The following is a 71,824-nucleotide window of genomic DNA, read 5'->3' as shown; positions in this document are numbered from 1 at the left end:
AGCCAAAATCAATGCAGTTTTGTAGCAAAATGTCACAAAAGTTCAATTAGAAGAACTTCACTGACAAAAATCCTAAAAACATGTTTTTATCAGTAGGCTATGCACTCTCAACGCAACACGTTGCCAGATAATATGATTTTAGCGCTAAATAAATCCTAATTTGGATATTTTTTGCAGTGTTTCGGACCTGAGGGAACGCAAACAAAGATAGCTTTTATTTCTCCTGCAAAGATTAACTCGGTTTATGTCCCCCTGTGTGTGCTGGATGTGTTTGTGTTTATCAGATTGTGTTTGTCCTCGAAGGCCAGTCTAATCACTTGGTTACATATGTTAACTGACCCAAACACCTGCTTCTCACACCGCCCGAGCCGCTGTGCCAACGGCAACCAGCTCCCTTTGTGCGGCACAACTTGGTCAAAGTGGGCCCAAAGTGGGCACCATGATGGTAACAGATTATATGTTTAACATTGGCAGGATTACGGTTAGTTAGTTTCAGTTTGTGTTGAAAAAATATGGCTAATTTAAAAGGTTACATTTTAAAAGAAATCGAAAAATTATACACCATGGTGTTTTCTTATAAATAAATAAAAGTTTCCTATGAATTTTCGTGGAGTTTGGGAGCAGAGTAGTTATTGCTGCTGCCTGCGCTGACAGTGATTTACAGCCTTCATTTAGAGAGCGCCTTAATTAGTGTTTTACTGTCGTGTTACCCTGAGGTTAATTTAAGCGTAATATAAGTTAATACTCGGAAAAGTGACATGTTTCGGCGGCTTTGCGGAATAAAAGTTACGAATACTATCACAAAGCTTATCATGGACAACATGAGACTGTAGTTTTCAAAAGTTTGTTTTTTTAAACAATCATTTTTAGGATTTGTTGATATTTTATGCGCGTAAAAGTGCATTTGCACATAATTTTTGCTTGATCTAAAACGTGCGTAAAAGTATCTTTTTATAAACCTTTTAAAGCACGATTGGAGTTTATATCTATACAAAAGATTATATAAAATAAGGCCACAGAATTATGCAAAAAATGATCTGATAGAGCTGCATGTAACTGAAACCAACCTGTTCCTCTGTCCACAAAACTTGTTATGGTGTTGGCAGATTTAGAGGAGAGGAAAAAGCTTGCGTTAAGTCCGAGCTTCTCTGCAGCCGAGTATGTCCTGTATATGGAGAGCATGTATTCATGCGGCACAATAGAGTCCTTTGGGTCTTCTTTGTGGTGTCCCACGATGGGGTGCGTGGACGTGAAGATGTCTTTTAGGGTTTTGGATGACCTTTGTCCGTCCCGATGAGAGATCCGGGCTCCCCTGTTCCTCCTGGGTGCAGAGGGAGAGATGATAGCAGCAGACTGGAAACACGGTATATTCCCAAGGAAAACAAGGAGCAGGCACAGATAAAGCGTAACGAGTCGATATGCGTCCATGGCTGGGAGTCACCGGGAGATGTTGAGGAAAAACTCTTAAATTCCCGCTCAGAGCAGTTGGATTCGTGGGGGCCGCCGGAGCCGGAGATGGTGTGCGCGTCAGGGTCGGAGAACTGCTACTTTTGCGCACTCCGGTTGCACCAGAAGAAGTGCGTTTTGCGCTCTGGACTCCAAACAAGAGCGGAGACTGTTGGGCCGAGAGAAACACGCCCACATGGTCGCTCAGTGCAGGGCTTCCCAAACAATCCCATGTCACACAGCTCCAAACAGACGCGCACTACAGCCAACCGACCGCCACAACACACAGACAGCAGTGTGGGATAGTTTGTGTTGGTGATGTTTTAACAGCCGAGAGCTGAACCCATCCACACAGCCCATAGAGGATAATGGTTGACTTATTTTAGATTAAAAAATGATAACAACAAGTGAATCAAACAATGTCGGCAATATTGCCCCTTCCTTAAAGACACATTACAACTAAAATATCTGAGCAGTATTCAGCTGTTACTAAGAAGTGTATAGAGTTGACCAAAGAAGATGTATGGCAATACGATTTTCATGAAACTCAAACAGAGTTATATTGCTCCTTATCACAAAGTCTGTGAGAGTCTGGAAGCTTTCAAGAACACGTCAGATCAGATTAGATTAGATTAGATTTTACGCGCAGATACAGTGTTTAAAGAAACATCATGTAGCTGACTGACACATTAATTAAGAATATTTATCAAAAAGGAAATTAAATGGAATAATTATTATTTAAAAAAAAGCAGTAGAGATCTCAGTAGGCCTATTTGTTATATTGTGTTGAAGGGATAGAACATAAATAGAAAAATAAACTCGTGAGAAAAATAATGGTTGGATAATCTGAGGGAAGAGGTCTCGTGCATTTGAAGTGTGATCACAGTAAACCCAAAACATTAAGCCTTGATGTTTTGACTAATTTAAATGCATCACATTGTTTTAAATAACAGCAGTGCCCTCTAGTGGACATTGTCATTTCTTACAACTCGATGAAAATCGCCGATAAAACGAGGACAAAATGCTGCATTCATGTCCCCTGGGAAACTCTGGTTGCAGGACTCTGATGTGTACATGTATCTCTGTGAACTCACGCCATATATATCGGTCTCCGTTACGCTTTGGTTGGATTCCTTATTGGTGAAGCATGTTATTGTTTGCACCACATAAACGCTTTTGGTATGCATTTCTAGTTCACAGGAAAATATATGTAGGCTAGTTATATATGCTAATAACGAAACAAGCAATGTCATGATTTAAAACCATTTATTGAACGTGTTATATCTACTGGTAAACAGACAGTTTGTTATTGATGCAAGGTGGCTGAATTGGCCCCGCCCCCCTGTAAACAAACATATTGATTGGTGCCGCTAACGATCTCTTTGTTGCTCAAAACTATGACTCACAATAAGTGTAGTTTAACGAATAAAGTGTGCTAAGATAATAACAAATACTTACCAGAATAACATACTAAACACTTGCTCTCCTGTCTCTGGCCCCACGGTCCGTCGCTGAAAAGAATCCCCGGGGTAACAACATGAGAGGCTTCTCAATTCTTACATTTCCCCTCCTCGACTCCTATCCTCGTGAGTTAGTCCCGCCCACAGGAGATGTGAGCGGAGGACTGAGGAGGGGAACCGAAGAAAGAGGAGGGGAAGCAGCAGGCGGTTAGAGAAATGAGAACTCCTCTCCTCTGAGCGGTCATTTTAAAGAGACGTCCATTAATTATGACAGGCGGCACATCAGCCCTCTGTCTGATGGACAGATGTGTCGTCGTCGTCCCCCCCCCCCCTCTCTCTCTCTGGTCGCTGAAATGGGGAATTGAAATTACGGGCCAAAAGTTGTATTTACAAGTCTTAAAAGTAAGCATAGGACACCAAACCAACTGAGTCCCGTCTGTCCGCCGCATCTACGCACTGTACAACACACACACACACACACACACACACACACACACACACACACTACACACACACACACCTACTGCTCCTAAAGCATAATCAGGCTACAGCCGTTGTGTATTGTATTAGCCTATGTAAAGCACTAAATGGTCTTAGAAAAATATCGACTCTTTGTTTGTAGATATCTACTAAACTACAGCATACAAATACAGAGAGTAATGTAGGCCTGTTATACTGAGTGATATATTTGTACACAACCTGATCTCACCAGAATGCGTGACTCCACCTCGACTCCTTAACACCGCATTGCGTGGTGGAGTCACGAACTTTGCTACATTTACCTGTCTGCACCACGCAAACAACCCCAATGTAAGGTGATTGAGGCTCCTTTGTCGTGGTGCATACACGCATTTATACAACGTCCAGCAGTGAGCTTTTATTCTATAAAACGTTTTTTAAATCTACTTATAGCTTGTAGTAACTCACGGGAGGCTTCTTTTATTTTATTTGTATTCATAATCATTTGTATTTTTCGTCAGAATGTATTATGGCAACCCTGTCTCCTAAAAATTACGTTCCACAGAACTAAACTGCATTCTCAATTAGCAAGAACCGTATTTTCTCCCACGTTTCGTTCGTTATGAACGTATCTCAAATACGTTTATTTTCTACATATCTTCATATGTAGAAAACATATTTTCTCCCACGTTACGTTTCTTATGAACGTATCTTAAATACGTTTATTTTCTACATATCTTTGCCATTTATTGTCTTGCTTATAATAATGATAATAGTCATTTATAAATATCATTTTAGAGCACACATTTGAAATCAGTAGGCGAGGCTGTAATTTCGCCAGCTGTTACTCTCATGAGTGAGGCAGAAAATAATAGTTTTAACATGCCAAAAAGCTGCTGTGTCGTTTATTGCACCTCAAACATTAAAACAAATCCAGAGTTACGTGTTTCTGTACTTCCTCTAAGAAGAAAGGACAGTAACAGAAGATCTATTATGAATGATTAACCATGGTCCCTGCTCCAGAACCGGCCCATACAGCCATGGTTCCGGCCGCAGTTCCAGCCATGGCTCCGGCTCAAGTACCGGGCCCAGCAGCCATGGTCCCGACTCCGGCTCCTCATCACCTGTTGGCTCTCCAGCCGACGCCAGCTCCCCGAGTCCTGTCGGCGTACCGGCCAACGCCAGCTCCCCGTGTCCTGTCGGCGTACTGACCGTCTCAAGTCACCTCTCCAGTTCCCTCTCAAGTCTCCTCTCAAGTCCCCTCTCGAAACTCCTCTCAAGTCTCCTCTCGAGTCCCCTCTCAAGTTCCTTCTCGAGTTCCCTTTCAAGTCACCTCTCGAGTCCCCTCTCGAGTCCCCTTTCAAGTCACTTCTCAAGTCCCCTCTCGAGTCTCTTCTCGAGTCACCTCTCCAGTCACCTCTCGAGTCCCCTCTCAAGTAATCTCTCAAGTCTCCTCTCAAGTTCCTTCTCGAGTTCCCTTTCAAGTTACCTCTCGAGTTCCCTCTCGAGTTCCCTCTCAAGTCACCTCTCGAGTTCCCTCTCAAGTCACCTCTCGAGTCACCTCTCAAGTTCCCTCTCAAGTCCCCTCTCGAGTCTCCACTCGAGTTCCCTCTCAAGCCACCTTTCAGTTTCCCCCTCGAATCCCCACTCAAGTTCCCTCTCGAGTCACCTCTCGAGTCACCTCTCGAGTCCCCTCTCAAGACACTTCTCAAGTCCCCTCTCGAGTTCCCTCTCAAGTCACCTCTCAAGTCCCCTCTCGAGTTCCCTCTCAAGTCACCTCTCGAGTCCCCTCTCGAGTTCCCTCTCGAGTCCCCTCTCGAGTTCCCTCTCGAGTCACCTCTCGAGTTCCCTCTCGAGTCACCTCTCAAGTCACCTCTCAAGTTCCCTCTCGAGTCACCTCTCGAGTCCCCTGTCAAGTTCCTTCTCAAGTCCCCTCTCGAGTCCCCTGTCAAGGTCCTTTTCAAGTTCCCTCTCCAGTCCCCTCTCGATTTCCCTTTCAAGTCATCTCTCGAGAGCCCTCTCAAGTCTCCTTTCAAGTCACCTCTCAAGTCACCTCTCGAGTTCCCTTTCAAGTCATCTCTCGAGTTCCCTTTCAAGTCATCTCTCGAGTGCCCTCTCAAATCACCTCTCAAGTCTCCTCTCGAGTTCCCTCTCAAGTCCCTACCCAATGTCCTGGTCCGTTGGAGGTTCCGCTGGGGGTCCTGCCAACCCTATGTCCTGTGACGTTGGAGGCCCAGACGACTACTGTTCTGCCGGGGGCCCTGCCAACCCTATGTCCTGTGCCGTTGGAGGCCCCGCCGACTACTCTTCTGCCGGGGGTCCTGCCAACCCTATGCCCTGTGCCGTTGGAGGCCCCGCCGACTACTCTTCTGCCGGGGGTTCTGCCAATTCTATGCTCTGTGCCGTTGGAGGCCCCGCCGACTACTCTTCTGCCGGGGTTACTGCCAATCCTATGTTCTGTGCCGTTGGAGACCCCGCCGACTACTCTTCTGCCGGGGGTCCTGCCAACCCTATGTCCTGTGCCGTTGGAGGCCCCGCCAACTGCTCTTCTGCCGGGGGTCCTGCCAGCCCTATGTCCTGTGCCGTTGGAGGTCCAGCCGCCACCTGTTTCATCGGGGGTCCTGCCAACTCCATGTCCTGTCCCGTTGGGGATCCCGCCGACTGCTCTTCTGCCGGGGGTCCTGCCAACCCTATGTCCTGTTCCGTCCAGGGTCTCGTCTGCGCCTGGCCCGCCGGGGGTTCCGCCGGCTCCTGCCCGTCCTTGTGCCCGGCCTCCTGAGTTCCCAGCGGCTTTCGCCCTAGAGCCCGGTCTCCTGAGTTCCCCAGCCGAGGACCCCACCATGAACTCTGCCTTGCCCCCGGGCCGTCCGCCCGAGGACTCCGCCATGGACTCTGCCTTGCCCCCGGGCCGTCCGCCCGAGGACTCCACCATGAACTCTGCCTTGCCCCCGGGCCATCCGCCCGAGAACTCCATCATGGACTCTGCCTTGCCCCTGGGTTGTCCGCCCGAGAACTCCATCATGGACTGTGCTTTGCCTCTGGGTTGTCGTTCCAGACCCGTCCTCCGGACCCCCTCCACCCACCCTTTTGGATTTTGGAATTATTTTTTTTGGACGTCTGGAATCCGTCCCTTGAGGGGGGGGGGGGGGGGGGGGGGGGGTTCTGTCACGATTCTTGTGTTGTGTCACGTTTTTTGTTTTGTGTGTCTGATAGTGGGTGTTTTTCTGTTCTCCTTGTCATGTTTTCCTCCCTGTGTATTGTCTGGTCTTTCTCCCCGTGTTTTCCTGTCTCTCGTTAGTTTCCCTGGTGTGTCTAATTTCCTGATTGTTTTCACCTGTCATCCCTTCTGTGTCTCCTGTGCTCATCAGCGTCAGTCCCGCCCCTGATTGTTCCCACCTGTGTCTTATTGTCATGTGTTTAAATTCCCCTGTCTCCCAGTGTTCAGTGTCAGTTCGTTTTTGTCTATTGCCACAGTCAGGTCTATGCTCTCTTTGAGCTATTGTAAAGTTGTGTTCCTCACCACGTGAGCGATTTTCATTTTGTTCTTATTTTTGTCATCTCAGCTAGAGATTCAATAGTGACTTTTTTTGTTCATCTTGCCTGTTTTTGGAATAATAAAGTATCTTAACAATACTTTACCTCTGTCTCCTGGGTCGTGCAATTGGGTCCTACTGTACCTCTCTCCGGTCGCTACAATGACGAAATTAAATTACGGGCCAAAAGTTGTATTTACAAACTATTAAAAGTAAGCATAGGACATCAAACCAACTGAGACCTGTCTGTCCGCCGCATCTACGCACACACACACACACACACCTACACACTGCACCACACGCACCTACACACTGTACAACACGCACCTACAGCTCCTAAAGCATATCATATCAGGATACAGCCATTGTGTATTTTATTATGTGAAGCACTAAATTGTTTTAGAAAAATATCGACTCTTTGTTTGTAGATATCTACTAAACTAAATCATACAAATAAAGAGAGTAATGTAGGCCTGTTATACTGAGTGATATTATACACACTGCTCTGCTTTTCTGCACGGACCTCACAGCTGTTCTCACTGTAAACATCGTGTCGTGATGAAAGCAGTTAATAAAATAATATCCAGGGGATGCATGCAGAGCTGTCATTGGCTGAGATAAGTCCGGCCGTGTGATCACGACTCTTTTAAACATCACGTTTGCCGGAAATGCATCCGCGGAGGAGCCGCGGAAGACCATGGAGGACCCATCAGTGTATCCTCGGTTATAGCTCCTCCAGAGAGCCTCCTCTACGCTGGATCCTGGGTTTAAATTTATAACAACATACTAACAAGCTATGGTCTAATTACGCAACCAAGTCTCACGGCATTTTGTGTTATAGACACGAAATAAATGTAATCTATTGATTCGTGTTCACCAACACGATTTCCCCCTTTTTTTCGTGTCACACAACGATTTTAAAACAATGTATTTCTATTGGTAGTGTGTTTCGTGCCTGCGTCTTTTTGTCCGGTCGGCTCTTGGAAGACCGGAAGCTGTGGTTCATAAAAACATGTTCTTACTCAATATCAAGCCACGATTATTGTTTTTATTTTAAATCGTATAATGTTGGGCTTTTTTTGCCGTCTGTGGGTAAAAGAAATGGGACTCAGAGCCTCAGAATACTGAAATCTGTATATATTTGTTTCCTTCTAATTTGTTATTATTTGTGACCCGCTCTATCGAAATCAATCAAAAGTCGCAAAGGCTCATTTAAAAAATAAACGTGGATTTGTGTAAAAAAACTAGTTTTTCAGGATTCGGGTGTTTTGTTTGATTTTAAATAAACAAAGTCTTGGCTTTCAGAATATGAAACTGTTATTGCCAAAATCTCACGATAAATACATTTTTAAAGCTTGTAAAGGGAAGAAGAGGCACCTCTCAATTCGCACCCATGCTCTTCCGCAGCACCGCTCCCCCTCCCTCCGGAAATTATGAAGTAAAGGCGTATAGTAATCATAGATAACACGGCAGGATCCGGGACAGTTTGTTTTCATCTGTTTTCAAATAAACAAAGTATTGGCTTTGAGAATATTAAACTTGTTTCGGCAAATTCAGATGATAAATACAACTTTGAAGCTTGTAACGGCATAATTACAAGCGGAGAACGGAGTAATTTAACGTCACTACAGGCATCTACCAGTAGAAATACATTGCTTTCAAAATCGCTGTCGAATAAATAGATTATATTTCGTGACTACAAAATGCCGTGAGACTGGGTTGAATTACAACAGTGAGTGCTTCATCCTCTGAACACCACAGGATGGCGACTGTAACGCACATAACATAGGTGTGTCCCTCTGAAATGATTGTCCCCTGCAATTATTATTATCACTCATCGAGTTCGCTATTCAGCTTGCTAACGTTAGCTTAAACAAACGTAACATGCAACGTTAGCCTAATCTAAAATTCTCTACTACGCCGTACCTTTCATGTGGTACGCTTAAAACCTTCCTTTTTGATAAAGCTTATAGTGATAAAATAAAATAATCTAATAAGATTGCATTGACGTAGATACGCTGTGCCTCTTCACCTATACATTTGAGTTCTTACTCTTTCACTTAAATCCTAAAAACTTAGATCTTATATTTAAAACTTTTTCCAAAACCTTTCCCCTCTCTGACCTCTTGAGGTTCTATTAGAGGGTAACAGGTTGCAGAGAAAGCCTAGCCCGGCCAGGGAGTGTGGAACGTAGCCACAGACCTACTCCTTACCTCTAACCAATGCAGGTTCCAGTGGGGACCTTTCTCCCTGTGTGCCTCTCCACCTTTGTTTCCTACTTCTTACTTGCTACCCTTTTCCCTCAACCTATCCTAAGGGAGTGCATGTATGTAGACACGTTGGCTTGGACTGTTGGGGGGGCACCTTACTCCGTCTTTCTGGCTGTTTGTACCTGTGTATTCTCATGTTCCGATTAACCCAGTTTCGCCCCAAATCTCTTTTTTGTGTCCATATATACGCCGGGATCCTGAGTCGAGGCTAATCCTGTTGCTGAGGTCGTGTGTCCTGGATCCTCTATCCTGAGTACTGGATCTGAGTCCTGGACTTCGAGTCGTGGCTGAACCTGTCTCTGCAGTCCTGCCAGACTCTCACCATACTACTTCCCTGATGGCTCCCACAAGATTGCTGACATCCTCGTGGATTCATATTCTTATTACAGACACATGCATTTCCAAACATTTGGACTACCTATGTTGTAAATGTATTATCTTTTTGATTTACACACGGCATCTATTGCACGTCTGTCCGTCCTGGGAGAGGGATCCGTCCTCTGTTGCTCTCCCTGAGGTTTCTCCCATTTTCCCTTTAAACTGTGGGTTTTCTCTGGAAGTGTTTCCTTGTACGATGTGAGGGTCTAAGGACAGAGGGTGTCGTATTGTCATACTGATATTCTGTACAAACTGTGAAGTCCACTGAGACAAATGTAACATTTGTGATATTGGGCTAAATAACTAAACATTCATTGATTGATTGATTGATTGATTGATTGATTGATTGATTGATTGATTGATTGATTGATTGATTGATTGATTGATTGATTGATTGATTGATTGATGTGGCTCGTCAGCGCAGACTCTCCCATCGTTATTTTACCGGGCCAGCTAAAATGATTGGTCGTGCTTTTTACAGTACTACGGCTTCCACAGATGACATTTTTGTATGGATTTTTTGTCAAAGCACTGAAGATATTCATTGCTATCGGGATGTTAAGAGCATTTCATGGAATATAACAAAAAGTGTATCTCGAGCCGGTTTCTTAAACTTACCTACCCCACCTTTAAGGTTGTTAAGAATTATAGTCATGGTTTCTTCCAATGACATTTTGGGCTGTGTTACTTCTGTTAGCAATTCTTGAACCCTGAGAGCAGGACATACTGAAAAGAGTCAAGGGAAGCCTATAAAAGTTAACAGCATTTAATTACACAAAAGATGCACTGATGTACAAATGAAATTTGCGAGTCGCGGCTCTCCCTCCTTTCGTCTCCTCTGGAAGCCTCCTCCCTCACCCCTCCTCAACTCCTCCGTGTGCATTCAGCAATTGGGACATCCTTCAACATGGCATGTCTTGATCGATTTCCGGGTCAAGTCACGGAGGAGGGGAAGAGAGGAGTCGAGGAGGGACATTGAGATGAACCTCGTGTCTTATGGTCATGTTGATGGGCATCTTTATTTGAATCGATTTAGCTGTGTTATTCTGCAGCCCACTGTGTGACATTATCTTGCTCCAGCAGAGGGCCTCTGTGATAACAAGACAAACTGCTGCTCATAAATCACATGCTAACCCTCAGTACCACCCAGAAGGTTTCTAATTTCTCTAATTCCCCTCCTCGACTCCTGGCTATCCTCGTGTCTTAGTCCCGCCCACAGGAGATGCAAGCTGAGGAGTCGAGGAGGGTAACCAAGGAAAGAGGAGGGGAAGCAGCAGGCGGTTAGAGAAATGAGAACTCCTCTCCTCTGAGCAGTCATTTTAAAGAGACGTCCATTAATGATGACAGGAGGCACAGCAGCCCTCTGTCTGATGGACAGATGTGTTCATGATGACTTATATATTTACTTTGAATTAATTGAGAGTCAATAACAGGGACAATAACAGGCTATGGACATATACACACACACATATATTTATATATATAAATATATACAATTTCAGAATCAAACAAATGAGAGCACTCTCATAATCAGGGCTGTATCCAGGATCTCCATGATCTAGTTAGGTGCTTTTTAAGTCCTGTGGGGGGTCACAAATTGGATAATATATTGATTTCAAACCATGTCAGTGGGCCGCAGCATACATTATTTTTGAAAATGTAATGCATAAGAATCAGTTGATTGTTACTGCAGAAGACATGCAGACATGCAGAAGAGGCTAAAATGATCACAAAACATTGTCAACATTCATTTTCCATGTCTCTCTGCTTTCCATAACTTGCACCCTCAAAAAGTGAGCAACGAGGGAGAGATTGAACAAAGAGAAAGAGTAGAGGACAGCGAGAGTAATGAACAGGAAGAAGACAGAGAGAATAATGAAGATGGAAGAGACAGACAGGTCTCAGTTGGTTTGGTGTATGCTTAAGGAGGGATTACCTTTTAACAAACGTTGTAATGCTTTTCTTTCATTTCAATTTGAGTAAAACATTGAAGATATAACATTGTATTGTTTTCTTTTACACTGACTCAGATATAAGGAAAAGACTACGTCAGTCGAAGCTCAGCTTTGGTAAGGAAGAGACAGGACAGGCAGAGAGAAAGAGAGAGAGAAAGTGATGGAAGTCAGGGAGGAACTGCAGGTACAGTCACACAAAAGAATGTAGGCTTAATAACCCCATCTATTTATCTATCTGTGTATCTATCCATCCATCCATCCATCTATATATCTATCTATCTATCTATCCATCCATCCATCCATCCATCCATCTATCTATCTATCTATCTATCTATCTATCCATCCATCCATCCATCTATCTATCTATCCATCCATCCATCTATCTATCTATCTATCTATCTATCTATCTATCTATCTATCCATCCATCCATCCATCCATCCATCCATCCATCCATCCATCCATCCATCTATCTATCTATCTATCTATCTATCTATCTATCCATCCATCCATCCATCTATCTATCTATCCATCCATCCATCTATCTATCTATCTATCTATCTATCTATCTATCTATCTATCTATCTATCCATCCATCCATCCATCTATCTATCTATCCATCCATCCATCTATCTATCTATCTATCTATCTATCTATCTATCTATCCATCCATCCATCCATCTATCTATCTATCTATCCATCCATCCATCCATCCATCCATCCATCCATCCATCCATCCATCCATCTATCTATCTATCTATCTATCTATCTATCTATCCATCCATCCATCCATCTATCCATCTATCCGTCCATCCATCTATCTATCTATCTATCTATCTATCTATCTATCTATCTATCTATTAGTTATATACACAGCTCGGAAAAAATTACAGAGGTCCGGACCTTAGTGACCTCAATGGTGGATACAGCCCTGCTCATAATAACGTAGCACTATCAGAGACTGGTCCTCTCTGGTCGCTGAAATGGGGAATTGAAATTACGGCCAAAAGTTTTATTTACAAGTATTAAAAGTAAGCATAGGACACCAAACCAACTGAGACCTGTCTGTCCGCCACATCTACGCACTGTACAACATGCACCTACACACTGTACCACACACACACAGTACAACACACACGTACACACTGTACAACACACACCTACGGTTATAGCTCCTCCAGAGAGCCTCCTCGACGCTCGATCCTCGATGTGCATTTCGAGAAATAAGATGAACTTCAACATGGCGCGCTGAAATCCATTTCCGGGTCACTACCGGAGGACCGAGGATTCGAGGAGTCGAGGAGGGGAAATTAGAGGATTGAGAAACCTTCCCAGTGTCCAGTTAGTGCTCCTAACAAACCAATCTCATGATGAACAAAACATTATATCATGCCCTACAGGGATTGCATAGAGATAAATGGCACAATGAGAATCCTACCATCATGCAAAGAGGATGAGTTCACATTACACAATCCGTACATGCTGCAGTCATTGCGAGAAGTTGACATTTAAACCACTATATTTGATTATACTGTTCAGCACCATGGAGAGCAAACTACACTGGAACTCAACCCATGCACATCACTGTACGTACATGCACTTCCTGTGTGTGTGTGTGTGTGTGTGTGTGTGTGTGTGTGTGTGTGTGTGTGTGTGTGTGTGTGTGTGTGTGTGTGTGTGTGTGTGTGTGTGTGTGTGTGTGTGTGTGTGTGTGTGTGTGTGTGTGTGTGTGTGTGTGTGTGTGTGTGTGTGTGTGTGTGTGTGTGTGTGTGTGTGTGTGTGTGTGTGTGTGTGTGTGTGTGTGTGGACATATGCCAACATAACATGCCATGTTGTGCATTTTAGCTGGCATACTCACACAAATCCAGACTTGAGGAAGTATTTAATTCCATAAATCCATGCACATACATTTCAATATCCTATATTTATCATACATATCATATAATGAGCAAATATAAGAGTGCATTTATAAAAAAAAAGTGTATCCAAATAGCTCCATTAGGTTGAAAGGCATGTCATGTATGTGTTGATGTCAGGCCATATTTACATGTAAACACGTCATATAGTCTACATATCATACAGCCTGTCTGAAGCTTATGGCTGACGGGGGCGGGGGAGGGGTTAATGCCTCCCCAGTTATGTAACACACATGGGATGGGAGTCATATTATGCGCGCATCTCGCTTCTTGTCCAATCGCGTGTGTCCTCGCCTCCAGCTCTCCTCCACCCGACAGTCTCATAGCAGAGCAGAGCGGAGGCTGGCACCACCAACGCCAGCAGCAGAGGAAGGACCCTTTGTGCTCCACCGACTCATGCGCATCCTTCTGAGAGGAAACACCAACACACATTCAGGTAGGAATTGTAGTTATTGATGTAAAACAATTGTAAACAAATCCATTATTGACAAGAACCGATATGTAAGTGGGATTTGAGGAGGAGCTGCTTACAAGTTCAGAAGCGCGTCTTTTTTTGTCGAATCATCCGAACGATTATATAAGTGGGCTGCGCACGTTATACTGTTTGTGGGTTTACATCACGGTTTGTTTTCATTCTGTGTCGTACTTGGCGTGCCTTTATTCTAGAGGCATCTCACTTAGAATTAAAAACATTCCCATGAAACAAAAACAACATCGTTTGATACAAAATGCTATGATGTAAAATAAACCATTTGAAGACATGATGGTCATTATTAAGGGATATCAGGATACGAAAATGCCATTTGCTTTTGGGACAATGAACATAGCTTGGTGGTGACATGTGGAAAACAAAGGGAGGCATGTAAACATGGGAGGGTCATATCAGGGCAGTGTAACTATTTGGTGGCTGCATGCTGTTCGGGAAAAGTGCGACATTTAGTTTATTATGAGAATTTCATGTATTTTTAAAAGGTTTCAGCACCATTATGTGGAAGAGTAAAACAATAAGAATGCTATTATCATGTGTTTTATATATTGTAGCTCTAACCAATTAAAGAGCTTCTGGACTGCTAGGAAACCACGTGATCATGTTGGTATTGGCTCCGATATGCTTTATTATGCTCCCTTGAATGATTTCTCGGAATCAAAGTGCTCACTCAGACATGACATCATGCAATGATGATGCATTCTGGTGGAGGATACACTACAGGCAATAACATTGTTTTTCATGTCATGGTCAATTGTGAGAGTTTGGGCTCTTTGCTTCCATGTTTAGACGAGTTAAAAGAAAATATCCATAGCACAAATGTTTTTGTCTATTTTGGTCTGCAGATTTTAGATAATGCCTACTTTACTTATTTAAACATACAATTTCAGAAAAATTATAATGCAAACAAATTACAATTGTCTTGATGTATTTAATCCAGTGGAGTAACCTTTCAAATGGTTTAACACATTTCCCGTAGTGTACCTCAAAATGTATGGAAATGTACTCATTTCTCATAATTAGGCATAAATCCCCCCTTCATACAGTAGTAGTGCCAGTCTCACTGTATCTTCTGAAGGTTCTGACAGAGTTGTTTGTTTATATATCATTCATAGCCTGATTTGAGACATTTGACATGATTTTCTGATTTAGAAAGTGATACATAAAAAATAAAAAATTCCCTCTTTAAAACAGTTTTACTTTGTTCATATATGTGCTTTGGAAATGCATGCAAATTAGCACATACACTGCATACATCATTATAGATCGCCCACTTCACAAAAAAGTCCTTGTTTTAATTTTGAAACATTACATTTCATAAACGTGCACCAAAGAAAATTAAATCAACTGGGGAAGTTTCATGCTGTTAGCTTTTTAGTTTTACCCCGATCCCCTGTCGTGTCTTCCAGTAAGGGTTGGTGAGCTGATCAGTGTTACAATCGACATGCTGCTCAAAAAGAAGGAAATGTTCCCACTTTTACAGCACAAATATTACCTGCGTCAGAACACAGAGGCTCAGTAAAGATCACATATTTTAAAACTGCGCAACAGTCTGTCGCCTAGGAGCTCATCAGCTTCCATCACATGTCGTCATCTCAGAACAAATGCAGTAAGTTCATCATCCAATTGGAATAAACAGCTTCGTATTAGTCCGTGTGCATGATCAACATTAGAAAGCACATATACTGGGGTAGATTAGAGGGATGTATTATTCACGCCCACTCCCTGCTGCTTTGAAAGTAGAGAACCATCTGGATAAGAGGAATAGAGGCTTAGAGGCTTGTTTACCATACATATGCACACATTGTATCTTCCTTTCCAGGGCCTCTACTTCCCAAATTAGGGTGTTTGGATGAGATGCTGGAGTGATCGTGTATCGCTTGCGCACGTAGTCTGGAGCGCTTTGTAATGCTTAAGAGAGCTTAAAATCCTGGGTTTGCAACTGATAATGCTTAGCCTGTCGCTCAGTAGGTAGCCAATCAACTCTGTCTGGAGGATCTGTGCAGGAGTTAATGAATAATCCTCCTTCATAGAGACTAGTTCAGGATAAAACAACAACGGAAGCTGGCTAAATGTCCCTATGCACAGCTAAGATGACTGACTTAATGCATCATGTGCAGGCGTCTGTCTGTCACAGGGTTTTAGGTTACAAGCTGACACTATTGAGTGAGCATCAGCTTGTTATTTCATCCTGGCACCGGCACAAAATAAATCATTTTGCAAAGATGTGGCTCTAAATGAGAGTCTGTCTCTTCATTCTTCATGTTCTGATATCTCCGCCCTCATGCATTCCCTTCACATGGCTGCTTGTAATAGCATGAATTTATAAAAGTCACTTCCTGGGATAGAGAATCATCCCTCTCTCATCTCAGGCACACCCTTTTTATCTAAGTATTTCTGCCCCATTCATTGCTTCAGATCTAGTACTTTCCATGATGCCCGATTCTTCATTATAATCACACTTACAATGCGTTATCATATTCCTATAGCATGGTAGACACAACTCATAATGCTTTATAGCTATAACCATCACACATGATGATGTATTTTATAATGTTTTTTTCAGATTCCTATCGTTGAAATAAACTAGCAAACAATGTCTACTTATAGTAACTTATTATCACATTAATGCATTAGATTACATTGTTTAAAGAGTACACTGTATTAAAACTATGGAAATTATAAATCACAATTATCCTTGCAAATAATTGTCAGTCAATGAGCAGAATTTATGAAGTACTAAGATACTTGACGATTAAGTATTGTATTATGCTTTATAAAGTAAAACGATTACTTTTACTAAGCAATATGAATATGTGTGAGTAGTTGTAACTATTACTATGTCTTGTTTTTTTTAATGCATTGTAGACACGGGCATCATAGACGGTGCTTCCCCTTATTTCTTTACTAGTTATAATCTTAACATAGTGACATCACAATGTAACACTGGCACTTGTATTGGCTAGTGCTCCAACACATTAAACATGATAGGCTTAGGGTCAGGACATTTCCACAGATCTTTAAGCAGTTGACCAATCACAACAGAGCCGGCCAGCTAACCAATCAGAGCCCACTGGAAACATGTCTCAGTAGAGGCACAAAATACAAATATGAAACCTGAAAATGAACATAAGATGTCCTCTTTAAACCCACCATCAAGGCTTAAAGACACAACAAGTTGAAATGTAAGTATTTGGATGAGTATTTAGAGACTAAGCTCACACATGCTGGCTCATGGACACAATGTTCATTGAGTCTGAGAAAACATTGTACAGCTGAATGGATGAACACCCACTCACTACCTCTAAGATATTTCTCAGTGAAGGACAGTGTCTCAGGATGAGCTGCAGAAGCAGATATACACGCAATTTGACACATCCAACTGCAGCATTTTCCTCCGTTGCTAAGACTGTTGCTAGGGCACGATGCTGCTTGGTTTCTAGAATCTGCTGTGCCAGTGTGCCAGGCAACTGTGTAATGCTACAGTACGATGAATCTGTGGATGCTTTGAAATGAAAGAGAAACTGCAGGCGAGGTGGTGTCAGCGATCCAGAACAAAATCTATTTCTGACTCTGATTAAAGGAGGTTTGATTCCCACAAGTCACTGCTCTATTTTTGCAATCCCCTTCTGGCTGATTTGAAGAAAGAGGATTTAGCACGAGCTGCTCATACAGGGAACGTGGCTTATATTAGGTCAAGTGGTGACATCATTCTGAAATAGATGTTTTTTTGCAGCAATGTTGAACAAGGAAGAATGTAAAAACCATCTGGATGAAGCGAGGGAAACAGGTTCAGTGATGCGTCAGCAGCAGCATACAGGCCTTGGGGTCATTACACCATTCCCAATGCAAAAAAGAAGGGAAAATGTATGCACTTATGCAACAGACCCCCTTAGGCCCTGAGAGAAAATCACCAGGAGAGAGGAAGTGATGTGATTGTGTCAAATGTATTCAAGCATGAGAGGAATTCTGCATTATTTAGCTTTAAAGCATCAATAAAATATGCATATTACGTGGTTAAATGTTCATGTACAGAACAAAAAGTTTTGACAAGATTCTACTTTGGTCTCGACTTGTGATCTCTTTCAAAAAAGAGGATGTAATGTTGCTCCATCATGTGTTATATCTCAATGCACTTTGATGCTTTTGGCAGGCAGCCCTTTTGGCACAGAAGTATGTTAGGGAGAGTTAGTGCAGTTTTGCTAAGCAAAGTGATATACTGAAGGAGAACACCTTTCATCATTGCTGTGCACCATTGTATCATCTTAATCTGGGACGACTTTGATGAAATCCAGAATAGGAAGAGTTTTTCTAAATGTTCTTCTTTAAAGCTCTATTCTTGTAGACTCTTTTAGTTTGTTTAGATAGCACCACCTTTTTCCCTCCCTCATGGTCCCCAGAGGACGTATCCTCATGTGTTGGAACATTCACGAGAATCTTCCTCGAGAATTTCTAATCCAGAGTAAAATATCTTGCCAACTATTGGATGCATTGCAGTGACATTATGGTAATAGGCTACATGTTCCCCAGAGGATGTTATCTAATGAGTTTGGAGAGTTTTTCTCCAGTGCCAACATTTAGTTTGATCTAGGGCCATCTTCACATCAATATTTCTGTTTAACCAGTAGTTAGCTTTCTGAGCTAATACTTACAGAGCTAATGACATTTCTTTGCTTCAGCTGTACTTGCTGATTTTCAAATGTTAGCATGCGGTAACACGGTAAACTAAGATTTCCCTTTTTTTATTATGGTTTATTGCACTTATTGTAGGTCGCTTTTGATAAAAGTTTAGTAAATGTAATATAATATATAGCTGCTAAACATCAAGCTAAGCATGCAGATATTTAGCTAAAAGCTATTAGCATTGCTATTAAGTCTTGTTATCTCATGTTTTTTTATACCATTTTGTTTATGTTTTGCTGTTAAATTGACTTGCCTCCATTTCACCTTCAAATGACTTCTGATTTGGAGGATTATTTTCAGGGTTGGCATAGAATTAGTTTCATGAGGTCACTCATTGAGCTTGTGTTCGTGATGACTAGCACTGGCTTCTTGTGCCATCTGTACCAGACAGGATGTGTGTGTGTGTGTGTGTGTGTGTGTGTGTGTGTGTGTGTGTGTGTGTGTGTGTGTGTGTGTGTGTGTGGTGTGTGTGTGTGTGTGTGTGTGTGTGTGTGTGTGTGTGTGTGTGTGTGTGTGTGTGTGTGTGTGTGTGTGTGTGTGTGTGTGTGTGTGTGTGTGTGTGTGTGTGTGTGTGTGTGTGTGATTCAGAGTTCAGACAGAGGGCTCTTGTTTGTTAAGGCATTGAGCGCCACGTTAACGCTGCCACATGCACAGAAAAATGACTTTCCTGATTGTTCTCCTCTTTTCATTCTAACAGAGGAAAACGCTCAGTGAAGCACAATGGGACCATTCCAAGAATATGAGGTGAGTCTTATCAAAGGTCACTGGAGATTGATGTCTGCATGTTGAGTGATTGCTTTCCAAAGATAAGTGATGTTTTCTATCCCTTGTGCGTCAGGAGGGACATTTTGGCTTTAGAATGTTCCACAATTATAGCTTATTAACTGTGGTATATTTTGTCAAGGGTGTTTTGTTTTTTTGCACATTATTGAAATTCAACCTTAACTCCCATTCCCATTAAAACAATCATTTTTGATCCCACAGCCATTTACTTTACAATAATGCATTTTATAATATCAATCTGTAACATCTTTAAAAATCTTCCTATTACTATTTTCCAGTAGATTTAACCATTTTCTCTAGTTTATAATACCAAAATATGCAATTGTCCTAGTTCTCTGCACGCCAAAATAACAATGCATTAAATTCAATGCTAATCATTGTTATATCCAAGACTGATAAATCCCCCTAGCGTTCAGTATACAAAAAATAAAAAATAAATAATTCAAATGTTATTGGTTTTTATCCCAAAAAAAGTAACAAAGTTAGTCAAGAATATTAAATTGCTTCGAACAGGAAAAGAAGTCCCCGGAGAAAGGAAGTCCCCGTAGCCGCATCCCTCGTCTGGTCCTCCATCCCTTCCCACCAAAGGACAAAGGCTCGCCTCTGTCTGACTCTCCGTTATCAGAGGAGGAGGGGAAGGAGGGGTACGTCAGCTCGGACCACTCCAAGCGCACCATCAGCACCACCAGCTTCTGCTCTGGTAAGATATACAGCTCCAAACAAAGCCTCAGATACAGATCCATGATATCAAGGTGCAAGATTGTATTGCAGTGCTCATGGTTAGTTTTTGAAAACCCACATTCCTTAATTGGTCTTGGTTGAATGAAGATTTTTGCATTTGTTGCAGTTTGCAAAAGGTTAAAAAGTAACTCAAGCTTTCAGATAAATAAAACAAGTGTTTTCCCTTTAAAACGTGAGTTAATAAAGAACCATTGTAAAGTATATTCCTTGAGTAAATGCAGTTAGGGACTTTCCTCCACTGGATAAAAAGGAGTTAGTTTGATGCAGATTATTCTACTTTTTTCTTAAGCATAGCATGCTACATTTTAAAACTTCAAACAAAAAATGCAATTATGTTTATTTTATGTTCACCTAAATTGGCCTCTTTAACAAACAGCAACCAAAAGACAAACTCTTCACTTCAAAAAATCTCTGACAACAAGGTCCCTGGGGACCGACTTGTAAAGGGCCCCCGAACTTGCCCCCACACTTGCTACGTAAGGGCAAGAGCCACAGTATAAATAAACGTGTTAGCCCTAATGTTTCACATCCTTTCATGTGTCTTTGTGCTCATGTTGTGCCTCTGGGCCTAATTTGTGTCTTTTGTGGTCATATTCTGTATTTGTTGTTATTTTGGGTCTACGATACGATACGATATACTTTATTGTCCCCGTAAGGAAATTCGTTCTGGGCTCCGTCCAGCAGTTCCGCATACATGTACATAATATACAAACATAGTGGACATAGTTGGGGTACATTGTGTTTCCTAAAGTTATTTTGATGTATTTTTGGTTTGACACTCTTTGTAGTTTTGTTGTGTCTCTCTGTGGTTATTTATATGTTGTGTCTCTGGGATCATTTTGTGTTAAATGTGTGTCTTGTGTGTTTTTCTCTGTCTCTCTATTGTTGTTGTAGGCTATGTCTTGTTTGGGTCATTACATGTCACTCTGGTATTTGTCTGTCCTTTTGGTAGTTTTGCATCTTTCTGTGGTATATGTATGTCTATTTATGACTTCCCAACAAGTGCTGTTAGCAGTAACTTCCAACAGAGGCTCTGGCCCAGGGGCCCATTATCCATCCATACCTGTGTTTATGTACACGTTGTGTAGTAGGTACATTGTGTAATCCAGACAACAAACACTTCACAACTTCCCACTTTCTGAAAGTGGTTGTGAAGCAGTCTCGCTATCAGTCTCATATCACGTAGTCTGACCCTTGAGCTCTCATTGACTGTCCGCTGCCCCGCGCTGCATGTTCTCGGCTATTACTGTCTGTGTGCCTGTCTACAATAGATGACACCGGCTGCCCCACTAGTCAGTCTGTGTCCCCCTCCAAAACCCCGCCAGGCTCAGAGCAGAGTGCCCACGGCTCGCCCGTACTCCTGGAGCGCAAGACCAAAGTGAAGAGGGTGAGGGTGATGGCCGAGTGGAGCGGAGAACCCCGGAGCGGCCCTCGGCACAAGAGGGAGCTGAGGTCGGCCATGAAAGCCAGAGGTAACGGATAAAGCACAAGCAAAGATACAAATATATATATATATATGTTTAAGCTTTACGTTTGTTATTGCAGTTTTGTATGTTAAAAAAGGATAAACAACGTTAGAAATGTTATCCTGCACTTAGATCTGTGAGAATAAGATAATAATCAGATGTATGTGACTGGATTCTAGAGCATCTTGTTATTCTTCTTTGTGCACAGATTCATATGCAGCACAATGTATATGCTTCTGCATGTCTGTGGTTCCCCTAAGACCAAAGTGCAATAACTGTGTGTTTGTCACATGTCAGCTAGCAGATGTAACATTAAACAAACATTTGTTGGCAGGCAGCTGCTTTTCTGAAAGGGGAAATAATATCTTCAGACATAACAGTAGAATTGGATGTACTGAACAATTTGGAGAGTTTGAGCTATGTTGCTTCCATAACATGTCTTATTTCAGACTAGTGGAAAGAAACATCCAAAATACATATTTAGGTGTTTATTTTACTAACATTGTTTGTTTGTATCTGTAGAATTCTCTCAAAGTCCTCAAAAGTGACTAGTAGAAAAAAAGCAAAACGTTTTTACCCTTTTCCACCTGTAGTGTCTCGTATGTTATTTGACAATACACATATTTAAAGGCAGTTAGAAGAGGGCAGTTAAAGCAGTAAAGAACTTTATTTTTTCTCATACTCACATACTCAGATACAGTATGTCCACTTCAGTACTACTGACATACACCGCACTTTCCAGTTTCATACCTTTTTTTTATAATCTACAATTTGGTGATTTATACTGAGTTAATTTTTTTAAATATATGATTCATATTGTGATTAAATGAACATTTTATATTTAAAAACATGGCAGAAACTGATCATTTGTATGGATGTTGACCACATTTTGGATTCACAGAGTATTAAAAACAGATATTACAAATCCCTCTGTAAAATAGTTTGACCCTAAAATGTCGACCGAAATTAAGCACGGTTTTTAAATCTGGTTTTATGCAAATTAACACATATTTTATAAAATATTGCTTCACTTTTACATGTAAACATAACATCTAAGAAAGCATTTAATACAAATATGAAGTGTCTTAATGTAAATAATCAACTGAGGGAGTTTCATGTGGATATATGTTACTATTCCTCCTCTTTGAACCTGTGGTGTATCCCTTTAAGAGAGAAAAAACTGCTTGCTCACAGTGAGGAAGAGAGCTGATTGGTTGAGGAGATGGTTGGGTGCTTAGCCAATTAGTGTTATTAGCAGCAGGTTAGTCCACTGAGGGACCGAGCACAGACATCAGTATACTCACATTTGACACAGGTGGAGGATCACTGAGTTTTAAGATATTTGTTAGTCACAGGAATCACTGAACACAGGAATATGGTTTTGTTTGAAGGGAAAAGATGCTTCTCAGGTACCTCTTTAAATCTGGTCTTTTATCATTTCCACACAACTTAAAGTGAGCCGTTTTTGCTGATTGACCATTAAGTTGGAGAGTTAGATAGTCAGTATTGTGGTGAGGAATCTACAGTGTCTGTCTTATGACAATTGAGGAGACTGTGTTTGATGCAATGACTGGTTGTTATTTGCAAATTCTGGAGTATTCATGGCATTTGTAATCACATGAGGTGTCTTATCTGTATATATAGTTACCTGTATGTCATCTTGAAACTCATTAGTGTAATAAAGGGGTGTAGATAATGGGGAGTAGCCAATCCAAAAGCTATATGTTTCTTTGCATGATCAATTTGGAGATCTAGGGCTATTTTGCTTCTATACATGTTTTTCGACTAGTTGCAACGTTTTGTAGATTGTTAGAACTGTTAGTTTGTTAAAAGAAAATTCAGCTATGTTTTTGATTGGACACAGATAGATATGCAAATGACTCATAAGCTTATTGACTTATTTCTGTGCTGGAAATGTAAGCAAATTAGCAGATTTTATGAAATAATAACACTTGTTTATTTATTTAAAGAAAATGTAATGTGAAAAATAATATTCTTATTGAAAGTAACCCAATGGGAAAGTTACATGCGCAAATCTTATTTTTCTCACCCCATTTACCTTTACTGTCTCTCCTAAAGAAGGGCAATTGCCCTATATGGCCTTTCAAAATTGGATGATTTGGCTTTAAGTGCTAAAATGCTGCTCCTTCTCCCTGCAGGAAGTGAGGCAGACTTCAGCTCCTCCAGCAGCACAGGCAGCCTGAAGAACAGAGAGGGCCTCGTCTCAAAGTCAGCTGGAAAGAGAGCTCCAACACGCAAGTATGAGGTTCAGACATCTGTTACCAGTGTCTGCTGGGGTCACTTTGAAACTAAGGGAGCTCTATCTTTACTAAACAACCAACATTCTCAACATCTTTTCCAATTAATAAGTCAATGATTTATGCTCTCTTATCAAGCCGCGGCAGCTACATCAGACCGCTCCCGGTGTTCAAACCAGCCGGGAGCCCCACAGCGAACCGCGACTCAGAGCTGTATGCCCCCTACAGGACCCCCATCAGAGCTGTCACCTCCACCACCACCACCACCAGCAGCAGCTGCAACTCCAGCCCCACCTCCAGGTACCAACACAGCTTTCTACGGAGCCCTGGAGGGTTCATAGAGAGAAAAATAAATAAAACGAGGCCACGTTTTATTAATTTGTGCGCACGAGATGTAATTCGTGGCCTCAATTTAAATAAAACGAGGCCACGCTTTATTAATTAGTGCGCACGATATACTTTCTCGTTCGCACAAGATACCTTCTTATGGTTAGACACATCGAACTGCCTGATTATTACGCCATATTATTAGTTTTATAAAGAAGATGTCCGGTCGCCAGGGCGTGTGTATGTTTGTGTGTGTCTGTGTGGGCATTTGTTTTCAGAAGACATTATGATAGTGGCGTTTGTTCCGGTGCACTCCGACAGCATTTAGCACTAGCCTACATCGAGATTAAGATTAAATGAACTCCTTTCACTTAAGAATAGTATTCCCAAGTGAAAGAAGGCTGAAAGAAGGCTAACTCCATATGTGTATTCCTGGAATACACATATGGAGTTAGCCAGATGTGTGTAAATTACTGTTCATGGTCATTTGAAAACAAATGCCGGTGTCGGACACACACATCATGTAGCATTTCACGTTTCCTTAGCAACAACAACTTCCTGTCAACAGCGTAAACTCGCCTTCAAAATAAAAGCATCTAAATAAAACGGGAAGTTAACCTAAATTACATTTTAAGACATATACAACTGCAACGAAAGTAACAAAAACAATGTCATATCCTTTTCAGTTTCACAGAACACAAATTGGGTTATGTGCACATCATGCGCCTGGTGACCGGACATCTCCTTCATAAAACGAGTAATAGGGGAATAATCGGGCAGTTCGATGTGTGTAGAGGTGCGTGTGAGTGTGGCTAAAACGTAGCAGCCTTGATCTTTATTCAGCTGTTTTGAAGGTAAACACAGTGAAGGCGCTGCGTAAAAGACACAGCTCTCTGTGCGCAGATGGCAGATACTGTGAGAGTCACGGACATGAATTCATAGATCAAGGCAGACTGGTTCACAGACTCCTGTTTTGCGAATCCGGTGCTTAAAAAAATAGCTTAACACCTCTGGCCGAAATGTCCCTAAAATGAAGTCCGAGATTGAAATATATCTCAAATAATGTATGCGCTGTCATTTCCCCACATAAACATAACAGTCTGCAATTAAACGGTTGTCTCCTGTGCGCTCCACTTCCTACTTGGCGCACCGATAACTTTCTCGTGCGCACGAAAAAGTATCTCGCACTAATAAATCAAACGTGGCCTCGTTTTATTTATTTTTCTCTCTCTAGCTTTAGCATGCTATATTAATAATCAGGCAATAATCGATTTTGGGTTTTAAAGTTTGAGGGAGATAAAGTTATTGTGTCCTCCTGTATGCATAACCTTCCCACATTCCTCCACTTGGTTTCATTACAAATCCAGCCTTGCTCGAGGGAAAGACATATTGGGAGACTTCAGAGATTTGAACTATGAGCACCATGAGTGAGTGTACGACTGGATTAAACTCAGACTTTATCATTTCCTCTTTTGCAGCCGTGTTGGATTATAGCGGTCATGGTTTGGATTAATGAGGATTTATTATAGCAAAAGTCTGAATATGGTAACCAGACAGTGACCCTTCTACAGACTCGAAACAGGATTAGAGTGAATGTATATCGGTTCTGCCTGTGGAGGGAACAGGGTCATAAATATTTCAGTATTGATGTGTGAACTGAATAGCCCGGAGCTCAAAAGTGTTTGGGACCACCATGGATTTTCTGACATGGTCCAGGCTCTGTATTACTTGGAAGGTTTACCTAAGGCTTGTTATATTTGTTGGCAGCTAAACCCTGCATATGCTTTGACCTAAAAATCATCTCAGCGGTATAAACGACAAACCTACAGCTTTTTTTTTTTTTTTATGCAGAAGCAGAATCTACCCTCTTTATCATGTTTCCAGCTTCTATAAATGCATCATCTCAGGACACCTGGCTGTCAGCTTTCCTCCATGTGACATGTTTTCCTCTTGCATGCCATCTTCTCCTGGGCTGTTTCTATTTCTGGCTGGGATGCAGAGCGTTCGCATGAAAGCCTCAAGTATCCCAGGTTGCTAGGATATTGTGCCAGTGGAAGAGAGGGGCTTACATGCTGCTTTGCATATTGTCCAAATCCACCCACTCACCCTCCACCAAAAAAAAAAAAAAACCTTTTATCAGCCCTCTTCAATATAACACATAGGACATGCAAAAGCCATTTGAGCGATAATGCAATTAGCTTCTAGATTAAGTGTTTTTCTAGTAAGGTGATTTATTTCCTTGCCGACTGTGCTTGTATTTAGGTAAACCTTTTTTTTTGCCAGTAATCCTGTGTCAGACAATAATTCCAGGCTTCAGAGAGCATCTGCCCTGGCAGCACTCTCTCAGCTAGTCAAATTACTGTCTGCAGGGAGCCATTTGACTTTTAAGAGGCAAATTGGTTAGCTTTCTGCTGTTGCTTCAAAATGCCTAGTTGAAAGCTGATGGATAATGTTGGTTTTAAAAGGGCAAACTTGGCCTTTTTTAAAGGCTAGATGTTGTGCTTAACTTCAGATTCACGAATCCGTTTTAGGTTTCTACTAGAATTAGCTTTAATATTTAGAAAACACTTTATTTTGACCATACGGCCTGTCGGGATATTCCTTTTTTTTCACTTTCAGTCTGAAACACTCAATTTTAATGCCTGCTTCTTTAAGCTGGCCACTTGTAAAAAGCCCATGATGATTGGCTAGCAAGATAAATATGGTGCATCTTTGAAAAAGTAGTTCTCAAGCCATGGCTGAATTCACTTGGATGTGACGCAGTGTATTCTAATTGGCCTATTACGTTGGCCAGTACATGTAACATAAAAGGGGACCCACATCTGAATGGCTTGTTGAATCCCATGTTTTCTAAACTAGGAAGCCCACAAAAACTAACTAGGTTGTCATGTTCAAGTGTTCTTGTTTCTGGGTTGGTGGGGCACTCCAAATGGACAACAAAATGAGTGTCCTCTTTAACCAATAAAATCATCTCTCTAACCAGCAGAAGAGCGATCCTGGGACGCTACCACTCCTGTGGAGACAATCATGGCATCAAACCCCCGAACCCAGAGCAGTACCTCACCCCTCTACAGCAGAAGGAAGTGGCCATCAGACACCTGAAGACCAGACTGTTGGAGTCTGAGACCAGAGTCCGAGACAGGTTGGTTCAGATTTAGCCGAACAGAAGCTCCAGTCGTTTAGCATTAGACTGTTAATGGTTGAAAGAGGAAAAGCAACCGGTTCTTTTAAAAGCTCACTAAAACTTCAAAATTATGTTTACTTCAATTTAGGTTTTGCGTTGGTTTATTAAATGATGTGAGCTTTTGAGGTTCTGTCCAATCAGGTTTTGTGTGGCAAGGTTTTTTAGCATACACTATGCTAGTCGGCAAATAAAAACAATTAAAAAATAGTGAATTAAACTGCTTAAGAACAAACACTTTCTTGTCAAATCCTATAAATATCCTTTGACCTACTGCAACCAAACAGTCTACATCTCCCTGCTGCTTGTATGATTTTGCTAAGCTAACTGGCAGCTGGCTAAAGCTTTATGTTGATATAAGTGATATCGATCTTTTCGTCTAACTCTTGTTAGAAAGTTATTTTATATATTTTTCAAAATTCCGAGCTATTCCTTAACTAAATACATTTTCTTACCTCTTTATTAGAGAGACGGAGGTGCAGGAGCTCAATGTACAGCTCGGCAGAATGAGGGAAGACTGGATTGAAGAGGAATGTCACAGGGTGGAGGCTCAGCTGTCCCTCAAAGAGGCTCGCAAAGAGATCAAGCAGCTGCGTCAGGTGGTGGAAACGATGAAGAGCAGCCTGATGGAGAAGGACAAGGGCATACAGAAGTATTTCATCGACATCAACATCCAAAACAGGAAGTTGGAGTCCCTGCTGCAGAGCATGGAGATGGCCCAGAGCGGCAACAACCTCCAAGACGAAAACAGCTTGGACTTCATCTGCGACATCCCCGATAATGACGAGAAGAAGATGATGGGGGAGGAAGAGGGTGGGATGGAGATGGGAACACAAGGGGCGGAGGCCATGGCGGACAGTGGGCTGTTGGTGAATGATGAGATGGCCAACAGAGCAGACATTTTGGAGCAGATCTTCATGTCCACTGCGGTGGATTTTAGTCAGTTGGGTGCAGGGGCTGAGTCTGGGCCTGGGGTGTCTGCGCTGACAGAAGATGGACAGTTTATTGATGAATCTACTGAACCAGCTCTACCAAACGCAGTTTCCACCACCATCGCCATCCCCTCAAGCACAACTTCCCTGAACAACACGAAAGATAAAGAAACCCAGACCGACTTATCGCCAACATCTCCAGACCTGCAAACTCTGCTCCTCCAGCTGCTCCATTTCCACGGGGTAACAGTGGGGAAAACGGCTCTGACGGCCTCCAGCAATCTTATGGCTCTCTCATACCTGCCCACACCCACTCCCACAACCCCTGAAATCACCGAATTAACACCTGCCCCACCTAGCATACCCACTCCTGCTCCCCCAGAGAGTCCAGACCCCTCAGATTCTGGCATGTGCTGCTCAGAACCCAAAGAGAGCCGTCGGTTCATGGAGGAGCTGGATTTCAGTGTCTGCGAGGAGGAACCTTCTCTGTCATCGGGGCTGGATGTGGTCGGAAAGCGGTACTGGAGCAACAGCTTCCTGGTGGATCTGGTGGCAGTTGCAGCCCCGGTGCTCCCCACGGTGGCCTGGCTGTACTCGCGGCATGGTGTGGATGGAAGCGCTCCAGTGTATAACATAGCTGCTTTCATCAGGGGCTGTTGCATCATGGGATTGCACTCTCTTCGTCACGTCCCTCACAGGCCCGATGCGTAAAGGCTAACACCCCCTTCCGCATGTACACGCCTAATCTTGAACTAAAAGCACTAAAGCATCTTTTTGTGTGAGATTTGTTGCGTTTTTTTGGTTGAACACTTGATTATCAATGCAGTCATTTTGGGTTCCAACACTTGTTACATTGCACTGTACAGTTACCATGATGGTGACGTGAAAGGGATTATTTATAAAGGGGGTTATTTATTTATATATTTATTTTATCATTAATATGTATAAGCTGATCATCTGGGTAGATGGTTGTGTTATTGTCCTTTGGTGTCCCTATAGTTGTCCTTGTGTTTGGACATAAATGGTTATTTATGTTGGGATGAGGTGAGCGATACAGGAGGTGAAATTGAATGTTTGGTTCTGTTTGGGTTTGAAAAGTCCACGATTTTGTTATTGTTCGAAAGAGATACCTTCAGCCAAAGCTTTAACGTAAATTCACTGTAAGTGTTTTGTGAAGAACTATATATATATTTTTCCCTCCTTGGGAGTAGAGCTTTATTCGGTACAGCCTTGTGTATTGTTCATAGAACTAAGTTAATGCTTCAAAGCAACAGACACTTATTAATGTGCCTGAGCTATGTGCAATACTGGTGGTTTACATAAAATGTCCTTGTATCTTTAATATTAAAGCATGATAAAATCTCGCCACGTGTTGGGATTTCTTTTGGTGGGACATGGGGATGACTGAACAATTGTTGACTTATGTAAGACTTATGTAAAGGCTAGTTAGGAACTGCAAGTTTCTTCATTTGCACAACATTTATGAAAGTCTGATGCAATGTGCAACCGAGCAGTGTTCTCATGACAGCTTGTGTTACGTAAAAGCTTTCTCGGCTTGCACTTCCAGACGTCCCTTGGGTGGTGGCGCTGACAATATAGAGTGCATTAGATCCACTTCTGAGAAGCTGTAAAATGACATTTGTGTCCTTACTCTAGTAAAATCTGATTCTGGGCCAGAGCAAATGTGCACTTGCAAAACACTAATGCTTTCTTTAGTCACCGGAAATTAATGAAAAAGCTGATAAATCCAAATGAACTAACACTTGGCGCCTTTGCCATCCATTTCCCGGTTCCACTCTGCCATATGTCGATGTGTTTGAAGTTGCGTAAGCATGACCTCTTGGTTCACAAGGCAAAATAGTGACTCATCAGATGCTGTAATCCCCACACTAGTTTGTGAATTAAAATAAATTAGAAGAATTGCTTCGAACACGGCAGTCCAGTATAATCTGGACGAGTTTCAAGACAATTCATCCATATTGCTTGTTCTCGTTTTGAAGACCTGTGTGCCTTTCCTCTCCCTAAAAGTGGGTCTGTCTGAGAGGTTTGGCCAGCCGGCAGTGTCCCCTGACAGATGGGAGTGACATTGTGATGGAGGGCAAAGCAGGGACGACAGCGGTCTGTGAATCTAGTTAAAGGCCACCAGCTTTTAACAGATACAACCATAACATTCCCCAGTTGCTTACTCACATTAACATATAATGGCAAATGAGGCCTCATCATATACTGTGCAACAGCATTCCACTAACTATAATCTTTAATCATCTTATTATTTCAACCAAAGGTTTGCCGTCGAATAACTTCAGCCTACTTTCAGCTACAGAAACCATTCAAATATCAAAAATATTCAGCCTTTTCAGCACATGGTGGGAAACTTTCAACGTTTTCAAAATATTTTAAACTTTTTGAAATATTCAGCTTTTTAAACTCTTTTTTTAACATTTAACGAGGAACCTTCAAATCCTCTTTTACCTACACGGTGCTCCAAATGCTTTTCCTTCCACATACTGCTAGAGATTTAATTCCAACTTTAAAATGATCATAAGACATTCAGCTATTAAAATATTATTCAGATTTTTGATATCTTTTACACTTTTTGAGATATTTAACTTAGTTTGGAGCTTGGTAAAGAGGCCTTCTTCAGATTTTAACATTAGTGTGTATTGCGCAGCTCGTTAAGGCTTAGAGTGCGTGATGACACAGCTAGAGTGGAGGAGAGCTTGAAATTCGCCTTACATTTTTCTTTTTAAACTGCAATAACTCCCAAACCCTACACTCCTGGGACATCATTTTATGCTTGAATTGTAGGAAAACATCTCTTAGCTTGAGAAATTAAAAAAACAATTAAACAAAATGTCTCTTGAGGGCGTGAAGTGACAAAAACATTCAACATGTCTCCATTAAGGCCCATTGTAAATACAGCCTGATCTATCCTCAGAGCAGCAGCTGCACACCTTTAATACATCTGCCAAATATGCCACATTATTGATCCGAAAGTGCACAAAAAGCACACTTCAGACGCTCAGGTTCCTTGACATGCTTCACGCGTTGACATTTTACCGAAAGCAGCTACCGTTTTTAAACTATAGTTAGAAATGTAGGAGGTTTATTTCTCATTCAGAACAATGGAAAGGCTCTCCTTTCACATCACATCTCCATGGAAACCTTTGATCTCTGGGCTCACGTACACAGCTATTTGATAACATTGTTACCATGGTAACCTTTGATCTCTGGGCTTACACACACAGGTGTTTCATAACGTCATCACCTCAAACACAAACAAACAGACTGGAGTTTAAAGACTGTCTCAGCCTATTGTTTTCTGTCTGATGGAGACTTCATACTGACTTCAAGACGTTCCAAATATGTTATACATTATTGGTGACGTTTGGTTTTGGTTTAAAAGTTTGCAGTTAAAATATTCTGATGCTTTTCAAAGCGTTTTTACTTTTTTTTCTCTTAATACACATTAATTCACTACTACTTACATTTAATATTTAACTCCTTCAGCCTATTTTCAGCTATAACCATTCAACTATTAACTTATTCAGCTATTTCAGGACATTGAGGTTATACATTTAGTTGTTTATACCTTTTTTAAACCTTTTCTTTTAAATATTAAGCTTCTTCACTATTTTTCCTACTTTTCCAGTTTAACATTTCACTTTCAAGTTTTCAACAAAGTCATTGCAATGCATTTGAGCTGTAACAATTTGATTCAAATCATTTCACTTTTCTGCATTTCTCCGCCAAGTTCAGCAACACACTTTCTTGGTTTTTGTAGCTAAAAGCAGCTAGAGACCATTCAACTAATACAATATTCATATATTTCAGCTAAATTCAGCAACAAATGTACACAGTTTACAGCATTCACACAAATTTTCAGCAGGAAATGCATTTTCTAGTTGCTCCTAACCTAACGCTCCTAATTTATACTTATAAATTCAGACTCTAAATATAACAATGTTTATTATGCTGTACACTTGGGATAAGGAATGATCCCTTACCCCAAGTGAAGATGTTCCAAGTATTTCAAGGTCTAGAGTGAGGCCTCAATGAGTGAGATGGGCCGAATAATCTATGAGTGGAAACGGTAATGCAGTCGCTTTACCGCACCGTTGTGACAAAGAGAGAGCTAAGGGAAAAGGTGAGAAGTTCAGTCATCCGGGAGGTAATCGGAATAGAACCGCTGCTCTTTTACATAGAAAGGAACCAGTTGAGGTGGTTCAGGCACCTCTTCCCTAGGGAGGAGTCCCACACATGTCCAGCTGGGAGGTGACCAAGGGACAGACCCTTGGAGGGATTATATCTCAACTGTAGCCTGGGAGCGCCTTGGAATCTTAGGAAACCCTCTGTAGGAACTGCTCCCCCCGCTGTAGAAGATGGATGAGTGTAAAGCGTTTGATTTGAAAAGTCCATATTCATCCCATCTCCATTTCCAAACATGTGCTTTTTATATACATTTATCATTTCCAGAACAGAAACATAAAGCCAGACAAATCGTGTCAACGTTTTTTCTCCAAAAATACATTTGGATTCTTCTTTGCAGACACCAAATCCACAAAGTCTTTGAGATTTTTTTGATTGCAAATGGAGTGGAACATTTTCCATAGCCCTGGAGCCAGGACACGGGCAATGCTAACACAAAGACCAAACCATTTCATGTGGCATAGCCAAATAATCATGTAATATCTCGTGTTTCTGAAACAAAACACAGTGTTACCCAAATTACACTTCAGGCAACAGACGGTGACTAAAGTTACTCACCTCTAGAGGTGAATTAATTGAGAAAGGAAATTGTGAGAAACAATGGGTTCTCTGCTGAACCCATGAAAAAGCAGTCCATGCATCTTCTTTCAATGAAAAAGTGCATTTCTTAAGACAACACAAAATAACAAAGATGGTTTGCTAAATTGCCTTATAATTAAAAAACTGCTTGATTCAAACTTGTAATGGGACAGGTCCACCTACAATCCAAAGTATATATTTGTCCAGTTAACTGTAGTGCTTTTTATCATAATATTTAAGAGAAAATCTGTAGGCCTATGGTCTTCTTGGAGCACCTTTTCCTTAAAACTTGATAATTCATCACTAATTGAAGGATTTACATTTTTGACAGAATCCGTACCTCCGAGTGTATTTAGTATACAAATGTGTCCACCCAAGTCTTTTATCAAGCATCAGAGACCAGGGACATAATGTATCATGTCCGCACTTTTTACTACCATTTATAAAAAGGTCTTTCAATGTTTCCATGACAACAGCACACTGGCTGGTAATGTGATTATATCAATGCATAAAAAGGGTGTTCAGTCAACAGTGAGACTTATATTTTCAGATGAGAAAAGAAGCAAGAATTTCTTATTTTAATCTTAGGCCAAAGTAACTGGTCTGAGATTACACTGTGATGGCAACAGCGACTGTGCAGTGAGGGTATCCATTTTAAGAGCAAAGTAACATTCACACCCCCTGAAAAAATAACAAAGCATTGCAGTGATCATTGGAAATATTCCGTCTAGATCAAAAACCAACAAACAAAGTGAAATGTGGCAGATCAGTAGCCATGAGATTACCATAGGAACCCACAGCTGACATTAAAGTTGGGCTATATTTTAGTCTATGGTCAATTATTCTTATTCATACTGAAAACCTTCATGTTATGGCAGATGTCCAGTGTACTCAGGGACGTACAGCACAGGGTGAGATATCAAGCAACATTCATTAGAAACAAAAAAATCAGACAAAGAAAGACATAAATATAAAAACACAATGATCAAGCAAACCGTGAGCAGTCACCGGTGTTCAGTGATGCTTAAAATTAATGACACTCCTTTGTCCTTTTGAGGTTATAAATAAGACAAAAGAAAGGGAAGTGTACTCCCCGTTTGAGTTTCAAAAGGTAGTACAGATACCTGTTTATTTACAAATGTTCCTTGAGAAAAAAAAGCATTTTTCTACACTACCCGACAGATTTATCCAGAATCAAAATGGTACCTTAAAGCTGTATCTAACGTTTAACCTAGGATGAACTGGGATGTATAAATACAGCTTTCCCTTAAATGACCTTGGCCACATGAAGAGGGAGAACACCAGGTGTGTTTTCTGCCCTCGAGAATGATGTGTTTTACACTGCTGCGACAGGGAAACAGACTAAAATGGCTGCTGGTGGAGACGGGGTGGAGGACAGTTTTCTAAGTAGGGATGTAATCCTGGTCGGTATGATGACTTTAAAGACAGAGTGACGATTGATTCAGTGTCTTTGTTCCACCCCCCCCTCCCTTTCCGGCTCAAAATTGAGCATTTCTAAAATGTTACGAGAGCTTGACGGCAATCTTCTGGTCCTTCTTAATCATCCTCTGAGCGTCTTTCTCCAGCTTCTTCCTCTGCTGCTCCATGGTCCGCTTTTCCCTCTCAGCCATCTTCTGTTGTCTGTTAAATAAAAAGGAAAAAGAGCAATGTCATTACTGCGCACATCAAAAGAAGCTAGGTCAGCAGGGAAACTAAATCCTGGTTCCTGCTCTTGGGTTTTAAAAAGGGGGAAAAGGGAATACACTGCCACTTGCTGGCCAATGTGTGGAACTACATCACCCCAGTAAATAAATGAATTTTAATACTGCTATTTTATATGATAAAATATGTAATAATGTGTTAATTGCTGTAAAGTTGCAGCTGCAGCCTTTTTCAAAAATATATACTGCTGGGTGGCTTCAGAATTTCCGCAAAAGTCATCTATAATTATTCATGCTAAATTATTTTACACAGTTTGTTTTATTAATCTGAATCTTTAAAGTAACTAAGCCTGTCAGATAAATGTAGTGTAGTGATGTAGTGTCCAGTATTTGAGTATAATTATAAAGATGCAGGAAATGGAAATCGAGCAAATCGAGATTTCATTCAAGCAAGTACAATACTGATAAATACCATGCTAAACCAAAAGAAAGGTGTGAATAAATCATGTAATGGTGCGAGTGTTAGTGAGCATTTTTGAAATCGTACCGAAGCACCTCCTCCGCCTCCCAGGCAGCGTTGGACTCGTCCTCCCAGGCGTTTGCGTTCTCCTGCCAGTTTTCCATTTCTCCCAGTTCAGCCTGCACAAAGGGAGAGTTCACAATTATATCCACACAACCACAACCCAATACCTCTTAACTAGAAATGTATTCTGGATTTCAATGTCCTAGTTTAGTTACCCTTTAACAAGTTGCTTTGGGTTTTGTTGTTTTTTGCTCACATTTTACTCAGTGGCCTGTATTTCACTGCAATATACAAGTCCTGCACTCTATGGAAACGGCACAATAATGGCTATGGATCCAGCTACTATAACAACATACTGAGGCTTGCCAACAACTTCGCTTCTGACCCCAACCATGTCCTGATCTGTGAATATACATTGTTACCATTAATTGGGAGATACAGAGTCGCACCTTTTAAAAAGCTTAGACGGTATCTTTTTTTGTGCACCAGTCAATCCTAAAATCAAGTAGAGTTTAAACCCTAATTAAAAGGTATGCTGAAGCGTGGTTAACATATTGTTATCGAACATAATGTCACATTTCTGGGTTTTATGTGTATGTTTGTCCGAGGGAAAAAAGGTATTTCCGCAATATTACACAGATATAATTACACAAATTAAAAAACCCCAAGTGAAATTACTTAAATCAAGCAATACATTTCAAACTATTTACATTTCTACAATGTCTCTTGTCCCCTCCTCTGCTGTGTACACAAGCTGCAGTTCAGTCCGAGTTTCACATGTTGCTCTTAGACGAGTCCCTCATGGCTTCCCTGGTGAGTGCATGACATTTGAAAGTGATTTTGATGAATGTTCCTTATGTTCAGCTAAGATTTGCTAAGCTTAGATATTAGAATCTATTATTCTGTTTCTGGCTATGATAAATGGTGTAAATTAACTTTAAAGATCTCCTATCATGCTATTTTTAGGCATATAATATGGGTCTCAGATATATAAAAATATATTTAAAAAATGTCTATGCTGTGTTGTGCTCAAAATACCAAACAGATCATGCATTGTATACATCCCTTGTATCCCTCTATTCCAGCCCTGTTAGAGAACTGCTGATCTGGGTCCTTAGCTTGAAAAAAAAAAAAAGAGGAGGGGGAGCTTGTGCCTGCTCAGAATTATACGAGATACTCAGCTAAATGCTGCCGTGATGAAACGCCATATCATGTTCCAAACCACATCAAGGATTATTTCTGAAACAGTATAGAGCTCAAAGGCTTTTTCTCTTGCAGGTTTACCACAAGGTGAGTTCCTTTTTTTATTTCCTGCTTTTCTACATATACTCATGTGTTTCCCATACATTGATTTATTTGTGGCGGGCCACCACAATTAAATATCGTCCCCCACAAATGGATCTCATAAAAACAATTTTTTCTTGCCGGGGGGGGGGGGGGGTGCGGTGCCCCCACAAATAGAATCAAATTCTGTGGGAAACACTGCTCTCTCCAGTACAGGTTAGCTCTGAGTGTTAGCGATGCTTGCTAATGTAAACAACGTTTTTAGAGATTTGGGTACAGAGGAAAAGAGAGAGGGTTGTATTTTCTGACACTTTGTGAGTTCCCTTACACACCAGGGACACATGGAAAAAGACATCAAAAAGTGCATTTTGCATGATAGGTCCCCTACACCTTTCAAACCAACCCGGCAAGTTTCGGGATTCAGAGGGCTTACTGCAATGACTAAACAACCCACTGTACAGGCATCGCATGGAGAGCAGTTTGTGATGGACTCTCTACTGTTAAACTGTAAGTCATAACACATATGTCACAAGCTTCTTCTGTGCATGGTCATTTGATTATTTCTAGCATACATGTTAAGAGGAACTGAAAACCCGCCTGATGCTTTGGATGGTTTAAAGCTGTGACTTACTGAGGGAGGACTGAAGGACATCATATCCTGAGAGGCTGCCAGTCTGCTGGAGAAACCTGCTGAGCCATCAGGCACCAGGTAGTTCAGAGGCTCCCTTTTCTTCAGCACTATCTGCAGCATGAACACAGAGAGACAGGAGCTCAAACTGCAGCCGCAGCACTTTTACAATCACACTAGACATTTAGTAGCTTTTCAATTAGAATTTGACTGAATCAAAACTTTAACAATACATATTCACAAGGTCATGCAGTAACCTTCTAAGCTGCAATAAAATGCTGGAGAGACATGTAACTAATCTCACCAACATGGAAAAACTGTTCAGGATATTCAGTATCAATAAATGTATGTTGTTGACAGCTGCACTGGGTGTGGACGTACCTTCTGTGTTTTCCTGATGGTGGGAGCCATGTCTTTGAAGTAGTCGGGCTCTTGGTCCATGTCGTTGGCTGTAGGTGAAACGTTTCCGTTGCCACCTTCGATCTTAATGCTTGTAGGGCCGTCTTCATCCCAGGAGCTCCATTCTTCAATCTCGGGCTGTGTGGTAGAGACAATAAAACACTGTCAAATGTATACCTCGAACTCAAGTGCAGGAGTTTGTTTAATATGTATGCATAAGGGAATTACATGCAAAATAACAATATGTCATCCAAAGATCACGTGTAGTTTGCCTTTCCACATATCGTCTCAGTGCGGGTGCTGTTCAGGGACAAAATACTGACCTGTTTTGGTACGGATGATGAAAAGTCCACGGTTGTCGGGAGAGTTATTTGATCACCACTGAGCTTGCGGCCTCTTCCACTCCTGCAGAGTTAATATAATACAAATAACAAAATTCAACCATGGAAATAACAGAAATGGTAAACCATTGTTATCAAACGCTACGGTCTGATCACTTTAGAGTAGATAAGTAAGGTTTTTGACTGCCACTGTTCTGCACCTTTTGGCCCAAATCCAGGAGGATTTTGAAATGTAAATAATAAATGATAACTGCAAAGAAATGGGACATTTGTGCAGCAGAACCGTGAAATGAATATGGCTTCATTAGCGTGTGCGGTGCTTTGAATTCTAAGTATTGATACACAGCAAATATTAGGGACGCTCCGATCGCCAACTGATGTTTAAAACTCAGTTAATGGGGCTCAGTCACTGGAGCTTCCACAAACAACAATCAACTTAATTATTACATTCAAATGATGTACATTATTCAAGTTAACATTCACTTTGGATAATAACACGGGAGAAATTAGCGGAAGCGCTCTTTTTTCCTCTCTCCCCATCTCTCCCTCTCCTGACAGCCTGTCAGTATCTCATGCATCTCACTGATCCAGTAATGAGTGACCCGACAGTGAAGAATACATATATTTATAACTAGTTTATCTTGTTCCAGAGGTAGATAAACTAGCTAAGTGTGTTAGGTCTAACTCTTAGGGTGTGTTTCGCTCCGCTCACCGGTCCGTCACAGCGGACGGAGCTGCAGGATTTCTGCTTCACACACGTTGCATTCCGCTATTTTACTATCTTTTTCGGACACCTTAAAATAATGCCAGACCGGTGAAGCCATTTTGGCGAGCTTGTTTTGCCGCACACAGAGAAAAGTGTCATGTGTTTTACGTCATGCGATCGGCTCTCGCGATCAGCATGTTTAGAGAGCACCGATCGATCGGTAGAGAGTGAGTATCGGCCAATCGATCGGAGCATCCCTAGCAGATATCAATAGACAAAGCTTCGGCTGCAAACAGCTGTTCTACGCACCTCCCTCTGCTGATTTTGATTGATTATTAATGTAGATGAATGTAGATAAATCATGCATTTTTGTGATGACAGGTATGATTTGTTAACTTTTTAACAGCTGAGGTCAAGTCCAATGGGATTCATGCAATGTGGAATCTTGATGCCTTTGTCACGTTTCCCCTGACAGTAGAAGTAAGCTCTGGATTGAGACCCTTCATGAACTACTACATTTCATTGATAAATCAGCATGCATGTGACCCACTAAGAAAGCAAACATTTGACCTGTCTTCCCTCAAAATAATTCAAGTATTTCATGGTTGTTGGAAGTCACTTTGTTGAACAAGAGTATTCGAATAATCTGATATTTAGTTGTCCAGATATTATCATAACGTAGCCGTATACTGCTAATTTCTCAAAAGTGTTTGCTTTTTTTGACATATAGGTTTGCCCTTAAGCAAGTGCATTCAGATCACAAGAGTATCAGGGTGTAATGGTCGTCGCTCGGTTGTGCTTACCTGCATATCAACCTTTTGAAGAAAGAAAGGAAGCTGGCTAGACATGTGCAGATCTTGAAGAGACGGAACTGAGTGATGGCCATGATGAAATTGAACTGGTGGAAAAGGGAAGAGAAAATATCAGCGTTTAGAGCAACATTTAAGAACATGACTGGTTTTGCTCCAAAGGACCAGGATGTATGTAGAGCAACAGTAGACCAATACATATGACGGGTAGCATACAATTAAGAATAGTTGACGAGGAATCAATCTTTAGAAAACAACATTATTCAAATGACATTATTCACAATCTGAGCAGCTGTGACCTCTTATTTAAATGCCATGTGAATAAACGGACACTTAGTAGATTGTATTACAATAATAACAATATAATAATAACACGTATGATTTACATTACATTGACACATTTAAACTGTCGTTTGATACGCAATAAATCGCCATACAACAAAGGTTAGGTAAGACACACGTTCTGTCAATATTTATACGACATTAACGTAACAGAATTACGACTTAAAAGAAGCTTTTTGCGTGTATTAGCATCGTGCTAAATGCTCACCTTGCAATATGTCAATACACCGTGTACAGAGCAGCTGCTTTCTTCTTGTATGGTAGAAGAGGCAAGTTCATTTATTTGCTAATCGTTGCTTGCTAGCTTAGCTCACAGGAAAACATGATATCCCTGAAACCTTTACCTGTCTTTGTATAACGACCAATTGGCAGAGAAGAATTATATCGCTGTCATGTTAAAACCACGCATGTAACAGCCGTACACCTCAATGAGGTTTAGGGACAAAACTCCTAAATTCGTGTCGTCTCTCGTCTCTGTCCCATGGCTGCCATCTTTGAGCTGGGAGGAGCAGGAACAGGAACAGGGAAGTGCAGCGTGTTGGTGTTGCGTTCAGGTACTGTGGGAAATTAAGGATAAAACTATACTCGCTATTTCCAGAGCCATGGATGGATTGGGTTAATTCCATGAAGAAATCCCTAATTATAAACCTTTTAATTTGTGTCTGAATATTTTTTACGTATTCCAAGATATTTACAATAGTGGGCGTGCTTTTACTCAACTAAATGTCGTAATTCCACTGTAAAAAAAACCTGAAGAAAACACAACAAACTCAGTTTCTATTTAAAGTCTCGCAATCACAATTTTACTAAAAGTACATGAAAGCCTATTTGTGTTAAAATATTGGAGAGACAGCAAGCGCATTTCGTGGCATCTGCAGGTAGTGATGGCAGTTTGACACTGAAGCTTCGAACGGAGCTTCAACCCTGGACTTCCTATTCCATAGAAGCAATAGGCTTGTTTGAGACACATTGCGGCTCGTCTCGAAAGTAGACGAGAGTAGCCGATCGCAGCCGGGGGAGGTGTCAAAAAGCTCGTCTTAAATCGGACAGCTCGGAGTCGGAGTCGGCTTGACTGGCTGGGTTTGCAATGGCGAAAATTGCGTTGGCGTTTTTCGTTGCAGATGAAGTGGATGCAATAGAAATCCCACAATTATTATATCACTACAAATGAATGACTCAAGTGTCAGTTCATTTTGAAACAAATCAGTACAAGGGGGGTTGAATACATGTAAAAGACAGAACCACTTATTACTTTTCAAAACTACTTCCGTCAGTGGTCTTGACAAGTTTGCATTTATAAAGAATGCACAAATGTGTATATTCGTTAATGTCAGATATGTACTAAGTAAATGCATTTGTTCCTGCTCAAGATTAGATTCAACTTTATTGTTATTGCACATATTACAGGTACTGAGACAACGAAATGCAGTTTAGCTTCTAACCAGGTGCAACAAGCAGTAAAGTGAAAAGTAATGTACACAACCTACAGAATAAAAATGAATTGAATGATGAATAAACAGTGAGGGGTATGAATACACTAGATATCAGCCTGTGAGCAGCATGAACAGTGTGTATGAATATGCTAAGATATATAAAGTATGAAAACGGTAAGCAGTATAGTATAAAATATATAGATATTAATTTCATGATGATAAACATTGTGGAACAATGATGAAAAATGGGAATGGATGTGGCGACGTAAAACTGACACAAAACAACAACAAACTTTTGCCAGCCAATTGGAGAGTTTCATCAGCAGCACGTGGTAAAAACCACCAATGAGCGCTCAGCTCGAGATACCAGCGAGACGTTTCCCATCAAGCATTTCGCTTCTGCAGCCCGTGGAGAGCAACTGCGCCAACTCGCCTCGCCTCGCTCTCAAGGCTGCGGGCGTCTTTGTCCCGCGAAATTTCAAAGTCTCATGTGGGCGGGCCTCCAGAGCAAGTCGGACAAAATGACTAACCATCATGCAACGCACTAGCAAGACGTTGATCGCAACTGCGCAGGTCTGCGCAGGTCTTGCTTGTCTCAAGCCTAGTGCTTCGAAGCTTGCTTCAAATCACGTGACATATGACGTCCGAAGCAGCAACTGCTTCAAATCACGTGACATGTGACGTCCGAAGCAGCAACTGCTTCATTTCCTGAATGAATCACTTGACTGGTTCACGGTCCATTCACGCGCTTCAATGCACTGCCTCGTCTCGATTCTGACAGGTGACAGGTTGAAACAGTTTCAAATTTGAGCGCTTCAACACTTTATGACCGCTCTAAACAATGCGCAATGTGTGGGTTGTTGTCGTAGTTTGCGTTGTTGCTGTTGAGTTGTTGTTGGTATTGCATTTGAATTGTAGTATCATTATAGAGCAAGCCAGGAAGTAAGATAGGTCGTTCTGGCTCGGGAAACACTTCGAAATGTGGAGAAGTTGTGAACAAAAAGACAATTATCAGTAATATAAAAACAGTTAAATATTTCAAGCAATAGATAGCCCAGTGGGTACAGCCGGCGGCCCGAATGCGGCGATGTCCTCCGCGCAGCTGGTTCAAATCCCGGAATGGACGTATTTTAATCATTGCTTTTCAACTTTAATAACTGATAAAAGGCCCTCTCCACCCAAAAACATGTCTAGCACTCTCTAGTCTCTTTTCAATAACCCAATACACACAATTATCAATCTTTAATTGCAAATAGAACATGATATTCAGTCTTCGGCCCGTCTACATTACAGGCATCAAAAAATGCTTTCAACGCTTCGCCCATTCATTTGAATGGGGTGACGTAGGATATTTTCAAACTTCGCCGAACTGCATTGTGGGTAGCATGGCAAAGCGTTGCAAGCATCGCGAGCGTCTATCGGCGTCGATGCTTGCTCGAAGCTGGCGTCAGCCAATGAAATCCCGTTTATGCAAATCTTGCCAGTACAAGCTAGCCAATCAAACCGCGTGTATGCTGGGAGAGACTACGCAGGTCATTTCCTCATATTAAAAAAAATGGAGGGAAAATTCATTATAGCGGTAGTGAATCACCCGGTGCTGTATGATCAGTCTCTGTTCATCTACCGGGATACAAACCGAAGGAGCGAGGCATGGAGGGAGGTGGCAGAGACAGTGGGTGAAACTGGTAGGTTTTCGCCTGTTTGGGGATTTTATATCCAGTTTACTTCGTTTTAACATTGCTATTGCTTTGTATGTCGGGGGCGGGAGATTCATGTGATTGGTTGTTGGTCGCGTTGCTCGCAAAAACTCGCCAAGCCTCAGACACGCCCAGCTTCAAGCTTTTTCGACGCCTGTAGTGTAGACGGGCCGTAAGTGTGTGTGTGTGCATCGAATATTTTTCAAAGCAATGATACGTTAAACCCACTGCAGCCTTGCACTTCGCCAGGAGAGGTCGCTGTAACTGAAGCTTCGAGAAATGAACCTATTTCCGACACAATTGTCCAAGTGGTTCGACGCTTCATTCAAAGCTTCATTTTGCCATCACTATCTGCAGGCAGTGGCAAGTCCTTCCGGCATATGCCACAGATGCCACAACTTGCCGAGGCATCTGCCGCTGCTCAACGGGAGTTGCCACAAGATGCCAGAGTAAGAGAAGGTTTACGCAGGGTCGGCTCTAGAACAAATCGAATGGAGGGGCAATCATTTACCAAGGGTGGGCACACACTGCCGTCAACAACCAACACACAAACACCAACGCAACTTCAAAAACATGCTGTAAAGTCTATTGTCTTTCACACACATTGCAGGGGTGTATGTGCTATTTTATAGCGCACCATGACTTGTGCATGCATGCACGGTTGTGGCACAACCACCAAAACAGAAACATATGGACATAGGCCACGATATAAAAAGTGTGCAAATGTATTTAGTATCCTATCCATGTGAACATGTTTTAGGTGGGGGTGGACCTAACCTCCTCTAGGAGGGTCTGGGGGCATGCTCCTCCGGGAAGATTATTTTTAAAATATTGAAGTTAAATGCATCAATCTGGTGCACTTTGAGAGCAAAGTGAAGAGATCTATGGATAGCCTACATCTCTCAGCATCCATATGAAACAGAACTGTACACAGATTTACTTTTTCTTTATGGATATTTCACTAATCACTCCCCCTTTAAACTGTATTCTTGTGTTACTGTCCTATAGTATTTCATACCCGTTTTTCATTTATTCTCTTATTTTTTAATAACTATAATGATCATATAAAGGTGTTCCTCGCAAATACTTGTTTACATAAATGGTGACCAAACCGTTTGAGACCCACTGAGATAACTTACACTAAAGTTAACTATCTAAACACTGAGAGAGTCCTTACCTCACTGAGCTGAGGTTATACGATCCTCTCAGTCTGACAGGAGAGGACTCTCCTCCACCTTGGTGTAGAAACAGCTCTTTATATCCGTTAGCATAGCTAGCTAACCAGATGCTAACAACAACATTCCACGTTACCGCTCGCGCACTCACAAAATACGCTCGTGCCACACACACACAGAGCCGAGGTTGAATGAAACACAGAGACCCAGAAGTAGGCTACTTGTACTGTATTGTATATCATATTATTTTTGATGGCTTTACTGTATAATCAGTGTAACAGATGAACAGATCGCCACCGGGCTTTCATCTAAACACCCAGCCACGTAATGATAACAAAAAAAAGTCGGGGGTCATTGGTCAAGCAACACACCAATCAGAGAGCAGCAGTGAGCACAGCTCAGGCTGTGTTTTATATTTGTATTCTTTATTTCTGATGTATTTCACACAAAAAACCTTTAGTGGAAACGTTTTCACTTCTATGATTAAAAAAAAAAAACGGCAAAGTGGCAAGGCTTGCCCACCCTGCGTTGGGGGGGCACAGTGACTCATTTGGGGGGGCATGGCCCGCGAATGACCCCCCATGACGCCGACCCTGGGTTTACGGTAGCTGCCACTCGCCTTCTGTGGCAAATGCTGCTATTTAAACCCGTATTTATCGTGTAAAATGTCGCTGTTTTGGCATAACTTTATCGAACTGATCTGTACACAGGACCACAGGACTGATGATCTGTACACAGGGTTGGGTTGTAACGGAATACATGTAACGGCGAGAATCGCTTTGGTTCAAGATTCAAGACTCAAAGGCTTTATTGTTACATGCACAATGGCACAGTTATGGCAATGAAAAGCTTAAGTTCAAGGCTCTTCCAACACTGCAACATATTGTTTGTTTGTTTGTTTGTAGCCTTTATTTAATCAGGTGAAAGCCCCTTGAGATAAAAATATCTATTTTTCACATGTAACATAAAAACAACAGGACAACAATAAGGACGACATACAACATAAATTACAGGGTACAGTTTACAAAACTCTATTTACAGTGACAGGTAACATGAGTATCAAACAGCATGTCACCCAGCCGAGTATATTACTTTATATAATTTATGACAAATTTACTATCGTATTATTATGGAAAAAAATAACACAAAAGGACATAATAGTGCAAACAGAAATACAGAGAAATAAAATAGTGCAAGAGAATGGTGCAAGTGACCCAATGTTCAGGTAAATGCAGAAATAAGTAAGATATAAACTTGTAAAATAGAATAGAAGATTTTTCAAAACAATAAGCGCATCTGAACAATATGTTTTGTATTCAAAATGTTTGGGACTGTGACAAATATGGTTGGAATTACAAGGGAGCTATGAGGATCTATTGAGATAAGAGTTATCTTGAAATACTTTTATTTCCATACAGGGTTAATTGGGAACTCTAAATTATTCCTTGGATTTGCCCCAACAACTGCCCATGGAGAGTTGGCAACAAACCCACTGCATACTGTATAGTCATAGGCTGCTGATAACATGATGTATTTATGATTTGTTATGTAAAACCATTAATTAAAAATATATCCATTGTAACTGCATATTATGAGTACAAATAATAATAACAGAACTGTAACTTTAAAAGTTTCATTGAGTTAAAGTATGTTTTGTTTTATTTAAGTCTAATCATATATTCACTGCAAAGACTATTGATAACATGTTAATGCACCATTTAATAATTAAAGATGATTTAGAATACAATTATTTTCTCTTGTGCTATATGATTATTGCATTTGAATGACGCTGAATTTGAGTATGTTTGCTGTTAGACACACTCTCTCTGGATAATTTGCAGCCATAATAAAACATTATTGTTATTAAGTTACTTCCGGGATTTCAGCCGCTCCCCTCAATCCAGTGATCATTTAACAATGTAGTAATGATACAAAAAGACTTGTAGTAGCGGGGCTACTCGTTTTGAATTTTGGATTGCATATTATTTTGTGTACATTTTTTTTTTAATTTCTTTTTTTTTTAATTAGACTAAACGACGGAGAACATGTCATTTACATGTTTTCCAGACCGTCTGAGGCTATGCATGTAAGTACAGATCATGAAGCAATAGTTATAAGGGTATGGAATGATAGAGGACCTATAGATATAGTAAATGATTATAATCCATGTGGGAAATTAGATCAAAGTATATTAGAGGATGCTGGGGGTTCACTGCAAGACAAAGTAATATGGTGTGGGGATTTTAATTCACATAACTCGCTATGGGGAAGCAGTAGTACAGATGCAAATGGTGCAGTAGTTGAGGAATTTATAGATGACCACGGGCTAGTGTGTATTAACACTGGAGAAGGAACACGATATAATTGCACGAAGAATATAGAAACAGTACTTGATCTGACATTTGTATGTATTGCTATAGCAGGTATAAGTACATGGAATGTGGTAAAGCATAAAGCATAAAGCAGTGGGCAGTGATCATTATCCGGTAATGATTAAAGTTGGGACCAACATAATTTTGAAAAGGAAAAGAAAATTCCTATGAAAATTGGGAAAGGCTAATTGGGATGCCTTCTAAGTTGTAAATATGAATAGATGTAGAACACTTCAAGAGGAGAATTATGATGAAATAAATTAAATGATGAGCTGGTTAAGGTTATCATTCATTCAGCTAAAGAAACAATTCCGGAAATTGCAGGAGTTAGGCGTACCAAGAGTGTACCCTGGTGGAATAGTGAATATAACAAATCCATTAAAGAAATAAAGCATTCAGGCAACTCAAACAACTCCATTCTCAGGAAGCTTTGAATCAGTATAAAAGGGCCCAGGCTATAGTAAGGAGAACAATAAGAAACACACTTTTTGGAGGCAATATTGCAATACCATTGGAAGAGAAGTACAGCTTGCAGATGTTTGGGGCATGATTAGGAGAATGGGGGGAATTCGAAGGAATTATGAGTTGCCAGTTTTGAGCAGAGGGGACATAATGGCTGTCACAAACTTAGGAAAGGCGGAATTCCTAGCTCAAACATTTAGGAAAGTTCATAGTTCAGATAACCTTACAGAGGAAGCCAGGCAGTGCAGAAATAATACACTCATGGAAAACCCGAGAATATTGGATAGAGTAGAAGTGTTAGGGGATCAGTTGGACCTGCATTTTAGTATTTTTGAGTTGAGAAGAGCAATTATTAGTGCTCGTCAAACCACTCCTGGGAAAGATGGTGTTTGTTATAAAATGTTGGAACACATGACAGATAACACTCTAGTCATTGTGTTAAGATTGCTTAACAGGGTGTGGGATTCTGGCCAACTTCCTTCAGTGTGGAAACAAGCGATAATAGTACCCATCCTAAAGCCAGGGAAAGACCCTTCAGATCCATCTAGCTACAGACCTATTGCAAAATCATGGAAAGAATGGTTACAGAAAGGTTAACATATATCTTAGAAAGTAAAGCTCTGTTGTCCCCATATTAAAGTGGGTTCCGTAGGGATCGGAATACAATGGATTCTATATTGTGCTTAGAATCAGACATCAGGAAAGCACAGACCAACAAGGAAGTAGTGATTGCAGTCTTCTTTGATATTGAAAAAGCTTATGACATGCTCTGGAAGGAAGGACTACTAATCAAGTTAAAATCATTGGGAATTGGTGGTAAAGCATATAATTGGGTTATGAATTTTTTACTGGACAGGAAAATACAAGTAAGAGTAGGTGCAGAATATTCAAGTGTTTATGCTGTGGAAAATGGTACTCCGCAAGGTAGTGTATGTAGTCTGTTGCTGTTCAATATAATGATACATGACATTTTTAATCAAGTTCATCCAAGTGTGGGAAAATCTTTGTATGCAGATGATGAGACTTTGTGGGCAAAAGGCTGCAATGTAGCACATGTTGGAAAGAAAATACAAGCTGCAATAGTTGAAGTGGAGAAATGGACAAATAAATGGGGATTCAAACTGTCAGTAGCTAAGACGCAGGTCATTTGTTTTACAAAACGGCATAAAATTGCTCCTATATCGTTAAAATGGTATGAGCAACCTCTTGAACAGGTAAATACAATAAGATTTCTTGGTGTTTGGTTTGACGGAAAGTTAACATGGAGCAATCATATAGGAAAAGTTCAAAATAAATGTAAAAAGGTCAACAATGTACTTCGGTGTTTGGCGGGAAAAAACATAATATTGGGCACTCATGAGACCTGTATTAGATTATGGGTGTATGCGTTCGTGGCAGCAGCAGAATCAAACCTTAAAAAGCTGGATGTCCTAGAAGCTCAGGCCCTGAGAATTTGTAGTGGAGCTTTTAAAACATCTCCAGTATCAGCAATACAGGTGGAAATGGGAGAAATGCCTTTAAGGATAAGAAGAGTGAAGTTAATGTTGGCATACTGGGTAAACCTTCAGGGGCATAGTGATAGTCACCCTGCGAAAAGTATTTTTGAAAGACTGCTGGGAGCACAATGAGTCACATTTAACAAGTTTTGGATGGATTGGCGATGTTAAAGCAGCAAGTATAGGTTTGAATAAAATACAGTATTGCCCCACAGTTCCAATCTCGTCCATTCCACCCTGGTTATTCCCAATGCCAAGGGTAGACCTCAATATACAAAAAGAGTTGAAGGAAAATAAAGAACTACTACCAGTATGGCGCATAGTCTCTAGAATTATTTTTGCAAGATATCACTCAGACTCAATAATCATACTTACAGATGGCTCCAAAGATCAAGAGACAGGGCATGCAGGGGCAGCAGTTTATATCCCAGTGAGTAATACACATATAAAGAAAAGGGTAACAGACCATGTGTCAGTATACACCACAGAGTTGTTGGCATTGGTGTTGTCATTGAACTGGATAGAGGAGAAATAAATACATAATAGTGTAATTGCATCTGACAGCTTTTCAGCATTATCGAGTATACGATCAGGCAGATCTTCATTTAGAATGGACATGATAAATAAAATATTTCTAATTTTATATCAAATGCAAATCAAAGGCATAGCAACTCGTTTCATCTGGGTTCCTGCTCATGTTGGTGTGGAGGGTAATGAACTGGTGGAAATTCAAAGGTAGGTGGGGGATGGAAGGAAGGTGGGGTTTAAAAGAAGGGAGGAAAATGTCATTTATCGGATGATAATAGGTCATACAGGTCTCAATCATCAATAGGAAAGCATCCAACCGGAAAGTGTATACACTGTAGCAAGCCAGAAATTGTTGAACATGTTTTACTGCATTGCAGTAAAATAGTATTCAGAGAAATTTGCTTTTCCAGACACTGAAGAAAGCAAAATACCATGACTTTTCGCTATCAGGGCTGTTAGGGAAAACTAACTAACTAACTAACTAACTAACTAACTAACTAACTAACTAACTAACTAACTAACTAACTAACTAACTATGATTATTTTGTTTCTAAGATAAATGTATACATTTAAAAATAATCTAGAGTTTTGGTTCTTTGATTTGATTTATTTTGTTTATTGTTTTCTGCAGTCTCTTGTCCACAATCCAGTCCAGTTGGTGGCGGTAATGCACCTACAAGTTGGTTTGCCAACCGCCAATAAACACCAAAGAAGAAGAAGACCGTCTGAGGGTAAGCGCTGCGTCAACACGAACTAGCCAATCATCACCCAGCGGTGAATTTGAAAACTGGCAGTTGAAGGTTTTTATTTTGCTCTAAGTGAAACGTGACTATTGACAGCATAAACACGGTGAGACGCTTTGAAATATATTTATTTACCATTAACAATAATGCAAATGTATGTGTGTAACGTTGTGTTCCATAGCAGAACCTAGTTGCTAAACCCGGCGATCGTTAACAACATGTTAGCATGCTAGCTACCTGAGCTAACTCTCTTGAAAAAAACGAAAGAGCGTATTATTTTTCTACTGGAAATACAGTGTCCAATAATCTTTTTTCAATATACAATTGTATTACTACTTCTTGCTTGCAAGCACACTTACATGGGTATATATAAGAACGCTAATAAAGAGACAGTAGGTATGTCATTGTGTTAACGTAACAATTGCATTTGTTAACGTTATTTGTTCAAAAATAATTTCTATAGCCATGTGTATCACTTTGGCACATCGTCATTCAAAGTATAACATAATTAAAGCATTATTCTTTTCAACGGCGTTTGGTGTCTATCGCATATGGGCTAATGTTATGGATCTACCTCTCATGTTCAGATGGAAGAGGAGCACACAGACAGAAAGCAGCAGCTTGCCATGCTTTCTCAAAGGATCATCAAAATAAAAAATGAACTCGATGAAGGTAATGCTCAGCAGTCCGGTCTCTGTGGGAACCATTTACATCATTATTCATGTGTCCATAGTTCAAAAAGTCATCATCACTTTGTGTTTTTTGCAGATGACACAGCCAATATTAACCAGGTTATTGGCTCTAACTCACCTGAATCATGCCGCTCATATTTGCTGGTCCTGGAGAAGAAAGGAGACCCTCACATGAATCGTAACCACCGCACCAGACTTATTGACTTTTATACCAGAGTATTCTTCAATATGCCACTGGGAAAACACTGTGAGAATGAGAGCTATGCCAGGATGTTGGTCAGATTTGCAGAACTAAAAGCGTGAGTCACCAAGTATTATTTTTATATCAAAGCCTGGGGCTGCAGGATTTGGGAAAAGACAATTAATTGCAAATCCGGCTCTGTTGTAATTGTTAAACTGCTTAGAGATGTTCCACCCCTTAACCTATCACTGCAATGTTTTGGAACACTAACTGATAGAAACGCAAGTGTTACATAGTGATGTCACTAGATATCTATTCTCTGCCGCTCCACAATACTTAATACAAGTGTTTCTTAACACACATTTTGCCTTTAACAAAAGTTCTACATCATGTGATTTAAATATTGCACTGGACCATTTTGCCATTTAGATCAAATGTCATTAATCGTGCAACCAATCAAAGACTTTTGTCCTCTTTCTTCTTTAAGTCTTTGGTTTTCATTAAATAGAATAAAGAGCAGTAGGATAAGCGTTTAATGTGTTGGTCCTCTTTTCCTTTTTTTAGAATTCAGGAGGTGAATGAGGCTGAAGCTAACTTCAACGTGGCGCGATCTCACTGCCCAAACTTTGCATTTGTTCACATTGCACATGCACAGTTTGAACATTCTCAAGGTAGGGCTGTTTGACCTTCAAGTACATATAACCACACACTAATGGTGTGTTTTATATGGTGTATTTCAGTGTCTGCTGTATCATGTTCCCAGGCAACACAAAGAGAGGCATTTACATATTGCAGAATGCTCTTCAACTGGCAGCCAAACCAAAGGAACTGCTTGAGGCTGCGTTGAAAAGCATGCAGTCAGGCAAAACACAACTCTACTGTTCAGAGTACAAGGAAAATCTACCATGTGAGTGTTAATTCATGATATCTCTTTAGTAGAAAGCTGTTACAATACAGTATTATCATATCATAATTTATTGCTTGATTTTCACATTTTGCTGTTTTCTTTCTGCCAGTGTCGTCCAGCAGTAATGTACACAGTGCGGTCCAAAAAGGCTCAGTATTCCAGAAAGTGTGCAGAACATCAGACGGCACAGGCGATTTACAGCTCTCCAGCATTTTTGGTTCAGGGTAAGAACAATTTGACAACTTCTAACATTTAATTAGCCCTCTGTTTGGTTGAGGGAGTATGGCACATCATGTTGATATTCGCTGTGCAGGACAGAGCAACACGGTGGATCCTCAGATGAGCAGCTGTCAGGATGGAGATCTGGATCTCATCGCAAAAGAGCAGTTGACATGGTGAGAGTTTCCTTTCATCCCACTTTACCAGGCTTTTTAATTTGCAAATATTGCATGAAATGAATGACCAAATAGTCCTTAAAGTTTTGTTGATATATTTTCTTTCACAGCTTGGGAGAGTTCCCGTGGTACCTTTCTCTATCCAAGAAAAAGATGATGACTCCATCGATGAAAGGCCCTTAAGGAAAACGGATTCATCAATCTACTCCAGTTTGTCCAGGTAATTCTTTATAACAGCATTTATTTCCAGATGTGAAGTGAGGTTAAGTAGGAAAACAGTTTTATTTCCAAAATTAATACGATTTTTTTCTTTTTAAATCAAACAATTTGCAATACATTGAACCCAAGATGCATTTTTGTGTTCATAAAGCATACTTCTTTTTTTTAAGCATGTGTTGTAATGAATTTCAACTGTTGTATGTGTTATATATTTAACTTGTCTTAATTTCGTCTTAGGCAAACATCTGGTTCAAATGTGAACCCCCTTTTTGGGATTTCATCATCAATGAAAAATGCATCCGATGGAGACATTTTATTCTTTAAAGTGAGTATAAATGAGCTCCAGTAGCTTTGATCAAGAAATGTCAGAATTGAAGATATCTAGCCTGACTCAAAGACAGAAGTGTAATATATCTCTGCTGTGTTGCTGTGTTCTCAGCCACCAGCTGTCAGCCCGGAGCAGACCTGGGAGGAGCAGGCAGCCGTGGACTCCACCACCACACTGCTTCACACGCACAGCACCAGGGACACCTCCAGAATGGACGGTACTTTAAAACCTTAATAATGTGACGTAATGGATACTAAATGTCCTGCAGCTTACAGAGTGGAGCAGTGATTACGTATTTTGGTAGGGTAACCGGAAAGTTAGCATCGCAAGGGCTACCTCATCTAAAAGCAATGGGAGTTATACTATCCTGAGAATTTGGGGATATTACAGAAAATAAGATCTGTGGCAAACACACATTTATAACACTTATATAATAGTTGAAGCGTAAATGCTATCTCCAGAAGTCAATAGCTAATATTGGGTTATAAACAAACTACATCACGCATGACTTTAGGGATCCCCGCTAAGCTAAAGGTGGCTAATGTTTGTGGCAATGGCGTTTCTCGTTACCAGATTTAAGAAATCATTCCTGCACCACTCTTTTGATAGTCCAGTCAAACTTGTAGAGCTCTATGAATACTGGGCATTGAGTTTTTTTATGACATTGAGTTTTTCCCTGCCAGATGTTACATTCAACTTTGACCAGGTGGTCAATACCAACTCTCCTGAGTCGTGTTGGGCATTTCTGACGAACCTGGAGAAGAGAGGCAACCCTCACACAGATATCATCGTGCTCAATAAGCTCAACAACTGTTACTCTAAAATATTTTCCCACATGCCAATAAGAAAGTTCAGCAAAAACGCCTGTTATGCCAGGATACTGGTCAGATATGCAGAACTCAAGGGGTGAGTGGATCAAAATACTATATTTACATTAAAGACATGGGTCTTTAAGGTGTTGATGTGTGTTGCTGATAAAAACAATATTAAGATTGCGATCATTTTCTTAGCAATATCCTTTTCATTGTGTTATCATATTTACAGATTTTTATTTTTTTGTTTTGTTCTAAAACCGGAAAATGAGCCAGGGTTTTTACACTTAAAGGTAGGGTAGGTAATTCACTTCAGAAACACTTTTTGTTATATTCCATGGAATGCTCTTAACATCCCGATAGCAATGAATAAATGAAATGCTTTGACAATAAATATATACAAATATTTCATCTGTGGAAGCCGTGGGGCTATAAAAAGCAATTTCATTTATCTGCCTCGGCCCACGGCAGATAATTGGATGGCCTACCTGCTTGTCAGCCTTCCATCTGTGCACAAACTTATCTTGTGCCCTCATTGGTCATGTGTGTGTTAGAGGAGGGGCTTTGTAAGGAAGTCTGAAGGAAGGGGCAGATTTTTTTTCGGTTGTGTACTTTCAAATTCTTGCACACTCGAGCTGGTTTCTCCATTCTTACCAACCCTACCTTTAGGGTTTCCTTGTCTTAAAGTCAATGGGTTTTGGGTAAAAGACCTGAAATAAGGGCTGTGGTTACCACAAGGTTAGGATATTTGCACTTTCCTTCCAATGTGAAAACATGTCAGTTAATACAATACTTGGGGATTTTACATGACTTAAAGTCTTGTTAACTACTCACTAAATTATACTAAAGAGGTTTTTAAGGGACAACAGGGCGATTCTAACCTCTGGGTTGGTTTACAAAAATACACCCCCTCGGCAGCTCTTATTTAAGACACAATGTAAGATTTCTGCAAACTTCTATTTTTTTATCCTTCACATACTGTATACCCAATGTGGAATTGGGTCATACAAATGGAGAGAACCCCCCCCCAAAAATAGTATTGAATTTATGCCAAGCCTGAGGCCTTTTTTGGTGTTGGTGATACAGTCAATACTTTAATAACAATTCATCTTAGATTAAATGTTAACATCATCATACTTCATGAGCCCTATGTGTACACAGCTGTGTGAAAAGGCTGTTTTTGCTCTGAAAGATAAAATCAGGTCATAAAGTCAACAAAGGGTATTGTTGGCTAAATGAATTGTAACATCAGAGCTACATCAGGTTTTTAATTGTGACTCAATTTCTCTCTTTTTCTTTTGAAGGATTGAAGACCCTGAAGAAGCCGAGGATCATTTCATAGTTGCAAGATCCAACTGTAAAGGCTTTGCCTTCGTCCACGTAGCACATGCTCAGTTTGAGCTTTCGCAAGGTGCATATTTTCTCTTCTTTTATTTATTTTAGTTTCCAGAAATCTGAAACATAGAATAGACCAAAAGCACTTATACTTACCGTTGTAAATACATTTTCCATGGAACACATTCTGGTTTCCTTTGTGCAGCATACACTTTAAAACACAGTGAAATTACAAATGTCTTTCTCCTTGCTTTTTAGGTAATGTGATCAAGGCAACTTCAATTCTGAACAAAGCCCTGGCGTTAAACGCCAGGCCAGCAGAGCTGCTGGAGGGCGCCCTACGTAACCTGAAAGCTGGAGAGAAACTGCTCATGCCCAACAGAGAGGAGGAACATTCCACAGGTAGGGACTCACTGAGGAGCATCGAAAGAGTTAAAGCACTCAGTTGGACTTGGTTTGTCACTAATTTTGACTGTTTTTTTTCCTTGTAGATTTGCAAGTAGGTGCAAGTGCGTTTTCTTTTGGGAGAAACCCGGAGCCTTATCTTCCTGCTCGGGTCCCTGTGAGCCGTTCAGTGGAACAGCCCAAAGCTGCCAGCAGGGAGCCTCTATCGGAGTGGAAGATTCCAACATCCCTCAGCCGACACATTTCCCCAGAGGTGCGAGGACATTCTTTATCATCTGCTATTTCTGTGAAAATCTTTCATAAATATACACTTGTGCAGAAACATCTTAAATACATCCTTTTGGTACGCTGTTGTGTGCTTGCTGGTAGATTTAGGCATGTTTATCCTTTTACCCTTGTTTGTCACTTTATCACAATCTTTCCAAATGATTTCCATCCTAGGATAAAAAAACAACACCTCCAGGCCCCAGACCTATTCCACGTGTTGTTGAGTCTCTCCCCACTCCATCCTTCCATCTACCGTCCAGACCAAACCGACAGACAGTCTGTCAGACTCCAAACGGCTACAGAAACCCCTCTGCTAACAGGTATATTCTTCAGTTGGGTTTCTGCTGGTCTGAAACAGAATCAGTTGCTCTTACTTTGCCTAAAATAATAATATTTTTGATTTAATTTAATTTCAAACCTTTATTTATCCAGGTGTATCCCATTGAGATCATTGATCTCTTTTTCAAGGGAGACCTGCTCAAGTAGGTTCCACATGAAACATAAAAACATAAACAGAACAACAAAAAGGACATTTTACAGCATCATTACAGGGATTACAATTTACAATAAATATCCACATGAGCAGGTACCAACAGCTTCCGATTGAGTAGCATCCAACCGAGCTTTAAAAACATTTAGTGGCACCAGATTGCTCAGTTTCCATTTCAATTGCAGACTATTCCAAGACAGAGGAGCTGCGTATCTAAAAGCTGTCTTCCCTAAGACAGTCCTAGCAGTTGGCACATTTAATAAAACTACAGCATGCGATCTCAGGCAGTAGCCACTTACAATTCGCCGTGAGATCAGGGAGCAGATGTAGGATGGAAGTTTCCCTAACATGGCTTTATATATAAAAATGTACCAGTGACTGAGCCTGCGTACAGTTAGTGAAAGCAAACCAGCCCTTGCATACAGGGTACAGTGATGCGTTAATGCTTTACAGTTTGTCACAAATCTTAGTGCGCTGTGATACGCAGCATCTAACTTGTTCAGGCAATGGGCAGGTGCATTCATATACATCAAATCACCATAGTCCAACACAGCTAAAAAGGTCACAGTGACTAGCCTTTTCCTGGCCTCAAGCGAGAAACAGGACTTGTTCCTGGAGAAGAAACCTAGCCTAACCCTCAGCTTTTTAAGCAGGTTATTGACATGACGTTTAAAAGTGAGACAATCATCAAGCCAGATACCAAGGTATTTGTAACAGGTAACCACTTCAATTTTTATTCCTTGCGTAGTTACAATATCTAAAACAGGCTCTGGTTTCTTTTTAGCTTTTGAAAAGAGCATTACCTTGGTGTTATCAACATTTAAAAGAAGCTTTAATTCAGAGAGCTGAGTCTGAATAATGTTAAAAACTGCTTGCAATTCAACAACAGCCTCGTTAATGGAGGGACCTGCACAGTACATCACGGTATCGTCCGCATAAAATTGTAAGGTTGCTCCATCGACATTTTCACCTAAACTATTGATGTAGATGGAGAATAAAAGTGGACCTAAAAGAGAACCTTGAGGAACACCATTAGTAATGTTTAACCACTCAGAAGACAGCCCATCAAAGTGAACACATTGGGACCTTTCAAAGAGGTAGTTCACATTACATTACATTGCATTTAGCTGACGCTTTTATCCAAAGCGACGTACAATAAGTGCGTTCGACCAACAAAATACAAACTTGAAGAAAACAGAATCATGTAAGTACATCAGGCTTCATAGAGCAAAAACATTTCAAGTACTACTCAACTGGCTTTAGATAAGCCAGTCCTTTATTAGTATATAAGTGCTCTGTTAATCGTTCTATCGCTCGAAGTGGAGTCGAAAGAGATGAGTTTTCAGTCTGCGCCGGAAGGTGTGTAAGCTATCTGCTGTCCTGATGTCGATGGGGAGCTCATTCCACCATCTTGGAGCCAGGATAGCAAACCCACGTGTTTTTGCTGATGGGAACTTGGGTCCCCTTCGCAGCGAGGGTGCAGCGAGCCGTTTGGTTGATGCAGAGCATAGTGCACGCGCTGGGGTGTACGGTTTAACCATGTCCTGGATGTAGGAAGGGCCAGATCCATTCGCAGCATGGTAAGCAAGTACCATTGTCTTGAAGTGGATTCTAGCAGTTACCGGAAGCCAGTGAAGGGAGCGGAGGAGCGGCGTGGTGTGGGAGAATTTAGGAAGGTTGAAGACCAGACGAGCCGCTGCATTCTGGATGAGCTGCAGAGGTCGGATGGCACATGCAGGTAGACCAGCCAGGAGGGAGTTGCAGTAGTCTAGGCGTGAGATGACGAGAGCCTGGACCAGAACCTGCGTCGCTTTCTGGGTCAGCTGGGGACGTATCCTCCTGATGTTGTTCACAAACCACCCTACTGCATGGCTGGATATGCCAATACTGAGTAGCCTCTGCTTTAAGATGCGATGATCAACGGTATCAAATGCTTTGGAAAGGTCAACAAATAGAGCTGCACAACTCTGCTTATTATCTAAAAAAACTCGCCACATCATTCACCACTTTCATTGTGGCAGTGATGGTGCTATGTTGCTTTCTGAAGCCCGACTGATGTTCAGACAGGATGTCATTTGTACATAAAAACTCCTTTACCTGTTCACTCACTAGGCGTTCAAGAACCTTCGCCAGAACTGATAATTTAGAGATGGGCCTATAATTATTTAATAAAGTGGCCTCCCCTCCTTTTAGTAGAGGCAGGACATACGCTGATTTCCACAATTTTGGAATTGTGTTTGAGCTGAGGGAGAGGTTAAAAAGAGCAGTGAGAGGTGGAGCAATACAATCTGCAGCTATCTTTAAAAAGAAAGGCTCTACGTTGTCCGGGCCAGCCGGTTTCTTAGGATCTAACTTGGTTAAAGCTTCACGAACAACATCAACAGTAAAAGGAGTAAAACTAAAAGGGTTTTCCAAAACATGTTTTTCAGAATCACAGAAGCAGAGTTAGTCACATAATCAAACAGAGAGCCACAGGACACAAAATGCTCATTAAAACAATTTAGCATAGTGGTCTATGTAGATATAGATACAGTATTGTCATACTGATATTTTGTACAAACTGTAAAGTCCACTGAGACAAATGTAACATTTGTGATATTGGGCTATATAAATAAACATTGATTGATTGATTGATTGATATAGAGCCAGATGCTGTGGTAATGCACGGAGGTAGCTCATTACGGATATCACCGGTGGATATCGATTTTATGGCTTTCCAACATTTTCCAGGATTATTCAGGTTCAGGTTATGTGCTGCTTTTAGCATTATTAAAACAGCCCAGTCTCACCCTCTCAATCTCTCCCCCCCTCAGCTTCATCACTCCTGTTGTGAAGAGAGTTGCTGAAATGCCTTCCTCTGCATTGGCAGCGCACAGAGCTGCACCCCCTCAGCAGCCGTGCACACCGCTGAACCATGCTTCAGGCTTCCAGACCCCACAGGTACAACATGCTCCTGCCTTACCTTAGCTGTTATCTAGAAATTCACTCGGGGACGTGTGTCCTCAGGTTTTCCCTGACACAAAACATTTGTCGTTACTGATTAGGAAACAACTATAAATAATACTATTTTGTTTATTTTACTGTACACGTATCTGTTTCCTTACTTCAACATCAGCTGCCAAACCCTTTTAAACTGTGCATCTCATCATTAATATTCTATAATTACAAACACAACACTGTATATATAATAGTGTTGTCACGATACCAACATTTTGGTTTCGATACCGATACCAAGTCAAGAATTGCGATTCCGAATCTTTTTAGATAACTTTTCTTAAAAAAAGGGAAACAGTCTTAAATGTAACTATTGTGCTTTATTTCACACCAGAACCATAACCCTAACACAAACTTTTAAACAATGAGAACAATAAATAAAATAAATGACAAGAATTCTATTAAATAAAATTAAGCATAATCTCAAACAACTTTTTTGTTTTTCGCTTCTGGCGTCTTTTTTGTCAACAAGCCGAGGCGCAGCGGCAGTTGCACTCCCACTTGCAGCCATGCTTCTCGTTTTCTCACATGCTCTGGCAGCTAGCGTGTGCACGAGAGAGGGGAGGCACTTGAGCGTGCTTGAGAGGGGAGGGACTGCAGGCACGGCTTCAGTGCAGGGAGTGGAAGCAGAGCGCTGAACACACACGGCTCTTATTAAAACAGCGCTTTCTCACCGGAGTACTTTTCCCCGTCATTCTTAAAGTACCGATACTAATGAAACGGAGGAATCGTAACGTTTTTAACGGCAGGGTATCGCGGTACCTTTCAAGCAGGGGTAGACATTAAGGGTAAAAAGCCACTGGCCCTCCGGGCCGGTGGACTTGTATTATCACTGGCCCCACCATTGTAACCAATGGCCCGGAGCATTCGTCCCAAAAAAAAAAATCGATTAATAATGAAGAAAATTAACACATTTGTTGCAATAGTAATGTATGCACTAACTACATTACTACTTGTACTACAACATTTGAACAATCAGTTCTTCCTCATTTTCCTCAATTGTTCATATTTGGTTTATTAAAATAATGATATTGTGGTCATTGTTAAAAAGATTCTGCTATTATTATGAGTATTATTATTTGTATAATGCACTTTCTGCCTTCCTGTCATTAGGAGTTAGAAATGTAATGGCTATGTAATTGATTTGATTAGAACCTTCATTATCCTAAACTGCTGGGACATTTCCCTATAGCCAATACCTTTTTATATTGTCTACTCTTCACTTACTTGTCAGCATAGGTCGGCATTGATGTACAGAGCCGACAGAAGACCTTGTTTGTATTGGCATCATATTGAGAGGTGCAGCCAGTGACGCATCCTAAAACCAGGAAGTAAGCTGCTGGTTCCCTCGACAAAAAGTAATGGGATTTCTCCACATGGTTTTGGAAAATAGCTGGAAATAAGGTCTGTGGAAAACAAACCTGTTTGATAAATTCACGTTTTGTTCAGCCGGATAATCTCCACATGTCTACCCTACTTTTATAATTTTCGAATCATAAATCTAACCGATAGATTATAAAAGGGTTTTAGGACGTGTCACTGCACCACTCTATCGAAGCCAACTCCATCGATCAAGCTGGCTGAAACTTTCTCTCCCTCTTCTTATCATGCTCCCTGTCACTCTCCTTTAACTCCTCCGGTGACTTTCTTTTATTTGAAGATTGTTTTTTGCCCGGCGCTTGGCCGGTTACCGCTGGTATTAAAAACATTTTGGCGAATGGTAAGGTGGCGCGATAGTCTGTAGTGAAGGAGCGCGCTCCCGCTCACGGGAGCCTGCTCGCGCTGCGCTCCGCAGCAAACAGCTGTTAGCTTTTCACCCAACAACGACAAGCGACTCACGAAACGCTATGTTGTAGCGTTGATAAACGAAACAATTTAACAAAATTGCTAGTCAAAATATCAATACCACATGAAACATTTTTTTTAAAACAATATTTTTAGTGGCCCGAGTGGGCAAGTGGAAAGTACGTTATGCTGGCCCGGGGTGTCTAAATAGTGCTTCTGGGCCAGCGGGCCATTTATAATGTCGAGCCCTGTTTCAAGTATCGGTACACCGTGCAACACTATTATATAAGGTTTCATTTTCACTTTGACTCCGTATGTTTCATGGTTATATCAATATTTATTTTTTACTGTAATTGAACATTTCATTTTAACGTCTATTGTTTATAACATATGTTTTTTATTATGTATTTTTTTGTATTTTATTAAATTTTTTATTATTTATGCATTTAATTATAAAATTCAGCAACTGTCATTAAGCTTAATTTTCCACGGGATAAATAAAGTATTCTGATGTTTCAGTTACAGCTAGGACAATTAAACTAAACTATAAACCGTATGATAAGATAAAACCTGGGTAATCTGTGACCTGCATCACTGATAAATAAAATGATGAGGCAGACAGGAAATGCATTGTGTATCTGGACATGTAGAATGAGATTTCTCTGTTATGAAATTACTAACATATGTAATAAATTAATAATTGTGTTCTTTTTTTCTTCTTTTATTCTAGGCTTCTCTCTCTGCGTTGTCAAATGACACCATCACCATTAAGGGCAAACGGTTCATTATTCTCAAGATGATAGGATGTGGCGGGTCCAGCAAGGTAATGGATACGTAGACAACTCATATTGTGATCCAGCATTCCGACACTTTGCCTGTGATGATGTTTTACTATAATAAATGTCTTGTTTTTTTAGGTCTACCAGGTCCTGGATCACAAAAATCAGCTGTTTGCCGTGAAATACGTCAACCTGGAGGAAGCTGACGCTCAGATGGTAGAGAGCTACAAAAATGAGATTCAGCATCTGAACCACCTGCAGCTGTACAGCGATCAAATCATCAAGCTCTACGACTAGTGAGTATATGCAGGGTTCATATATAACTCATTTAACCTCAAGGCTAGGTTGTGAACATGTATTATTTTAATTGTATTAATTTTTATTTGCAAATTGAACCCTTATGTCAGTGATTTTGTTTTTATTCTCATGAAAAGGAGCTAGCCATGCATTAAACAATTGTGATCAAAAGATACAATCAAGGATCATTTGAATAACCACTCAAATTAATAGTTGGCGCATGAATGACAAAATGGCCCAACTTTTGAGAGAGTGAAACGTCACAGATTACCCAGCATGCCTGAGAAGTTCCCGTATGTGCGCTCATAGAGCATGCGCAACTTTAACCACGCCCCCCAAAAGGCTCGTTCACATCAAGCACGTCAATTTGCGTACACGTAACAGCACCACGCGTTCTGGATTGTTATGATGGATTTTATATTAACGAATAACGAGGCGGCAGTTAGCGGCTAGCTAGTGTAACGGCAGAGCCATTAGTAATTATGCTAATGTGCACATCAATCGTTATGTATTACAATATTACGCTGATGTAACAGGATCTAGTGATGGTTTTGTTCAGCATTGCCAGCTTCACTGTTGAGCTTTATGTTGTGCCCAGCATTCTCCTGTGCTCTGAAATCAAAATGTGGATAAGCATAAAACAACACTAAAATAAACACTACAATACAACTTGTTATTTGACACACACAAGGTTGTTCATTTGTGTGTGTGTATACATATACAACACAGGCTATAATTCTGATGAATACGTTTCCGCATTTAAATCAGTTAAAAGACAGTGGTTATGAAAATGGATTCAACCCACACTATGATCTTCATTACATACACAGTTAATCATTTGAAATCTAATTTAGATCGATGACAATCATATAAGATCAATATTAACCCTAGAACTGCAGACAATATAGCTAGGACTCAAAAAGTCTGTTCAAAAAGGCAGAATTCCAGGTAAGAAAATCATATATGGCATTTGCCATTACACATATTTAATTTAAATTTCTGTTAACACTAGAACCGCCAACAGCATCAGCACCTACATAGATATAATTTTCAAATCATTTAATTTGTTCCTCTTCATAATTTCCTTATAAATCTAAGTAGGACGATTTAAAACTCACTTAATTGGGTTAATGTAGAAATTGCTTCAGTTTATCATAACAGATCAAAAAGTTCAGATTAATTTTACAATAAATCAAGGAATGATGCACTTCTACAAACAAAAACAACATCATTAAAACATTTAAACAAACTACTAAAAGTAGATGAACTACATTATTCAAAAGTTTACAGTAACTTCTGATAATAACACAGGGGAAATAAACGACGCATCTCTTTTCCTCTCTCTCTCTCTCCCTCTCCTGACAGCCCGTCACTATCAGGGTTAGTCAAAATGAATCCCTTGGAGGTTCTAGTGTTAATTTACCGTTTTGTCTTCTCTTTGCTTAATCGATATGAAACCAAGTCTAATGTAGCTTAAACTTAACGTTAGCTTTCTAGCTAACACAACACATGCACGTACCTTTCTCTGTGGGTTTTTTTGTAGTGACGAATGAAGTTGGATGTTGTGGTGGTCGTGTCACTGATCTGTATGCTGCAGACCCTGCATACCGCTGTTTTCTTCTTATTACCGTCATCGACAAAATAATTCTTGAATCCAAACTTCACTATTTGTGGAGTAAAGCTAGCCGCTGCCATGTTAACTGAGACTCCTGCCTTCTAGTGGGTTGCCAGGTTTGCGCGCATGGTGCTATAATCACGTTTTTTGAAAAAACTAAACATAAAATCTCACTACAAAAACAAACGCAAATATTTAATTTTAAACAGTCAAGTCCTTTCAAGTCATCTGTCTCAAGCTTAAGTCAAGTCTCAAGTCATGAATACCAAGTCAAAGTCAAGTCTTTGATCAATGTTAGTCAAGCAAGTCTCAAGTCAAAAAATATGCGACTCGAGTCCCCACCTCTGATTAACATTGAACTATACAGTAAATACTGTGGATATGTGTAATGTTCCTCTCGGGCTGCATTTGAAAATAAAATAGAGAAAATAAATAAAATAGCTTTTGAAAATATGTGCATCTTAAAAGTGCTTAATTTTAGATAAATAAAATAAAGTGTAGCAGCAGCTTGAGTGTCCCTTTTTCTTTGTTAACCGTTTCACATCATGACTTAACAGTTTCAGCCGATTATAGAACAATATCAGTCTTTACACATCATAACAATTGAACAGTTTTAAAGTTTCTCTTTCTTTCCCTCTTATATTGCAGTCCCTCACTCACTTTTTTTAAATTCAGTGTGAGAATTGAGCTGGAGCTTGTCCTGCCAGGAGTTTGTAAATCTGGGCTGAAATGGTGTCAGGGCCATTCTCATTCACACATGCAGGTGCTCATTGGTTACAGTGATGCAAACACAGACCAAAAGAGAGAACTATTCGAAGCAGGAAAAAAACTGCGTAATATACCATCTGACAAAGGCCTGTGCTATAATGCTTCAATTAACTGGCTATTCTTTATAATATACTCAGATCAATAGGAGACAGAGATGTTAAGTTATAAATCAAGGGTTTTTATTATTATTTACAGCAGGGGTGGGGAACCTTTTTCCTTTCAATTTTTACAACATCCTCCGAGGGTCGTACAAATTATTGAACTCAACCTCTGCTTTAAAAAACTAAACTCTCATCCCATTCATTTCGCCTTTCTTTCATGCTGTGCAAAGAAAAAGCAACCTCTTAATCCAGATATCTCACCATGACTCACGTATGCATGCATGTGCACGGTGTGGCATGACCACCAAAACAGAAAGATATGGACACAAGATGTGTGCAAATGTATTTAGTATCCTATCCATGTGAACATGATTTAAGTGGGGGGGGGGAACCTAACCTCCTCTCCTCTAGGGAAGATTTTTTTTTAAATATTGAAGTTAAAAGCATCAATCTGGTACACTTTGAGAGCAACATGAAGAGATCTATGGATACATCTCTCAACACCCATATGAAACAGAACTGTAAGCAGATTTTTCTTTTTGGATATTTTACAAATCACTCTCCTTTTAAACTCAATTCTTGTTGTTTTTAACAACTTTTTTGTTACTGTCATATAGTATTTTATACCTGTTTTTCATTTAGTGTCATTAATAACTATAATGATCATATCAAGTTGTGCCTTAACCTCACTGAGCTGAGGTTATTTGAGCCTCTCAGGAGAGAGCTCTCTTCCACCTGGTTGTAGAAAAGCTCTTTAAATTCGTTAGCATAGCTAGCTAACCAGATGCTAACAACAACAGATCGCCACTGTCCTTACAACTAAAAACACAGCCACGCAAACACTGCGGCATGTGTACGGCTCCTTATGGGTACTGCAATATTTGAAGAGCTGGAGCGGCGTTCCGGTGCTCTCCGTCAGCACTAGTCTACACTCCTTTCAGACGAGACATATACCACGTGAAGACACGTTACGCTCGTGTTGTGTTTCCTTGGCCAGGAAAAACAGGTACTCGCTTGTTTAATTATTTTTGCAGTCTAGATTTCTTCTTTTTTGAAGTGAGAAGTTGTCCGTCAGTCGGACTGACGGACGGACTCCCCACCCCCAAAACGAAAACTCTTCGGTTCTCCACGAATTACACAAGTCACCCAAATCAGCGTTAAAAAAAGCGGGAGGTGCCGAAAAATCCCCTATTAATCTATTGATTATAGCTCCGGGTCGGCGTCCGGATCCGGACCGCCTGTTGCCGACCCCTGGTATATTGCAAGTGCAATAAGAAGTTACAGGGACGTTAATCTACGTCGGTAATATTAACTTTATTTAATACAAGATTTACGGTACAAGATTTACATCATACAGCCCATGTAGTATAATATTTTACAAATGATGAATTACAGCAAACATGTGCAATATATCCATTATTACAGCTCCGTGGGCTGGCAGTAAGGTGATATGGGTCCGTTCTTATTGTGCATCCGGTAAAACTCATGTAGTGCTGAACACGTCGCATCACATGAACGTGCCGGGCGGCGCGGTCCCGTGGGTTAGATGCGCGTTCATAATGCAGAGGGAAATAACTCTCAGAATAACGTTATTAGCACATTTTTACAACTTGAGGAACAAATGTTTTTAATAAGGGCTATACAAACGTTCATACTGGGTAGTTTATTTAGTTTAAAAAAAAAAAAATCCAACGATTTACAGAGCACTCTTTCCCCATGTAAGTCAATGGGAAAAAGTGTTTCCGGGCCTGGCAAACAAACGGAAGTGTAGTACCGCCGTTTGGCCACCACGAATATTTTCATCTGAGTCCGGCGCACTTCCTGGGGGCTTGGGCGCACCGCGCAGTGCGTACGCGAGTAAACGTGCATTGCTTTCTTGCTCCGTAATCGCACCAATGCACGTGCAACTTAAGTATCAGGTTCCGACTGGTCACAACAATAATTAAATATCACTCTTAATACAACAAATAATTAACATTTATCTATTTTGGGGTGCACATTTTTCTGTTTGCTGTCCTTATTTCTTTATGTTAAAAACTGGTTGCCACGCAACCAAAGGCCAAGAAGTGGTTGACATTTTTTATGAATGGTTGCCAATGGCAACCTGGCAACCGTTACTGTCGAGCCCTGGTTACTATTGTTGATTTAAAGGAATAAAAAAAGAAAAGAAATGTTTACATTATGTTTTTGTTCAATATCATTTATACTAACCATTCAGATATGACGATTAAGTATTTGAGATTCTTGATATATATTTGTTTTTGGTTACGTTAAAAGAGCTTGAAAGGTTATGAATTTACTTCCACCCTGTCCTCTCATAGAACAAAGTACAGTATATGTGCGCAACAAAGCTTTGTTCTTATTAGATGAAAAATGTACATCTTTCTTTGTGATACGTTTGGGTATTTCAGCCGTTAAGACACATTTTACACAGAAAATTAAACTCCATAACAGCTCTTGAAGTCTACAGGTAATTTAGATTTCTGTTACAAAAACCATGACATGTGTCTTTGTGTTTCCAGTGAAATAACCAACAGCTACATCTACATGCTGATGGAGTGTGGGAACTTGGATCTGAACACTTGGCTGAGGAACCGCAAAACTGTGACTCCACTGGACAGGAAGTTCTACTGGAAGAACATGCTGGAGGCCGTCCACACCATCCACAGCCACGGTGCTCTTTCTCTTTCTCATTATTCCATCATCCAATCCCAGTGTTGTTTATTAAAAGGCACACTCTTCATTTCTAACCATTCCAAATGTCCTCTGTGTCCTCCATGCAGGAATCATCCACAGTGACTTAAAGCCGGCAAACTTTGTCCTTGTGAACGGTTCGGTGAAGTTGATTGACTTTGGCATCGCAAACACAATCCAACCAGACGTGACGAGCATTATGAAGAATTCACAGGTTAGATTTATTTCATACACGAAATGAACACATTCAGATTTGACAAGTAATGTAAATTGTGCGATCTTTACAAAAAAAAAAAAATGAAATCGAAGTTTAAATCTAGTTAAAGTGTATTAAGAACCAGATATTCTTTAGAAGCTGCAGACAGGTGAGCAGACAAAAGAGAAAAACATGCACAACAAATACATGACAAATAATAATATATTATATACTGCTGTACCCAATTCCTTTTTGATGCTTTGAATTAAGCTTATAATGTTTTTTTATTGTCATATTCTATTAGGTTATGACCCTAAAAATCCTCTAACAAAATTGACAAGATTAAATTGTTTATTTCTATTTATTCACATTTGATTTATGAGGATAACTCAAGTAGAACTTTTGTCAACGTGGTGATATAAATGATTTTATGGTGCTGTCTGATTTCTGCTTCGACACACAGTTAACACAGGTCAGCGGGCTGTCTTTGTGTCCGCCGAGCGAGAGCGTAATTTTTGGTGACCATATACAAAATGTTGCTATTGAAAGGGTTAACAGGAACAAATATCGATGAAGCAGAATATTACTTTTGGTTCAGACAAGATGTGGATCTTGTAAATTATTCAGGTGAGGGATAATAATAATTGCAGGGGACAATCATTTCAGAGGAGCATACCTGTTAATATGTGCGTTACAGTCACCATCCTATGGCTTAAGAGGTTAAACCAAAAGTATTTCCAAACAGCGGAATTGGTTTTTACCTTTCTTGTTCACGAGTTGCTCTTTTTCTGCCATCTTCGCTCGCGCTGAACTCATACAACTATTTTCGCTCACAACCTGGCCGAGAGGGCTTTTAGGGAGGGGCGAAAGCGCACGCAGCAAAATAATCTTTATTTCGATTACGTTGTTTTCGTAATCGTTGCAAGCCACAATCGTAATCGAGATTAAAATACGATTAATTGCACAGCCCTACTATCTTGTCTACTTCTACAAATATTCTAATATAAGTGTAGACTCATTGTTATCTGCCACTTTGCAAAAATACTGGCTTAAAACACAATGAATAGACATGCAATAAAAAGAGAAACTGTGCAGCATTCAAATGTTTGTTTATGTTTTAAATATATTCTGACGGCTGTTTTAGATCTACAGTTCAGATGGAAATACCTCTACTTATGTAACACTTTGTTTTTTATTAAACCCAGGTTGGAACGTTGAGCTACATGCCCCCTGAAGCCATCAAAGACACTTCGTCCCAGCCAGGACAATCACGATCTAAGGTACTGTCACCAAGTCACTTCAACAACCATGATGGAATAATTCATAATTTCAGCACAGTGGTGAAAACAATTTTGTTTTTGTTTATTTATCCTAAAGATCTGTACAAAAGGTGACGTGTGGTCGCTGGGATGTATCCTGTACTGCATGACGTACGGGAAGACTCCCTTCCAAAGCATCACCAATCAGATCGCCAAGCTGCACGCCATCATCGACACCTCCCACCCTATCGAATTTCCTGACATCTCGGAGAAGGATCTGCTGGATGTGTTGAAGGTGAGAAACCACGACTAAACTAACTTATTGTGATGTGAACACAAATATATATATAGGGTACATTTCACAAGTTTGGCAGTATTTAGCGTTCTTATGGGATACTTTAAATTACGGTAAGCTTGCTTATTATGGCCTTTGCCAAAATGGATGTAACGAGGGGTGTTACAGTGTTGATTTTGAATTGATAATCACTCCGAATGAGGTTTGGAATGAATCATCAGAATCAAAAGCATGATCGACATCCTACTAGGGCTGTACCCGAATATCCGAATATTCGTTCGTTGGAATACTATTCGGGTTTCAATTTCGTTATTCGGTTTTTTTGGTAGCCGCGCTGCACTGCGGCTGCCAAATAGAATTTATTGAAAACTCCAGTATCAACGTAAGAGCTTGTGCCTCTTCGGGTGGTGCTAACACTTAACCATAAATGTTATCGTTTACCTTCTCCGTCTTTATATGTAGATATTACTTTTTCCCCGTTCATCTCCGTCATGTTGTTTCCATAGCAACAACAACTTCCTGTCAACAGCGCTAACTCTCCTTCAAAATAAAAGCATGTCCATACAAAATAGGAAGCCAAGCCAAATTACACTTAAGACATATACAACTGCAACGAAAGTAACACACACAATGCAATATCATTTTCAATTTCAAAGAACACAAATTGGGTTACATTAACAAATAACTATAAAACAATAATACTGTAGAATAACAAAATGAATGCTGTGAATAAACCGAAATACACGTGTTGAAGCGGTTCGCTGAAGATTACTACGCTACAATGTAGCATAATGTCAATGGCCATTGTAAGGGCATAACATAAATATGATTCAATATTAGGTGTGTGTGTGTGTGTGTGTGTGTGTGTGTGTGTGTGTGTGGTACAATAATTAAAAACATCACTTAGTTTTGAGTAAAACAAGAAAAAGCAAAGGAGACAAAAATAACTCTATACATGAAAACAGACATAACCTACTATCATAACTAGGGATGGGTACCGAGCCCTGGTATTAAACGGGCCCCGGGGCTGACTTATTAAAGACCGTGGTACCGTTAAGCTCCGACGTTATCGGTCTTTTTATCGGTACTGGAGACATGTAAAAAAATATTTATTATTGCTACACAAACATTATATTGCAGTTTTAGTGTCGCCAACTCCGTTTCTAATATGCAAAAAGACTGCAAAATGTGTCAAATTATTTTTCCAGGCAGTTGTGTTGAATTGGTAAATTACAAAAAAGCTGTTTTTATCTGCAGAGCTGCTTGGTACGAAACCCCAGAGAGAGGATTTCCTTAAAAGAGCTGCTGGATCATCCGTACCTACAGCATTCACCTGCAGAAAGAGGTACACACACGGACCACACACACACACACACATCATTGCCTACGTTGCTTTTCCCCATGTGACTCTGACCTGTGCTCTCCTGTTTCAGGTCCAAGTAACAGAGATCTGCAGAAGATCCTAACAGACCTCGCAGCCCTCCAGTCTCCAGGCAGCATCACCCGAGCAGCTAATGTAAGAATTGCCTGCAAGAACTTAATTTCCATCCAGGAGTTCCTTTAAATACTAATTCTGCTTTCTGCTTTAACAGAATCTGGCCAAAATGTGCAGCAGCGGCAGGAAGTTGGATGTTGCAGAGTGTGCAAAGTCATCAACCTAACTATCCTTGAATATGTGATGTGGATAGAAGTTACTTTATTTTCTTTTGTTGTACTTCTCTTGAACACTTCAGTACAGAAACAGTATATTCTTTAACATGTAGAAATAACACATTTATATTTGTAACACATATTTCTGTATAGCTTCTTACTCGGGCAGCATTTCTATTGAATCTTAGTTGACTATCTAAATACCCATTTAAATAAAATACTACCCCCACCTCCACCCACAGCATTATACATCCATAATTCTTATGTGACCATTGTAAAATATATAAATCACCATAAAATCTCACTGATTGACGTAACATTTTAAAGGATGATTTTTTTGCTGTTGTTAAAGGATCTATATTATTTCCAAGTACAATTTTGGCATTTAAGAAATGTACAGTATATTATCAAGGATAGTAACATGTATTGTGTTTGGGGTCAATATGGAAATATTTCCCTTCCAGCATTCCAAAGGCATGCCGTTCCCTCCCTTTTTTGATTTCTGCGCTCCTGTCAAAATGAACAACCCAATGTGGGATTGTAAGTGGTTCCCACCCAACTCCTAACTGTCCCATGCATGCACCTCACCTTTAAATTCACAATCTCAAGTATATTGTCTATCAATCCTCTATTGATGGTGTTATGAAGAGCTCAATGCTGACTTCAGGTCTTAGACATGGCTGACAGCGTATCTTGTGGGGCCTGGAGCCATTTTCATTACATTAGCAGCAATAAACTTACCCTGTTTTTCACGTGGGGAGCGGGACCAAGATAACTTTCCATTTTTGGAAAGTAATGTTTCTGCTTGTGTTTGACAGACAACAGGAGCATCTGCATGGGGTATTCAGGGTGGACAATTTGACAGAGGATTTCTTTGAAAGTACAAACTGAGGCCCATTCCCAAACCACACCCTACCCCTACACCCTACCCCTCCGTTTGCGCGTTCACGCGGAGGGTCCGCCATATTGAGGGCTGTTCCAAAGCAACGAGTGTGGAGGGGGAGTGGGCTATCAAGCCCTCAAACAGCCAGTCTGCAGCGGTGCTGACTTGAGACCGGTCTCTACCTGACCGGAGTCACGCTGTGTGTGTCCGTCAGGAAATACGCTGTTTACAAGTAGTTCCTGTAAGGGAAAACTTCTGTGTAGCAATGCAGTGGGAGTCACCGACTCAGGAAAGAGACTCGGTAGAGCAGGAGCTTCGATGTCAAACACTGATGGTTTATTTGGAGTTTCGGCCGGAGAATTCACATCACAAGTCACAGCAGTCACGGTGAGACTGCACGGGTGGGTTGCCACGTCAATTCTAAAGAACTCTACCTCAGACCCATGTATTTAGCTAGTTCTGAGAGCATCATCAACATGCTGCATAACAAGATAAAATCATAACACCTCTATCAGCTGACGCCAACAGGCAGGAACATAGAATCATAACACCTCTATCAGCTGACGCCAACAGGCAGGAACATAGAATCATAACACCTCTATCAGCTGACGCCAACAGGCAGGAACAGGGAGACAGAACACTGAGAGCACAGCAGCCAAGGTTACGAGGTGCGTGTGCTCAGTCAGTACAGTTTGAACTGATAAACTGGGTCAAAGTTATGGGCCGTGGAAAATATTCCACAACAGTTCCAGCAAACATCCACTGATAAATTGAGATGTTAACAACCTCATGACAACCTCATATGTTTTTAACTTAG

At 40.6% G+C, this 71,824-nt stretch overlaps 4 protein-coding genes across 9 annotated transcripts in view; 2 read left to right on the top strand and 2 right to left on the bottom strand.

The window, feature by feature from the left end:
- The window catches only part of gdf6a (growth differentiation factor 6a), an 8,782-nt gene extending 7,061 nt beyond the window's left edge, over window positions 1–1,721 (bottom strand). The window contains exon 1 of one of the 2 annotated variants that reach the window (XM_034229472.1): window positions 1,068–1,721. In XM_034229472.1, the coding sequence (XP_034085363.1) occupies window positions 1,068–1,428 (361 nt within the window). In that variant the 5' untranslated portion in view covers window positions 1,429–1,721. The remainder of the gene's footprint in view (window positions 1–1,067) is intronic. The other variant, XM_034229464.1, reaches the window with a different exon arrangement.
- An 11,982-nt stretch (window positions 1,722–13,703) lies between these two features.
- sybu (syntabulin (syntaxin-interacting)) lies at window positions 13,704–29,637 on the top strand. Of its 3 annotated transcripts, none has more exons than XM_034230270.1 (8): window positions 13,704–13,851; window positions 19,283–19,329; window positions 19,882–20,068; window positions 21,435–21,581; window positions 23,735–23,834; window positions 23,972–24,133; window positions 27,144–27,302; window positions 27,808–29,637. In XM_034230270.1, exons 2-8 carry the CDS (start codon window positions 19,306–19,308, stop codon window positions 28,982–28,984), a joined length of 1,956 nt encoding a protein of 651 aa, XP_034086161.1. In that variant the 5' UTR covers window positions 13,704–13,851; window positions 19,283–19,305; the 3' UTR covers window positions 28,985–29,637. The 3 variants fall into 3 exon arrangements, with proteins under 3 accessions (XP_034086161.1, XP_034086151.1, XP_034086142.1); XM_034230260.1 differs by having other exon boundaries at window positions 21,381–21,581; window positions 27,147–27,302; XM_034230251.1 differs by having other exon boundaries at window positions 21,381–21,581.
- A 3,975-nt stretch (window positions 29,638–33,612) lies between these two features.
- On the bottom strand, window positions 33,613–40,293 carry ebag9 (estrogen receptor binding site associated antigen 9). 2 transcript variants are annotated; one of them, XM_034230369.1, is made up of 7 exons: window positions 39,963–40,293; window positions 39,407–39,501; window positions 37,880–37,961; window positions 37,539–37,694; window positions 37,161–37,271; window positions 35,270–35,361; window positions 33,613–34,702 (listed from the first exon to the last, which is right to left on the bottom strand). In XM_034230369.1, exons 2-7 carry the CDS (start codon window positions 39,487–39,489, stop codon window positions 34,585–34,587), a joined length of 642 nt encoding a protein of 213 aa, XP_034086260.1. In that variant the 5' UTR covers window positions 39,490–39,501; window positions 39,963–40,293; the 3' UTR covers window positions 33,613–34,584. The 2 variants fall into 2 exon arrangements, with proteins under 2 accessions (XP_034086260.1, XP_034086268.1); XM_034230377.1 differs by having other exon boundaries at window positions 40,099–40,293.
- Window positions 40,294–42,855: 2,562 nt separating this feature from the next.
- On the top strand, window positions 42,856–70,441 carry ttk (ttk protein kinase). 2 transcript variants are annotated; one of them, XM_034227876.1, is made up of 26 exons: window positions 42,856–42,872; window positions 49,549–49,648; window positions 50,248–50,332; window positions 50,429–50,651; window positions 51,098–51,204; window positions 51,297–51,440; window positions 51,550–51,664; window positions 51,754–51,835; window positions 51,946–52,055; window positions 52,292–52,379; window positions 52,494–52,599; window positions 53,066–53,288; window positions 54,499–54,605; window positions 54,788–54,931; window positions 55,021–55,187; window positions 55,376–55,521; window positions 58,505–58,631; window positions 61,201–61,293; window positions 61,388–61,545; window positions 66,553–66,704; window positions 66,814–66,938; window positions 68,126–68,200; window positions 68,298–68,474; window positions 69,732–69,819; window positions 69,908–69,990; window positions 70,067–70,441. In XM_034227876.1, exons 3-26 carry the CDS (start codon window positions 50,248–50,250, stop codon window positions 70,133–70,135), a joined length of 2,994 nt encoding a protein of 997 aa, XP_034083767.1. In that variant the 5' UTR covers window positions 42,856–42,872; window positions 49,549–49,648; the 3' UTR covers window positions 70,136–70,441. The 2 variants fall into 2 exon arrangements, with proteins under 2 accessions (XP_034083767.1, XP_034083760.1); XM_034227869.1 differs by lacking the exon at window positions 42,856–42,872 and having other exon boundaries at window positions 49,605–49,766.
- The last annotated feature ends 1,383 nt before the right edge of the window (window positions 70,442–71,824 follow it).

The sequence above is a fragment of the Gymnodraco acuticeps genome, unplaced genomic scaffold (assembly GCF_902827175.1).
Source record: "Gymnodraco acuticeps unplaced genomic scaffold, fGymAcu1.1, whole genome shotgun sequence".
Classification (NCBI taxonomy): Eukaryota; Metazoa; Chordata; class Actinopteri; order Perciformes; family Bathydraconidae; genus Gymnodraco; species Gymnodraco acuticeps.
Note: the sequence above shows the minus strand (reverse complement) of the source record. Positions and strands in the feature narration are given on the sequence as shown.

Coding starts and splice junctions, on each gene's coding strand:
- ttk (XM_034227876.1), top strand. CDS start 50,248: ATGGAAGAGGAGCACACAGACAGAAAGCAGCAGCTTGCCATGCTTTCT. Junction 51,205..51,296: donor ACAGTTTGAACATTCTCAAG/GTAGGGCTGTTT, acceptor TCATGTTCCCAG/GCAACACAAAGAGAGGCATT. Junction 55,188..55,375: donor GCCGACACATTTCCCCAGAG/GTGCGAGGACAT, acceptor TTTCCATCCTAG/GATAAAAAAACAACACCTCC.
- sybu (XM_034230251.1), top strand. CDS start 19,306: ATGGGACCATTCCAAGAATATGAG. Junction 19,330..19,881: donor GACCATTCCAAGAATATGAG/GTGAGTCTTATC, acceptor TGCTTCGAACAG/GAAAAGAAGTCCCCGGAGAA. Junction 20,069..21,380: donor CACCACCAGCTTCTGCTCTG/GTAAGATATACA, acceptor TGTCTACAATAG/ATGACACCGGCTGCCCCACT.
- ebag9 (XM_034230369.1), bottom strand. CDS start 39,489: ATGGCCATCACTCAGTTCCGTCTCTTCAAGATCTGCACATGTCTAGCC. Junction 37,272..37,538: donor CCATCAGGAAAACACAGAAG/GTACGTCCACAC, acceptor TTCATGCTGCAG/ATAGTGCTGAAGAAAAGGGA. Junction 35,362..37,160: donor TGTCCTTCAGTCCTCCCTCA/GTAAGTCACAGC, acceptor CCCTTTGTGCAG/GCTGAACTGGGAGAAATGGA.